This window comes from Papio anubis, chromosome 14 (assembly GCF_008728515.1).
Source record: "Papio anubis isolate 15944 chromosome 14, Panubis1.0, whole genome shotgun sequence".
In the NCBI taxonomy this organism is placed as follows: domain Eukaryota; kingdom Metazoa; phylum Chordata; class Mammalia; order Primates; family Cercopithecidae; genus Papio; species Papio anubis.
Genome location: NC_044989.1, coordinates 87,858,401 through 87,929,668, shown reverse-complemented (window position 1 = coordinate 87,929,668; position 71,268 = coordinate 87,858,401). Strand labels below are relative to the sequence as shown.

The 71,268-nt window shown below is 43.4% G+C and overlaps 1 non-coding gene and 1 pseudogene across 1 annotated transcript; both read left to right on the top strand.

Moving 5' to 3' along the window:
- Positions 1 to 24,669: 24,669 nt before the first annotated feature.
- LOC116270395 lies at positions 24,670 to 24,773 on the top strand. Its single transcript, XR_004178436.1, has one exon. It is a non-coding gene; the product is annotated as a U6 spliceosomal RNA (small nuclear RNA).
- An 18,786-nt stretch (positions 24,774 to 43,559) lies between these two features.
- On the top strand, positions 43,560 to 45,048 carry LOC101006243 (annotated as a pseudogene).
- The last annotated feature ends 26,220 nt before the right edge of the window (positions 45,049 to 71,268 follow it).

Here is a 71,268-nt window from a genome sequence, read left to right as displayed (position 1 = left end):
CCACAACCGCTCCCGGCTAATTTTTTTTGTATTTTTAGTAGAGACGAGGTTTCACTGTGGTCTCGATCTCCTGACCTTGTGATCCGCCCGCCTCGGCCTCCCAAAGTGCTGGGATTACAGGGGTGAGCCACCGCGCCCGGCTGCCATGTCTATCTTAATCACATCTCAATCTGCACACCTACAGCAGAGATTTCTCATTCTCTCAGGCAGAAGTGAGCCTCGGAAGACACTCAAGTTGCCCAGGTAAAAAGGCAATTTGATGGCCATTTAAAGCTTTAATATCTTTGATTTTAACCTCAGATAAGCAAGATAAACAACCAAGTATCTATACTGGTAGGGACTATTTCTATTTAACTTTTTAAATTACTTTTGTATTTTACTAATAGAAACCAAATTCCTGAGGACTGAATTAAGGAACTCAGGAATTTCAATGCTTTGGAGTACCTTTTATATTGTTGTCTATGGAGTTGTATTTTAGAGGTGCTAGTCTTTTGTTTTTTTGTTTTTTGTTTTTGTTTTTTTTTGGCTTTGTTGTTGTTGTTTTGAGATGGAGTCTCACTCTGTCACCCAGGCTAGAGTGCAGTGGTGAGATCTGGGCTCACTGCAACCTTTGACTATTTTTAGTAGAGACGGGGTTTCACCATGCTGGCAAGGCTGGTCTCGAACTCCTGACCTCAGGTTATCCACCTGCCTTGGCTTCCCAAAGTGCTGAGATTACAGGCATGAGCCACCTTGCTTTGCTGTCAGGGTTCTTTAGAGGGACAGAACTAATAGGATAGATGTATATAAACAGGGGAATTGATTAAGGAGTATTAACTCACACAATCACAAGATTCCAGAATAGTCTGTCTGCAAGCTGAGGAGCAAGGAAGTCGGTCCAAGTCCTAAAGCTGAAGAACTTGGAGTCGGATGTTTGAGGGCAGGAAGCATCCAGCACAGGAAAAAGATGTAGGCTGAGAGGCTAAACCAGTCTGATCTCTCCACATTCTTCTACCTGCTTTTATTCTGGTCTTGCTGACAGCTGATTAGATCATGCCCACCCAGATTAGGGGTGGGTCTGCCTTTCCCAGCCCACTGACTCAAATGTTAATCTCCTTTGGCAATACACACCCAGGATCAATACTTTGCATCCTTCAATCCAATCAAGTTGACACTCAGTATTAACCATCACAGTGGATAACACATTGAGCTATATCAATGTGCCATAGTACACATTGCCCTAGTACTGCCCAGGTATTGTCACCCAGTTGATGACATAACTGAGTCTTCAAAAGGCTAATAACTGCTCTATGAAGCCCTTGCTTAGGATGATGGGAACATGACAAGACAAGCAAATTCTATGATCATAGCCCAGTGCAGTCCTTGTTTGCTGTAAAGTAAGTTTCTTAGTCAGAAGCAATGCTATGTGGGTCAGGCACCGTGGCTTGTGCCTGTAATCCCAGCACTTTGGGAGGCCGAGGCGGTTGGATCACTTAAGGTCAGGAGTTTGAGACCAGACTTTCCAATGCAGTGAAACCTTATCTCTACTAAAAATACAAAAATTAGCCTGGTGTGGTGGTGGCATGCCTGTAATCCCGCTACTGGGGAGGCTAAGGTGGGATAATCGCTTGAACCAGGGAGGTGGAGGTTGCAGTGAGCCGAAATCTCACCACTGCACTCCAGGCTGAGTGACAGAGTGAGACCCCTGTCTCAAAAACAAACAAACAAACAAACAAACAAAAAAGGAAGCAGCAGCAGCAGCAGCAGCAGCAGCAATGCTATGTGAATAAAAGTGAATAAGGCACGCTTTAAGTCCATAGGTGATGGTCTTATTAGAAGCATTGTGGGCAGAAAGGCACATCCCTATGCAGAATAAATGTCTATTTCAGCAAGAACATACCATAGCAGTGGTGCAGTGAAGCCTAATTTATACAAATACATTATCTTGGAAATGTTTTTAAAATACAAAATATAGAGAATAAAGGGAGAATATCCCAATTCACTCTCCTCTCTTACTTCTCCCCTTCCCCATCTATGCACAATCCCAGTATTCTCCCCAGAACTCTTGACTAGTCTTTCAGCTTGTATTCTTTCTGCCTTTTCCTGTACATTTACACCCGTATATGTGCATACAGGAATAGACCTTTTTTTTTTAAAAAAAAAAAAAAAAGGGAGAATAGGCTGCTATCACAATACTGTTTTACAACTTCTTATTAAAATTATTTTTCTTCATTAGGTCTGAAAATATTGTTTTAATGGGCAGGGAAGATTATGTGTGAGATCTCTGCCTCTAACTCTGTCTCTATGCCTATGGCTACTTTTATTTATTTATTTTTGAGATGGAGTTTCCCTCTTGTCGCCCAGGCTGGAGTGTACTGGTGCAATCTCAGCTCACTGCAACCTCCACCTCCTGGGTTCAAGATATTCTCCAGCCTTGCCTCCTGAGTAGCTGGGACTTCAGGCATGCACCATCAGGCCCGGCTAATTTTTTTTTTTTTTTTTTTTTTTAGTAGAGACAGGGTCTCACCATGTTAGCCAGGCTGGTCTCAAACTCCTGACCTCAGGTGATCCACCCGTCTCAGCCTCCCAAAGTGCTGGGATTATAGACATGAGCCACCGCCCCCAGCTTATGGCTACATTTATAGCTACATCTACATCTAGATCTCTAGAAATATCGACATTGACATCTACATCTATATCTACATAAAACATTATAAAATAGTGAGCAGCCATGAACCCATCAGTGAACCTAGAACTACAACAAAACCAATAACTTACATCTATATGTATATTTCTTATCTACTCCATTTCCTGAATCTCTTGGTGACTACTTTTTGAAGTTTTGCAGTTGTTATTCCATTGCTTTTTAAAAACAACTTTTGATATTTTAAAAGTTTCAGGCTCATGAGAAAGTGTAAAAATAGTACAGAATGTTCTAGTATACCATTTACCTAGCATCCCCTAATAATAATATCTTGTACATGTTAGCATAGTACATCATCAAAGCCAGAAAATTAAGGTTGGTGTAATAATATTAATTCAAGTACAAATCTTATTGGATTTTGCCAGTTTATATGTACTCTGGTGTCTGTGTGTGTGTGTGTGTGTGTGTGTGTGTGTGTGAGAATAGTTATATTAAATTTTATCATGCATAGATTCCAGTAGCTATTACCAAAACCAGGATACAGAACTGGTCCATTACTTACAACCCTGGTAACCACTGATGTGTTCTCCATCACTATAATTTTGTCATTTTATTGTTTTTGTTTTGTTTTGTTTTTTTGAGATGGAGTCTTGCTCTGTCACCCAGGCTGGAGTGCAGTGGCACAATCTGGGCTCACTGCAACCTCCACCTCCCGGGTTCAAGCGATTCTCGTGCCTCAGCTCCCTGAGTGGCTGGGATTACAGATGTGCACCACACCTGGTTAATTTTTGTATTTTTAGTAGAGACAGGGTCTCACCATGTTGGCCAGGCTGGTCTCAAACTCCTGACCTCAAGTGATCCACCCACCTCGGCCTCCCAAAGTGTTGGAATTACAGGCATGAGCCACCACACCCTGCCTGTTTTTTTTTTTTTTTTTTTTTTTTTTCACTCAGCATTCCACCCTTGAGATGCATCCAACTTACTGCACCTAGCAATGCTTCATTCCTTTTGTGTATATGAATGTAAGTTCTGATTTCTCTGGAATAAATAGCCAGGACTTTCATTGCTGGGTAAATAATGAGTATGTTTAAACTTTATCATAAACAGCTGAACTGCTGAGTAACTAAATCGCTTTACACTCCCATGAGCAATGTATGAAAGATCCAGTTGCTCCACATCTTACCAGCACTTGGTATTACTAATATTTTTTTCTTTCTTTCCTTTTTTTTTTTTTTTTTTTTGAGACAGAGTGTTGCACCGTTGCCCAGGCTGGAGTGCAGTGGCGCAATCTTGGCTCCCTGCAACCTCTGCCTCCTGGGTTCACACCATTCTCCTGCCTCAGCCTCCCGAGTAGCTGGGACTACAGGTGCCCGCCACCACGCCCAGCTAATTTTTTTGTATTTTTAGTAGAAATGGGGTTTCACCGTGTTAACCAGGATGGTCTCGATCTCCTGACCTCGTGATCCTCCCGCCTCAGCCTCTCAAAGTGTTGGGATTACAGGCGTGAGCCACCGCACCTGGCTAATTTTTTTTTCTTTTAACCATTCTTATAGATGTGTAGTAATATCTCATCATAGCTTTTAGTAATAGTTCATCATTAGGGAAATTTGCATTTCTCTAATGACTAATGATGTGAAATACTTTTTTATCTGCATGTTTGCCATACATATATACTCCTTGGTAAAGTGTTTCTTATCTGTTTTCTGATTGGAGTTTTTTTCCTTTCTGTTGAATTTGGAGAATTCTTTATACATTCTGCATACAAGTCCTTTGTTGGATGTGTGATTTGCCGAACTTTTATTACAGTCTGTTGTTTGTCTTTTTATTCTCTTAACAGAATCTTTCGCAGAGCAAAGTGTTTAACTTTGATGAAGAGCAATTTATTGATTTTTTTTTTTTTTTTTTTGTCTTGTAAATCATGCCTTTGTTATCATGTCTGAGAACTCTTCACCTAATCCTAGGTTATGAAGATTTTCTTCTAAGAGCTGTATGGTTTTTTGTTTGGCATTTGGGAATATGATCCATTTTGAGAGAATTTTTGCATGAAGTCTGAGGGGTGTAGGTCAAGGTTATTTTTTATGTTTATTTTTTATTTTTTTAGACAGGGTCTCACTGTATTGCCCGGGCTAAGTGCAGTGGCATGATCATGGCTCACTGCAGCCTTGACCTCCTGGGCTGAAGCAATCCTCCCACTTTCTGAGTAGCTGCGACTGCAGGCATGCACCACCATGCCCAGCTAATTTTTGATTTAATTTTTTAGTTTTTATTCTTATTTTAGATGGAGTCTTGTTCTGTCATCCAGGCTGGAGGCTCATTGCAGCCTCCACCTCCCAGGTTCAAGTGATTCTCCTGCCTCTGCCTCCCGAGGAGCTGGGATTACAGGCATGCGCCACCACGCCTGGCTAATTTTTGTATTTTTCGTGGAGACGGGTTTCACCATGTTGGCCAGGCTGGTCTGGAACTCCTGACCTCAAGTGATCTCCCCGCCTTGGCATCCCAAAGTGCTGGGATTCCAGGCATGAGCCACTGCGCCCACCCGATGTTTTATATTTTATAGAGACGGGGTCTTGCCGTGTTGTCCAGGGTGATCTCAAATTCCCGGACTCACATGATCCTCCCACCTCAGCCTTCCAAAGCACTGGGATCCTGGGATTATAGTTATGAGCCACTGCACCTGGTCAGCGTTCTTTTTTTAACCTATAAATATCCAATTGTTTCAAGGCTATTTATTATAAAAGTTATCCTTCCTCCATTGAATCACTTTTGCACCTTTGTCAACAATCTGTCGGTGAATATATGAGCCTAGTTTTGTACTCTTGTTCTGTTCCAGTGATCACAAGTGTCTGTTCCTCTGCCAACACCACACTGTCTTAATTACTGTTACCATGTAATAAGTAAGTCTTAAAATCATGTAATTTGATTCCTCCCATTTTATTCTTTTTCAAAATTGTTTTAGCTATTCTAGTTCCTTTGCTTCTCTGCGTAAATTTCAGAGTCAGCTTGTCTATATCTACAAAGAATTCTGTTGAAGCTTTGATAGATCAGTTTGGACATAATTGACACTTTTATGGTTAGTCTTCAAACTAATGAACATGGTATGTCTCACTGTTAGGCTTTTTTAAAACCTTTTTCATCCGTATTTCACAGTTTCTATCATACAGATGCTGTATATGTTTTGTTAGATTTATACACAGTGTTTCCTCTAGTTTTGAGCAATTATAAATGTTATTGTGTTTTTAATTTCTGTTTCCAATTGCTCATCACTAATATATGCTTTCTAGCATGATTCCTTTTTGTGTGTTGACTTTGAATCCTGAAAACCTACTAAATTCACTTATTTGTTCTTGGCATTTTTCTTTTTTGGTGGATTCCTTGGGGATTCTCTAGACAATTGTGCCCTCTGCAAAGAGGGTTAGTTTATTTCTTCCTTTCCAATATGTGTCTTTAATTTCCTTTTAATTCATAGGCATATACACCCACTTGATTATTCATTTTCCTATTGTTGAAAACCTAATTTTTATTTTATTCTAGGTACCTCTTCTGATATCGTAAGCCCACATTCTTCATCCAAATCTCTAGGATCCAGTTGTATGCTGAAATTCTAAACTTTTTGGATTTTATTTTATTTTATTATTGACTTGTTTATTTATTTATTTTTGAGACAGAGTCTTGCTCTGTTGCTCAGACTGGAGTGCAGTGGTGTGATCTCGACTTACTGCAACCTCTGCCTCCTGGGTTCAAGCAATTCTCCTGCCTCAGCCTCCCGAGTAGCTGGGACTACAGGCATCTGCCACCACGCCTGGCTAATTTTTGTATTTTTAGTAGAGACGAGGTTTCACCATATTAGCCAGGCTGGTCTTGAACTCCTGGTCTCAGGTGATCCACCCACCTCAACCTCCCAAAGTGTGGGATTATAGGCATGAGCCACCACACCCGGCCTCCTTTTTTGAGTTTAGGAAGATCGTTTCAAAAAAAATTAACCAGGTGTGATGGTGTGAGCCTGTGGTCTCAGCTACTCAGGAGGCTGAGATGGGAGGATCACTTGAGCCCAGGAGTTTGAGGATGCAGTGAACTATGATCATGCCACTGCACTCCAGCCTGGGTGACAGAGTAAGACTCTGTCTCCAAAAAAAAAAAAAAGAGAGAGAGAGAGAGAGAAAGGATGTTCATAGCATTCCATATATATATGGGAGTTTATTAAATATTAACTTACAAAATCACAAAGTCCCACAATAGGCTGTCTGCAAACTTGAGGAGTAAGGAGAGCCAGTCTGAGTTTCAAAACTGAAGAACCTGGAATCAGATGTTTGAGGGCAGGAAGCATCCAGCATGGGAGAAACATGTAGGCTGGGAGGCTAGGCCTATCTCGCCTTTTCACTTTTTTCTGCCTGCTTTATATTCGATGACAGCTGATTAGGTTGTGTCCACCAGATTAAGGGTGGGTCTGCCTTCCCCAGCCCACTGACTCAAATATTAATCTGCTTTGGAAACATCCTCACAGAAAAACCCAGACTCAATACTTTGCATCTTTCAATCCAATCATGTTGACACTCTGTTAACTAGCATAGCATCTACTGATATTTCATAATGCTTCCAACGGGTCTAGAGTAGCATCCTGTAATCAGACGTATTAATTTTTTTGCAAAGAAAGAAATGAATATTCACACGAAGTAAGATAAATAAAATCTACAAATAGCTTTACATCAGTCCTGGTCAGATTTTGCTGCAAATGAGTTTGTACCAAACTTAGGGGGAAAAAATCTTTCTGTTTTGAGAACCTTTTGGATTTAAGAATTGCAGACAAGAGACAGTGAATCTATTATTTGACTTGGAATTTGGTGTTTCTCTGGATTTCTTTTTCTTCATCTGTAGTTTTTGACAGAGTATGTTTGGAGTTTCTCCTCTCATTCATCTGTTTCCATTCTACATGCTGTCTTCCGGGAATTCTTCATGATTTCTGGTCTGTTAGTGACATCTGTTCTTATTTGCTATAATAAACTGATCGTTAAGCCACTTTTCTGTCATTTTACGGGATTTGGGGTTGGCGAGTTTAAGAGATGCGTTTGCACTTGCCACCTGGATCCAGTGCACACCGTATCAGCCTGCTTTCTGCTTTATACATTCATGATGCACAGATGCACACACACAATTTTTTTTTTGAACGATCATGTGCTACTGTTGTATTCAGTAAGTAAACATAGTCTTAAACAGTTATAAATGGGATCCTGCCACCCTGAAGCAAGGCAGATATTGGCTATTCTACTTGTAAGAGAATGGTGCCAAAGAGGGAAGGGGCTTGCTCAACAGAGCTGGGTCCCTTGCCACAGCTTCACCACTTCACAAGATGTGGGTGGGACTCAAGGAGGCAGAAAAAGACCAGATGGAAACATGCCCACGTGCCATCAGTGGTTCCCTGTGGTTGGTCAGATCCTGAAAGACATTTACTGTCTTTTTTCACTTTTCCATATTTTACAGATTTTCTCTGGTGACCATGTTAAGTCTATTTCTTTTTAAATTATTGAAGATTTCTTATGGCTTGGTAAAAAATGGACACTTTGATTCATATCTTTGCTTTTTTATTCAATCCATTGTACTATGTTTTATTGCTAAATTAAAGAAATTCATGATATTTTGGGCTGAATGATTTTGAAAAAGGAAATCCAGTTTTTGAAAAGGTAAAAAACTCACAGAAACCCCTGCAAAACCTTCAGAATCTGCAGGGTTCTTGGCCCACAATTTGACAATTATTTTTCTAGAGTAATTATTTTTGGGGTACACTTTACACTTTTTGTTAAGTGTACAGTTTAATAATTTTCAGTATAGTCATAGAGTTGTGTAACAAATACTATAATCAATTTTAGAATCTTTTCTTTTTTTTTGAGACGCTGTCTCACTCTGTCACCCAGGCTAGAGTGCAGTGGTGCGATCTCTGCTCACTGCAACTTTCGCCTCCCAGGTTCAGGCAATACTCCTGCCTCAGCCTACCAAGTAGCTGGGATTACAGGTGCCTGCCATCACACCCAGCTAATTTTTGTATTTTTAGTAGAGACAGGGTTTTGCCATGTTGGCCAGGCTGGTCTCAAACTCCTGACTGACCTCAGGTGATCACCTGCCTTGACGTCCCAAAGTGCTAGAATTACAGGCGTGAGCCACTGAATATTTGCATCACTTCAAAAATAAATGTCACATTCCTTAGCTATTTACCCCTCAATCATTTATGCTCCTTAGCCTGAAACAACCACTAATATTTCTGTCTGTCTATATCTGCCCATTCTGAATATTTCGTATAAATAAAATAATATGCATTTTGTGTGTGTGTGTGATGGACTTCTTAGCATGTTTTGAAGGTTCACCCATGTTATAACATCTATCAGTACTTCATTCCTTTTTATGATCAAATACTATTCCATTGCATGGATGTACCACATTTTATTTATCCATTTATCAACTGATGTACATTTGTGTTGTATTCACTTCCTGGCTATTATGAATAATACTGCCACGAATATTCAGGTACAGCTTTTTGTGTGAATGTATGTTTTCGTTTCTCTTGGATATGTATCTAGAAGTGGAATTGCTGGATCAAATAGTAACTGTACATTTAACCATTTGAAAAACTTACAGATTATTTTCCGAAGTGGCTGCACCATTTCACACTCACCACAGCAGTGAAGGTGACCACACAGACTTCCACAACAAAAAACATTTGTATTTTCTTTTTCAAGAGACAGAAAAGAAACATTGAAAAATAGTTATGGGTTCTAATTTTGTGTTTTCTGCAAAGAGGAAGTCACTTTGTTTTTATCAGTAAAATGGGAACAACCAACCATCTGGAATTCTCTGACCAGCACAACAGGTCTGTGCTTGCTAAATACCATGAACATAATTCTTTCACGGAAGCTCTTTGAACCTGAAACTGAGTAGTACTCAGTGACCATGGGTCCTCAATCTTAGGAAAGCCTTAATCATCCTTGGCCAGGGAGGCAGAACCGATACAGGAGTATGTGGGGTCTGCCCCCAACCCTCAATTAAAGGGCAGTTTATGCAACATGCCTTCTTTTTGAATCAGAGCCAGGGTCATTGTTGGGCTGAGGTAACATTAATTATTTTTCCGCTTGTCGGATTCCATGAAAAAGATGTGAAAATGGCCTGTTTGTGAAAGAGTGCAGGCAGAGGCTGTGAGCTGATTATGTCAAACCTAGTCAAAGCCTCCTTGGTGTGGGAGATTGTAATCAACAAAGCATGGCGGCATCTGCGCCCAGTTCAGGAGGAGCCCCGTCCAGCCTGGCTCCCCAGCAGAGACAGGAAGCCAGCTTTAACTCTTGCTGGGCTGAATTGCATTGATTATCTAAAGAAAATTTACTCTCATCAATTTCCCAGTACACATTCAGGGGACAGGGAAATGAAGGAGGTAATTATCCTTGTTTTAGGGGTGGGAAAAGCATTGAATTGCTCTCCTGATAGAGAAGATAGAGAAGAACACAATTCTTTCTGTGACTTGGGTAGCTATACTGATAGGTCAAGACATAGAACTGCAAATCTTGAAAGATGTAGAAATAGACTGGGAACAAAAAGTCTGACAAAGAACTTAGACTTCACTAGCAGAGTGCCCCAGACTTTCTACATAGATGGGGCTCATGGCCCGTGTTCTGTTTGAAAGAGATGTCCCAAGGTAGCAACTGACCTGCACTCTCTTTATGCCAAGTTGAGATTTCTCAATTATCCTTATCAGAGAACTGAGTGGGGTAGCTAATGATGCTATGGGCAAACTAAAACCCCTCACCCAACGCTGCCATGCCCTGCTCCTGCCCTTGGCAATCCACCCTTAGATCCAATGATATTAATCCCATTGTGCCCAGTTTTCTTTTTTCATAACCAATATTTGTTATGTCCACTTTCCTTTTCTGAAATAAAATACATCTGTAATAAAGTTTATATACATGACTATAAAAGAACAATTTGCTGTAAACATAAAATAAATTGTTACTGGTCTGCAATGAGGTAAAAACTTACACCAGAATAAAAACCAATACATCACTAAGCACACTAGTTTTGTTGACATTGTTTTTAGTCTCCATCAAGCAAGACTTTCTTTACCAGGCACAGTGGCTCATGCCAAGACAGGAGGCTAGTTTGAATCCAGCAGTTCAAGACCAGCCTGGACAACATAGTGAGACCCTTTCTTTATTTTAAAAAAATTTCCTTTTAAGACTTGTTTGTTTGTTTGTTTTCTTTTTTGAGACAGAGTCTCACCCTGTCACCCAGGCTGGAGTGCAGTGGTGCAGTCTCGGCTTACTGCAACTTCTGCCTCCCGGGTTCAAGTGATTCTCCTGCCTTAGTCTCCCGAGTAGCTGGGACTACAGGCACATGCCACCACGCCCGGCTAATTTTTTTTTTTTTTTTTTTTGTATTTTTAGTAGAGACAGGGCTTCACCATGTTAGCCAGGATGGTCTTGATCTCCTGATCTCATGAACCACCCGCCTTGGCCTCCCAAAGTGCTGGGATTACAGGTGTAAGCCACCACGCCCAGCCAACTTTTTTGTTTTTTGTTTTTTGGTTTTTTTTGAAACGGAGTCTCCCTCTGTCTTCCAGGCTGGAGTGCAGTGTTGTGATCTCGGCTCACTACAACCTCTGCCTCCTGGGTTCAAGTGATTTTCCATCCTCAGCCTCCCGAGCAACTGGGATTACAGGCATGTGCCACCACACCCAGCTAATTTTTTTAGTTTTGGAGGGAGGATGGAGCTTCGTTCTTGTCACCCAGGCTAGAGTGCAATGGCCTGATCTTGGCTCACTGCAACCATTGCCTCCTAGATTCAAGCAATTCTCCTGCCTCAGCCTCCCAGGTAGCACCCCACACCTGGGATAATTTTTGTATTTTTAGTAGAAATGAGGATTCATCATGTTGGCAAGGCTGGTCTCAAACTCCTGACCTCAGGTGATCCACCTGCCTCGGCCTCCCAAAATGCCGGGATTACAGGCATGAGCCACTGTGCGCCCAGCCTAATTTTTGTATTTTTAGTAGAGACAGGGTTTCACCATGTTGGCCAGTCTGGTCTCAAACTCCTGACCTCAAGTGATCCATGGGCCTTGGCCTCCCAAAGTGCTGGAATTACAGGCGTGAGCCACCGCACTCAGCCAAAGACTTTCTTGATGAAAGAAGCAAGATGTTAACAGAAACATTCTAGTGTAGACGCCTTATCAGCCTACTGACACTTTAGCCTGCTCTAGATGATGTAACATTCAGATGCTTAAACCCCTACATAGAGTCAACGTGAATGTTATAGCTACAAGCGAAGACTAATACAGACTTGAAATATCGGTAATTTAATTAAAACCTACGAGTAGTGATGCAATATTCCAAAGTTCTTGGCAAAGTTCAGAATATATCAAGTCCAACTGTCTCTTTTTTTTTTTTTTTTTTTTTTTTTTTTTTTGAGACTGAGTCTGGCTCTGTCCCCCAGGCTGGAGTGCGGTGGCCGGATCTCAGCTCACTGCAAGCTCCGCCTCCCGGGTTCACGCCATTCTCCTGCCTCAGCCTCCCGAGTAGCTGGGACCACAGGCGCCCGCCACTTCGCCCGGCTAGTTTTTTGTATTTTTTAGTAGAGACGGGGTTTCACCTTGTTAGCCAGGATGGTCTCGATCTCCTGACCTCGTGATCCACCCGTCTCGGCCTCCCAAAGTGCTGGGATTACAGGCTTGAGCCACCGCGCCCGGCCCAACTGTCTCAATTTGCAATGTAGTTGCATTCCTGGAAATTTTAGTGCATATTAAACCATTTATGTACAGTTTGAGATTAGGTTGTAGGCTTGGATCATTGGTATCCAAAATAATCAGGTTTATGGTTTTTTTTTTAACCTCCTATGTCAATGTCCAGAGGAACGTTAGAAAATCATGCAACCTTCAAGGTGTGAAACTATCTGTCATGCCACAAATCTCTAGCATCCATAGACCTTTTCCATGCTACATGTCAGTAGTGATCCTCCTAGTCACTGACAAGTAAAAATGGCCTCATACATTTCTACACCCTATGGGGTAGTGCCAACCAGTCTAATTCAACCCCTCCCTTAACAGATGGTCCGGGGAGGAAAGTGGCTTCCCCAGGATGAAACATGAGTTTGAGGGGACACCAGGACTAAAATGTAGGTGCTTGATTCCTAATTCATTCCTATTGTCATCAGCCTGGAGTTTCCTAGGACATTCCTGACACTCATCCTGCCCATTTCTGCTCTCTGGCTACTAGTCCTCCTGGCCATTAACACACTGTTACCTGTAAAGCATTAATGATCTAAATGTTAACTTAAACCCTTGAAAGTCTCTTTGCAAGATTTTGATAAAGTTACCCTCAGGTGATTCTCATATAGAATGCCTATGACTCATAGTTCACCAGTCCCTAAAGTTGGTGCTGGAAAATCTATGAAAAAAAATGGTTCTATTGTCAGATATGTTTTGGAAATTGTGGATTAGTCAAAGTTAAAATATGATTTTTCAGGCCCTTTAATAAGTGAATATGCATGTAAATTCCTAATATGGAATATGACTTGACTCATTTTCCAAATTTATTTGCTCATGAACTGCTCCCAACCACCTCTTTGGTGTTTTCTGGTTAAGTAGCTTGTTGCTAATCGGATGTAGATTATTCACATCTTTACCCTCATTTTGTGGATAAAAGAAAGCGAGGAATAGATACTAACTAAAGTGAGTAGTTTCAAAAAGCTGTAGGAAGTTTGTGTATTATTTTAAGTAGAACATAAAGGAGACAGTCGGGCACAGTGGTACACACCTGTAGTCCCAGCTACTCAGTAGGCTGAGGCAGGAGGATCGAGGAGTTGAGCTCTGGAGTTCGAGGCTATAGTGTGCAATTATTGTACCTGTCAATAGCCACTGCACTTCAGCCTGGGCAATATAGCGAGACTCTGTCTCAGAACAAATTTTCTTTCTGACAGCTGTTTTCTCTTTAAGGAAAAAAGAAAGGAGAGATATTTTTGACTTTTGAATTTTAATTTTCTAATCCCCATGAGGACAATTTTATGTTGGTTCTTTTGCAGTTGGGGAATCTTATTCTTTTCATTGCTTGGGCACAGAGCCTGGACCCTAGTTGTTACCCAAATCATGTTTGCTAAATGAATTATTCAATAAATTAAATAATCAATAGCAGTCTTCTTAAGAGGTGGCAGGATAGCTTCAGGTCATTCTGAGGAGTGGGATTGTTCTCTGTATTTCTTAGGAAGATCAGGAAGATCAGAAAACTTAAAGAATACAGAAAGAGCATCACAGCAAAACCTTTTAACCTCCACATATAAAACTAACCGTAATCAGGACAGGCAGGAACAGTTGGGTAAATTATACACTATATAAATTATGGTGATGCCATTCACTATTCCTAAAACGTGTGTTTACAATTGACCTGAGCTGATATGACATATACATAGAAATAATTAAAGAACAATCAGAGATTTACAGTTTTTTTTATGTGCCAGGGGGTGTTGTGGTTCAAGCTTTGAGAGAGAGAGATATATATACACACACACACGCATATTTATGTTTTTTGTTATAGTCTTTTTTTTTTTTTTTTTTTTCCTGAGACGGAGTCTCACTGTCACCCAGGCTAGAGTGCAGTGGCGCATTCTCAGCTCACTACAGCCTCTGCCTCCCGGCTTCCAGCGATTCTCCTGCCTCAGCTTCCTTAGTAACTGGGATTATAGGCATGCGTCACCACACCCGGCTAATTTTTGTATTTTCAGTAGAGACGGGGTTTCACCATGAGCCACCACACCCGGCCCTGAAAATGCTTTGTCCTTCTCTACCATGGGGCCAGGTTGCAAATATTCCAAATTTTTGTACTCTGCCTCCCTTTTAATTATAAGTTCCAACTTTAAGTCATTGCTTTCCTCCTGTACCTGACCATAGGTTGTTTGACCAGGCCACATCTTCATCTCGAACACGTTGCAGCTTAGAAATTTCTTCCACCTGGCCAGGCATGGTGGCTCATGCCTGTAATCCCAGCACTTTGGAAGGCCAAGGCGGGGGGATCACCTGACATCAGAAGTTTGAGACCAGCCTGGCCAACATGACGAAACCTTGTCTCTACTAAAAATACAAAAAATTAACCAGGCGTGGCGGTGGGTGCCTGTAATTCCAGCTATTTGGGAGGCCGAGGCAGGAGAATAGCTTGAACTGGGGAGGTAGGGGTTGCAGTGAGCCGAGATCGCACCGTTGTACTCCAGCCTTGGCGACAGAATGAGACTCTGCCTCAAAAAAAAAAAAAGAAAAAAAAATTTCTTCCACCACTCTTAAGTTAAACCTTCCACAAATTCCTAGATCATGGACACAATCCAGCCAAGCTCTTTGCTAAGGCATAACACATTCGAGGTTTTTTTTTTTTTTTTTTTTCAGTTTGAGGTTCCTCATTTCCATCTGAGACTTCCTCAGACTGGTCTTTACTGTTAACATTTCATCAGCATTTGTGTCACAGCCACTTACCCAGTCTCCAAGACATTCCAAACTTTCCCTCATCTTCCTGTTTTCTTCTGTAACCTCCAAACTCTTCCAATCTCTGCCCAATACACAGTTCCAAAGCTGCTTCCACATCTTCAGATAGCTTTATAGCAGCACCCCACTCCTCAGTGCCAATTTTCTGTGTCAGTTCATTTGTATTGCTCTAAAGGAAAGCCTGAGGCTGGGTAATTTATTTAAAAAGAGGTTTATTTGGATCATAGTTCTGCAGGCTATGCAAGCATGGCACCAGTATCTGGTCAACTTTTGGTAAAGGCTAAAGACACTTATGATAATGGGTGCCAGATGTGGTGGCTCACATCTGTAATCTCAGCACTCTGGGAGACCAAGGCAGGCGGATCACCTGAGGTCAGGAGTTCAAGACCAGCCTTGCCAACATGGCCAAACCCTGTCTCTACTAAAAATACAAAAACTAGCTGAGCATGGTGGCATGCACCTGTAGTCGCAGCTACTTGGGAGGCGGAAGCAGGAGAATCACTTGAACCTTGAAGGTCGAAGTTGCAGTCAGTCAAGATCATGTCACTGCACTCTAGCCTGGGTGATAGAATGAGACTCCATCTCAAAAAGACAAAGAAAGAACAAAAAAGAAAAGAAAAGAAAGGAAGAAAGAAAAAAAAGAAACTTACAATCATGGTGGAAGACAAAGGGTGAACAAGTGCAGGGGTGTCATACGGTGAGAGAAAAAGCAAGAGAGAGAAGGGGGAGGTCCTAGAATCTTTTAAACAGCCAGATCTCATTACCACTGGGAGGGGAAGGATGTCATTCATGAAGGATCCACCCTTATGACCCAAACATCCTACTAAGCCTCACATCCAACATTTGGAATCGCATTTCAACATGAGATATGGAAGGGACAAACATCAAAACTATACTGTATCTGTGATCCCAACACTTTGGGAGGCTGAGGTAGGAAGATGACTTGAGGTCAGGAGTTTAAGACCAGCCTGGGAAACATGGTGAAACCCCATCTCTACAAAACATAAACAATTAGCCAGGCATGATGGTGTGCATCTGTAGTCCCAACTACTCAGGAGGCTGAAGTGAGAGGATCACTTGAGCCCTGGAGTTCAAGGCTGCAGTGAGCTATGATGGCTCCACTGTACTCCAGCCTGGGAGACAGAGCAAGACTTCATCTCTAATAATAATGATAATAAATGAAAGTTTTCTTAGTCTATCACTTATTTTTGGCATTGGGATTTGCTTACTTTTTTTTTTTTATCTTATAAATGGCACTAGTAGAAATATCTTTGTCTGCTTCATTTTTGGTTATTTTTTGAGGGGGTTTATCTTCCAATGAAATTACCTAACCATGCCTATTATAATATTTGCAAGTTACTTACCTGATCCAACAATTTGCAGCTACCAAGTGATGTGCAAGCGAACCTGTTTCTCGTAATCACAGAATGTTACCCTTTTCATTTTTGAAATCAACTCAGTAGAGATATAATAATATCTTACACCTATTTGGTGTTGCATTTTTTTTCCCCTCTACTGGGAAGCTTGTAAGTTTTTGAAGTGATCATAGACTGTCTGCATTTTCTTGAGTATAAACTATATTTGGTCATATTGAGTTAGTTACTCACTGTCACCCGGTTCTGTTGAATATTTAATAATAATGAGACATAGTCAGAGATGGAGGTGATGATATTGACCAATATTGGGCAGAACATAGCTGCTCATTTAGTCAAAGATTAAGAAAGATAAAGAGCTATTTTAAACCCCCCAAATAGAAGATATTTACAACAATCACTAAATGGAAAGGATTAATGGCAGACAGGACTTCCACGACTCTTGAAGATTTGCAGGGTCCATCCATATACCAGTAGAAATCCTGAATACAATCACTGTCTTTCTTGTCTTCGATTCTAAAATTCAGATGCCTACAGGGACAAGGTAAGGAACATAAATGTGTATTGGGCCAGAGGATCACAAGGTAGTGGGGGGCGAGGACTAGGAAAACTAGCAAGTGATGCCCACCTGTGGCATTCTTATTAAGGAAAACATTCTTTGGGCCAAGCAAAACACATCTGTGGGCAGAGTTTGGCCATTGGCCAAGACTTCTTTTAGAGACAGTGTACTCGAAGGAGTGTACAGGAGCCACACACAGGAAAAGAAAATAAGACAAACAGGAGAGGTGTGAAAAACATGTCAGTAGACTATCTTTTTTTTTGTTTTTTTGTGAGACAAAGTCTTGCTCTGTCACCAGGCTGGAGTGCAATGGCACCATCTCAGCTCACTGCAATCTCTGCCTCCTGGGTTCAAGCGATTCCCCTGCCTCAGCCTCCCTAGTAGCTGGGACTACAGGCGCGTACCACCATGCCTGGCTAATCTTTTGTATTTTAGTAGAGACAGGGCTTTCACCATGTTGGCCAGGAGGGTCTCGAACTCTTGGCCTCAAGTGATCCACCCGTCTCGGCCTCCCAAAGTGCCGGGATACAGGTGTGAGTCATCACACCCGGCCATCAGTAGACTTTTAATACTACTAAGACAAATAGTAGCTCAATTCCAGTGAATGGTAACCAACACTCTGCCTCAATTACATAGCACAAGGTGGGGACTGTGGCCAATTGAAGAATGCATACCCTGACTTTTTTGTTTGCTTTAAACCTATTATTATAGACATCTAAAAATACATGCAAAGAAGAGATGACAGCATAATGCAGCCCCTTGAACCCAACACCCAGTTTATCAATCCTAGGCAGGTATAGAAGTCTTGGTCCATTTGTGCATCTGATGAGTGGAAACAGCTACTATTCTATGCTAGCTTGGAGTTATATGCCAGTAGAGAGGTCCAGCACTGCCAGGTTTTTAAAAAATATATTTTATTTATTTGTTTATTTTAAACACAGTATATTGCTGTGTCACCCAGACTGGAGTGCAGTGGCATGATCATAACTCACTACAGCTTTGAACTCCTGAGCTCAAGTGGTCCCCCCTCCTGAGCCTTTCAATTAGCTGGGACTAGAGGCACACGCCACCATTCCCACCTAATTTTTGTATTTTTGTGGAGACGGGGTTTCGCATGTTGCCCAGGCTGGTCTTGAACTCCTGGGGTTCCAGCAATCCACCTCCCAAAGTGCTTGGATTGTAGGAGTAAGCCACCACACTCAGCCCAGCCCAGCCCAGGTTTTTTTTTTTTTTGAGACAGAGTCTTGCCCTGTCACCCAGGCTGGAGTGCAGTGGCGTGATCTCTGCTCATTGCAACCACCGCCTCCCAGGTTCAAGCCTCCCAAGTAGCTGGGATTATAGGTGTGTGCCACCACGCCTGGCCAGTTTTTGTATTTTAGTAGAGACGGGGTTTCACCCGGTCGGCTAGGCTGGTCTTGAACTCCTGATCTCAAGTTATCCGCCTGCCTCAGCCTCCCAAAGTGCTGGGATTACAGGCATGAATCACGGCACCCAGCCCAGAATTTTAAAAGAAACTATACATTTTGATTTTTATTTAAAACCTTTTAATTGTTATTACACATTTATTTATTTATTTTTATAAACTAATTTTTTTTTTTTTTTTTTGTAGAGAACAGGGTCTTGCTGTGTTGCCCAGACTGATCTCGAACTCCTGGCCTCAAGCGATTCTCCCACATTGGCCTCCCGAGTTGCTGGGGTTACAGGCATGAGCCACTGTGCCTGGCCACTATTTTTTTATATGTTGCTGATTTGTTTAAAACTTTAATTTTGGCCGGGCACGGTGGCTTATGCCTGTAATCCCAGCACTTTGGGAGGCCAAGGCGGGCGGATCATGAGGTCTGAAGATCGAGACCATCCTGGCTAACACAGTGAAATCCCGTCTCTACTAAAAAATACAAAAAACTAGCCGGGCGTGATGACGGGCGCCTGTAGTCCCAGCTACTCAGGAGGCTGAGGCAGGAGAATGGCGTGAACCCGGGAGGTAGAGCTTGCAGTGAGCCGAGATCGCGCCACTGCTCTCCAGCCTGGGCGACAGAGCGAGACTCTGTCTCAAAAAACAAAACAAAACAAAACAAAACAAAACAAAACAAAACAAACAAACCAAAAAAAAGCAACTTTAATTTTTATTTATTTATTTTTCTTAAGACAGGCTCTTGCTCTGCCACCCAGTCTAGAGTGCAGTGGTGTCATCATAGCTGGCTGCAGCCTCAAATTCCTGGGCTCAAGAATCCTCCCATCTCAGCTTCTCCAGTAGCTAGGACTACAAGTGCACCACCACTCCAGGCTAATTTTTTAAAAGACAGGGTCTAGCTATGTTGCCCAGGTTAGAGTGCAGTGGCTATTCACAGGCATAATCATAGTACAGTGTAAGGCACCCCTGAAGTCCTGGGTTCAAGCAATGCCCCTGGGCTGAGCCTCCCGAGTAGCGGGTCCCATAGGTGATGTGCTACTGTCCATGGCTACTTACTTCATATTTTTAAAACATTGTAGGCCGGGCGCGGTGGCTCAAGCCTGTAATCCCAGCACTTTGGGAGGCCGAGACGGGCGGATCACGAGGTCAGGAGATCGAGACCATCCTGGCTAACATGGTGAAACCCCGTCTCTACAAAAAAATACAAAAAATTAGCCGGGCGCGGTGGCGGGCGCCTGTAGTCCCAGCTACTCGGGAGGCTGAGGCAGGAGAATGGCGTGAACCCGGGAGGCGGAGCTTGCAGTGAGCAGAGATCGGGCCACTGCACTCCAGCCTGGGCGGCAGAGTGAGACTCCGTCTCAAAAAAAAAAAAAAATTAGACGTCACGATTGTGCTGTCAGTTGACGATTTGGGGTAATAACATATACCTGGAGAAAATGCTGCTGGTGAGAGAGGAAATGCAGTTAAATGCTGGGCTGATTCTGGGACCTTTGAGAATATCTGTGCATGAAAACAATTGCACTGTTGGTCAGGCCACTGCTGGGCCTAGAACATTGCGTGATGACCCTTCTAGCACATTATCCTCAGCACTACAAGGATTTGGTCACAGGTTTACCTCTTACCTTAGACACTGAGGTCCTTGAGGAAACTCACAGTCTCTCCCCAGGGCCCAGCACATATTAACAACCAGTAGTAGTTTGAGAGATGAATAAGTGAACAAATCAGAACATGAGAGTCTTTGTGTCATGTTTGAGTTCTAAAGTCACTCGTCACATCATCGAACGGAGGTGTCTCCAGGTCTACCGACATGACTATTATTTTCCTTGTTGCTTAGGAAAAATGTTTTACATTCTTATTAATTAAAATTTGAATAATTAATGCTATTTATTTTCTGAACTTCTTTCCATTTTTTGTCTTTTCGGAGGTCCTGAATCAATTAATTCATCAAGAACAATGTGATTTGTGGTCACCTCAGAAAATAAAAACATAAGTTATTGATAATTAGATGATGTTGAACAGCAATGTTTGAACACTGAAGACCGTCAGCTGTTTGAGAGAACTGTGCTTTAGACTTAAAAAAATGGATATATAATTTGCATACCATAAAAGTCATGCTTTAGAAGTGTACTACTTGATGGCCTTTAGGGTATTCATAAAGTTGTGCAATCATTACCACTGTCTAATTTGAGAACCTTTCATCAACCCCCCCAAAACCCTCATACTCTTGAACCCAGGAGGCAGAGGTTGCAGTGAGCCGAGATCATGCCAGTGCAGTCCAGCCTGGGTGACAGGGCGAAACTCTCTCTCAAAAAAAAAAGAAATCCTCATACTCCTTAGCAATCACTCCCCATTTCTTCCTCCCCTAGCCCCTGGCAATCACTAATGTACTTTCTGTCTCCATGGATTTGCCTATTCTGTTCATTTCACATGAATGTAAATGGAGTCATACACGGTTGGCCTTTTGCAACTGGCTTCTTTCACTCAGCATAATTTGTTTTGTTTTGTTTTGTTGAGACAGAGTGCTCAGGCAATCTTGGCTCACTGTAACCTTCACCTCCCAAGTTCAAGAGATTCTGGTGCTCCAGCCTCCCAAGTAGCTGGGATTACAGGCATGCACCACCATGCCTGGCTAATTTTTGCATTTTCAGTAGAGGTGGGGTTTCACTATGTTGGCCAGGCTGGTCTCAAACTCCTGCTTTGGCCTCCCAAAGTACTGGTATGACAGGCTTGAGCTACCATGTCCACCTGTAGCATAATGTTTTTCAGGCTCATCCACTTTGTAGTATGTATCATACCAAATTTGTTTTCATTACTCTGTAACATTCCATTGTATGAATATACAGGTTGAATAGCCTTTATTCAAAATGTTTGGGACCAGAAATGTTTCAAATTTTGGATTTTTAAAAAATTTGGGAATATTTGCATTATACTTACTGGTTGAGCATCCCAAATCCAAAAGTCCAAAATTCTAAATGTTCCAATCAACATTTCCTTTGAGCATCATGTCAGTGCTCAAAAAGCTTCAGATTTTATATTTCAGATTATCAGATTTGGAATACTCAACCTGTACTACATTTTATTTATCCATTTATCTGATGATAGACATTTGGGTTGTTTCTACTTGCTGGATATTGTAAATAATGCTGCTATGAATATTCATGTTCAAGCTTTTGCATGGACATAACGTTTTCAGTTCTTGTGAACTAAGAGTAGAAGTGCTGGTCAATTTTATTCATAGGATTGTATAGTAATTCCATGTTTGACTTTTGAGGCACTGCCATACTTTTTCCAGCATGTAAGTGGCTGCACCATTTTACATTCTCAGTAGCAATGTATGAGGTTCTGATATTTCCTTGTCTACACTTATTATTGTCTATATGTCTGATTATAGCCATCCTGGTGGATGTGAAATGGTAGCCCATTGTAATTTTGGTTTGCATTTTCCCAATGATTGTGTTGAACATTGCTTCATGTGCTTATTGGCCATTTGCATCACTTATTTATTTAATTTATTTTTTGAGATAGGGACTTGTTCTGTTGCCTAGGTTGGAGTACAGTGGCTCAGTCTCAGCCCACTGCAGCCTCAAATTCCTGAGCCCAAGTCATCATTCTACCTCAGCGTCCCAAGTAGTGGGAACTACTGGCACAAGCCACCATGCCCAGCTAATTTTTTTTCTTTTAGTAAAGATGAGGTCTCGCAATGTTGCTCAGGTTGGTCTCCAACTCCTGGCCTCAAGGGTTCCTCCCTCAGCCTCCCAAAGTAATGGGATTACAGATATGAGCCACTATGCCCCGCCCAATTTGTCTATTTTCTTTGTAGAAATGTCTGTTCAAATCTTTTTCAATTGGATTATCTTTTTTTTTTTTTGCCTTGCCTTTGTCAGGCTAGCATTGTTTTTTTCTATCATTAAGCTGTCATTGTTCTTTATATATTTTCGATACTAGGCCACTGTCTAGTAGATAATGTACAAATATTTTCTCCCATTTTGTGAGTTGTCTCTTCTTGATGATTATAAATTATAGGATTTGATTTTCCAAGTTCAAGCTAGTTTATATTTGTCAAATTTACTCATGCTATAATGTGTGGTTTGGTTTATCATATTTTGTGTGGGATTTTTACTTAGGTACTAATGTGTTTTTCTCTCTTATTTTAAAGGTATCCATTTATCATATCACATAATGAGATCCAGACATGGATGGGCTTAGATGCCCTTTCTCTGAAGTTCTCTGGGCTCTTCCACTTTCCAGGAACACACTTTTTTTTCTTTCCTTTTTTTTTTTTTCCAGCTTCAGACTGTTTGTTGTCAAATAGAAGTACTATCACTCAGGTCTACCCATGAACCACCTGGACACTAAGCATGGCTGGCAAGTAGATCCCAGGGCTGAGCCAGTACAGCTGGCACGAGGCATTGATGATCAGGGTAACACCACCCAGTAGAGAGGCAGTAAAGGGTGGTGTCACTGATGCAGGCTTGCTGAGGTCACCAGCATCTTCAGCTTCTGTGAAGGGGCTGGCGGGCAGGCATGCTGCACTTCTGCGGGCTGCCCTGAGTTTGCCCAGGGTGGCAGTGGTGGGAAGTGCCAGCCAGCACAGAATGAGGGGAACCCAGGTAGCAATTAAGTGGGGATAAATAGCCATTACCAAGGAGGCCTGACAACTGCAGGAGACCGCAGTCTATTCACAAGCAACTGCTTATTTTCCCATTGATCCTTGGCGGGATAGGGCCTTGCCTTCTGCAGCGCCCCAAATAACAGGCTCGCAAAGCCCAGTGCTAAGAGGTGGCATCTGAGAAGAATCCGCTCAGGTCTTCCTGTCTGTTTCATCTTAAGGCCTGCCAGGAGAAGAGATAATTACGGGTCTGAGATTTTGTTCCATCATAGACAATGGAGGGATCAACACATGCCTCTCTGAAATCAGATTAAAAAATTTTTTAAAAGGTTTCAGCTCAGGAAGATACCAGCATTTCCCACAGGTTTCAGTTGGATGAAAAAGGAGAGATTGAGAAAAAAGAAGGAAAGGAAGGAAGGGAGGGAGGGAGGGAGGAAGGGAGGGAGGGAGGGAGGAAAGGAAACTTGATGATTCGAAAAACAGAAATCAACATGGAGTGTGCTAAAGAGACTCTGCTTTCCTATTGTCCCATCCCTTTCCCCCAGAATATCTTTCCCTTGGCTTGTCACCCAACCCGAAAGGCACCCATTCAGGACTTATTCCATTTGGAGCCAAGAATCCCTAGTGAAGCCCAAGCTCTCCAGGGAGGTTTCCCTGGATGTTAGACCCTCTGCTGGACCTGCGTTTATCCTTCAAGGTCACTGTAAGGCATGGTTTGGGTCTCTTTAGGGAGGCGGTACAGTCTAGAGTTAAATGCACAGGGTTCAGAATTAAATTTCTACATTTGACTAGAGTCCTGTATTCACTAGTGTTGACCTTGCACAGGCTACGTGACCCATGCCCTTATCGGAAAAATAAGCAGAGCAGTGCCTTTCCTCTAAGGCTAGTCCCTGGGATCTGATGACGTAATACATGGAAAGGCACTTAGTTCATAGCAGGGACCTGTACATGTTAGCTGGAATTTTCCACATCCCAATGAGGGGAGTAACCAGTCCATCGATGAGGACTGAACGTACAGAAGGGGTTGCAAACTCACATGGCTTCAGGGGGCCAGTGATGATGGAGACTAGTTAAGCAGGCAGGATGTCACTTTTTCTTTCTTTTTTTTTTTTGAGACGGACTCTCGTCTGTCACCCAGGCTGGAGTGCAGTGGTGCGATCTCGGCTCACTGCAAACTTCGCCTCCCGGGTTCAATCGATTCTTCTGCCTCAGCCTCCAGAGTAGCTGGGACTACACGCATGCACCACCACACCCAGTTAATTTTTGTATTTTTAGTAGAGATGGGGTTTCACCATGTTGGCCAGGATGGTCTCAATCTCTTGACCTCATGATCCGCCTGCCTCTGCCTCCCAAAGTGCTGGGATTACAGGAGTGAGCCACCAGACCTGGCCAGGGTGTCACTTTTTCAACAACCACAACACTTTTTACAGCAGTGTCATGTAATTTGCTTCCACTGTAAATGACTCCCTATTGAAATTAGAGGCATTTACCACTCCCCCCAAATCTAAGTCAGAAATGTTTATATTTCTTTGGTTTGGTTTTGTTTCTACAATAAGAATGTATACTTTTATAATAATTTTTTAAAAACCAATGAAGATTTAGGCTTGCTTCCACAGCACATATGCTAAAAATTAGAACAATACAGAGAAACTTAGCATGGCCTCTGCACCAGGATGGCATGCAAATTCCTGGATCATTCCATTAAAAAACAAATAAATAAAGATTTGGGGTAATGAGAGAGAGAGAAGGGGAAATTGAGATGAATAAAGCCTAGTTTAAGCCAGAAAGGAAAAGTCCTTTCTTTTTCTTTTCTTTTTTTTCTTTTCTTTCTCTCCCTCCCTCTCTCCCTCCTTCCTTCCTTCCCTCCCTCTCTCTCTGTCTCTCTGTTTGTTTCTTTTTTTTTTTTTTGAGACAGGGTCTCACTCTGTCACCCAGGCTGGAGTGCAGTGGCACCATCTCGGCTCACTGCAGCCTTGACTCCCTGGGCTTAGGAGATACTCCCACCTCAGCCTCTTGAGTAGCTGGGACTACAGACTCAAGCCGCAATGTCCAGGGAATTTTTGTACTTTTTGTAGAGACATCGTTTTACCATGTTGCCCAGACTGATCTCAAACTCCTGGGCTCAGGCAATCCATCTGCCTCGGCCTCCCAAAGTTCTGGAATTATAGGCATGAGTCACCATGCCCGGCCAGAAAAGTCCTTTCATATTAAATGATTTTTTTCAACTTTATTGAGGCATAATTGAAAAATAAATATTGTGTATATTTTAGGTGTATGATGTGATGTTTTTATATATGTATACATTGTGAAATGATCACCATAATCAAGCTAATGAGCATATCCATCACCACTCATATTTACTTTTTTGTTGTTTTTGGTGGTAAGAACACACCAAGTCTTTTGTGACAGTTTTAAGAGTGAAAGGAGTGAGTGAGGTGCTGTGTCTCCTGTCTGTAATCCCAGCACTTTGAGAGGCCGAGGTGGATGGATCACTGGAGCTTAGGCGTCAAGACCAGCCTGGCCAACATATTGAGTGTCCCTCTCTACAAAAAAACAAAAACAAAAACAAAATTAGCTGGGCCTTGTGGTATGTGTTTGTGGTCCCGGTTACTTGGGAAGCTGAAGTGGGAGAATCCCATGAGCCCTGGAGGTCGAGGCTGCAGCTACTGCTTTCCAGCCTGAGCAACAGCGTGAGACCCTATCTCAAAAAAAAAAAAAAAAAAAAGAAAAGAAAAGAAAAGAAAACAGTGGAAGGAGTTCGCTGGGTGTGGTGGTTCACACCTGTAATCCCAGCACTTTGGGAGGCCGAGGCGGGCAGATCAATAGGTCAAGAGATCAAGACCATCCTGGCCAACATGGTGAAACCCTGTCTCTACCAAAAATACAAAACAATTAGTCGGGCGTGGTGGCGGGTGCCTATAGTTCCAGCTACTCTGGAGGCTGAGGCAGGAGAATCGCTTGAACCCGGGAGGCGGAGGTTCCACCAGCCTGGGTAACAGAGCAAGACTCTGTCTCTCAATTAAAAAATAGGCGCGGTGGCTCAAGCCTGTAATCCCAGCACTTTGGGAGGCCGAGGCGGGCGGATCACGAGGTCAGGAGATCGAGACCATCCTGGCTAACATGGTGAAACCCCGTCTCTACTAAAAATACAAAAAACTAGCCGGGCGTGGTGGCGGGCGCCTGTAGTCCCAGCTACTCGGAGGCTGAGGCAGGAGAATGGCCTGAACCTGGGAGGCGGAGCTTGCAGTGAGCCGAGATCCCGCCACTGCACTCCAGCCTGGGTGACACAGCGCGAGACTCCGTCTCAAAAAAAAAAAAGAAAAAAAAAAAAAAATAAATAAATAAATAAATAAATAAATAGTAGAAGGAGTCACGGGACCTGAGTCTGCCCACAATGGCTATCCCTAGGTCTGAGAAGGCTGTGAGGAGCTTCAACAGGGATGGCTCACACAGAAGCTGTGGCTCTGGGCCTGGCAAAGTTCTGATCCGTAGAACAAGGACTCAGAGAGGCCGTGAGGTGGTGCCAGGTTAGATGTGGAATCACAAAACCCAGGTCCCAGTACCATCCTCTGAACTTGACTAGCTCTGGGTTCTTCAGAAATCCTCCGAACTTGTTTGAATCTCACTTTCTTTGTCCCCAGGATGAGGGTCCAGGCAGATACCTCGCAGGGTGGTTGGGAATATTAAAGGGATTATATGTGTGAAAATCATCTGTAGGTTGTTAAACTCTGTGTAAGTGTACATTACAAAAGAGCTGAATTTGTCTTCTGAATGTCTAGTCCTCACTTCCTCACTTGCCAATCTAAGCATCAGTTATCTCCTATAAAAAAGGGATTTAGAAACCTTCCTCCTCTACCTTAGCAGGTTGTTTAGGGGTGATGTCCAGTCTACTCAGTGTACTTGGAAGTGCATTGGTTGTGGAACAGGTAAAATGTAACAAGAATAAATGACTTTTATTTGTATTATTTCTGTCAGAATTGCTGCACTATCTAGCACAATGCCTTGCCCCAACAGCTATTTGGTGAATTAAAATGATTCTGATTAATTTCATCCTATCACTCTCTGGTAAGCAACTATGGTGGTTTCTTATTGGCTGCAGGATACAACACAAGCTCCTCTTCAATCTTCACACCTCTTTCTAATTTGGTCCCACCCATGTAAAAATAAATAAATAAAACTTGAAGGCCAGGTGCAGTGGCTCACGCCTATAATCCCAGCACTTTGGGAGGCCGAGGTGCGTGGATCACCTGAGACCAGCCTGACCAACATGGTAAAATTCTGTCTCTACTAAAAATATAAAAATCAGTCAGGTGTGATGGCACATGCCTGTAATCCCAGCTACTTGGGAGGCTGAGACAGGAGAATTGCTTGAACCCGGGAGGCAGAGGTTGCAGGGAGCCGAGATCACGCCATTGCACTCCAGCCTGGGCAACACAGCAAGACTCCATCTCAACAAACAAACAAACAAAAAAACAACCAACCAAACAAACAAACAAAAAAACTTTGATTGAGGTATAGTTATGTACAGGAGAGGGACCCGTTTTGGTAGTCAGTTGGCTTTGTTTTGGTACTTATAAAGCCATTTACCCACCACCCAGTCAAGATGTAGAACACTTCCTTCACCTCACAGAGCTCCCTCCTGCCCCTTCGTGGTGACTGCTCACCCAGCTCATGGCAGACCTTATTTCTGTCACCATAGATCAGTTTTGCTTGCTATAGAACTTTATATAAATGAAATACACAGTGTAGTCTTTTTGTCTGGCTTCTTTCACTCAGCATGATAATTGTGAGATTAATCTGTGTTATCGCATGTATCAATAATTCTTTTTTTTTTCTTGTTGAGTAATATTCTACTGTGTAGATGTACTTCAGATTATTTATCTAGTACCCCATTGATGGACATTTGGTTGATTTCCAGTTTTCGGCTATTATGAATAAAGCTACTGTTTTAGTCTGTTTTTGCTTCTATAATATTAGAATTCTAGACTGGGTAACTTGTAAAGAACAGAAGTTTATTTCTCAGGGTTCTGGAGGCTAGAAAGTCCATGATCAAGGCATCAGCATCTGGTGAGGGCTGCTCTCTGCTTCCAAGATGGAGCCTTGAACACTGCATCTTCCAGAGGGGAGGAACACTGTGTCCTCACATGGTAGCAAGTGGAAGCAAAAAAAAAGGTCTAGTTTCCTCCATCAAGCCCATTTATAACAGCATTAATCCATTCATGAAAGCAGAGCTCTTCTGGTCTAAACACCTCCCCAAAGGCCCTACCTCTCAGCACTGTTGCATTAGGGATTAAGTTTCCAAAACACGGCCAGGCATGGTGGCTTGCGCCTATAATCCCAGCACTTTGGGGGGCCTAGGCAGGAGGATGGCTTGAGCCCAGGAACTCAAGACCAGCCCGGGCAATATAGTGAGAACCTATCTTTACAAAAAATAAACAACCAGCCAGGCATCGTGGTGTGCACTTGTGGTCTCAGCTACTCAGGAGCCTGAGGCAGGAAGGTTGCTTGAGCTCCGGAGGTGAAGGCTACACTGAACCATGATCGCAACACTGCACTCCAGCCTGGGCAACAGAGCAAGACCCTGTCTTTAAAAAATAATAATAAAATAAGTTTCCAATACATGAATTTTAGAGGGACACATTCAGAACATGGCAGCTACTATTATATAAACATTTATATGGAGGAGATTTTGTGGACATCTGCTGTTACCTGGAAGTGGAATTTGCTGGATCGTAATATAGGTGTTTTTGCCTTTTTTTTTTTTTTTTTTTTAGACAGAATCTCGCTCTGTCGCCCAGGCTGGAGTGCAGCGGCACGATATCGGCCCACTGCAACCTCTGCCTCCTGGATTCGAGCAATTCTCTACGAGAAATTCTCTGCCTCAGCCTCCAGAGTAGCTGGGATGACAGGCACCTGCTACCATGCCCTGCTAATTTTTGCATTTTTAGTAGAGAAGGGGTTTCACCATTTTGGCCAGGCTGGTCTTGAACTCCTGACCTCATGATGCACCCACCTCGGCCTCCCAAAGTCCTGGGATTCCAGGCATGAGCCACAGCGCCCGGCCGTGTCATTTTTGTATGAAACTTAAAATCGGTGTTCAAAGGTGGTTGTACCATTTTACCCTCCCATGATCTGTGTATGAAGTTCTCATTGTTCCACATCCTTGTCAACTATTGCAATTATCAGTCTTTTAACACTTAGCTATTATTGTGGTTTTCATATGGATTTCCTTGATGACTCATGATGTTGAACATAACTTCATGTGCTTATGAGCCATTTGCATATCTTTTTTGGTAGTTTCTGTTCAGGATTTTAAACATTTAAAAAACTGTGTTGGGGGCTGGGCATGTTGGCACACACCTGTAATCCCAGCACTTTGGGAGGGATTCTTGAGACATTCTCTGAACCTTTTTGAATCTCACTTTCTTTGTCTCCAAGATGAGGATACAAGCAGATACCTCACGGAATCGTTGGGAATATTAAAGGGATTATATGCGTGGAAATCACACATATAATTTCCATACAAGCTGAAGTGATCCTGTGGCCTCCATAGCTACTTGGGAGGCTGAGGTGGGAGGATCCCTTGAGCCCTGGAGGTTGAGGCTACAGCTACTGCACTGCAGCCTGAGCTGATCACTTGCAAGGCGAGAAGATCACTTGAGCTCAGGAGTTCAAAAACAGCCTGGGCGACATAGCAAGACCTCATCTTAAAAAAAAAAAGAGTTGGTCTTCTTATTATTAATTTGTATGAATTATTGTTATTAATTAATTTACTTATTTATTTTTGAGACAGAGTTTTGTTCTTGTCACCCAGTCTGGAGTGCAATGGTGCAGTCTTTGCTCACTACAACCTCTGCCTCCTAGGTTTAAGCAACTTACCTGCCTCAGCCTCCCAAGTACCTGGGATGACAGATGCCCACCACCACACCTGGCTAATTTTTGTATTTTAAGTAGAGACAGAGTTTCACCATGTTGGTCAGGCTGGTCTCAAAATCCTGACCTCAGGTGATCCTCCCACCTCAGCCTCCCAAAGTGCTGGGATTACAGACGTGGGCCACACACCAGGCCTGAATTATTTCTTATTGGGATTCAAGACATTTGCTACATATGCACATTGTGAATATTTTCTCCCAGTCCCTGGCTTGCCCTTTTATTATCTTTGGAGAATAGAAGTATCTATAAAGTCAAATGTATTTATTTTTTCTTTAACATTTTTTGTGCCCTGTTCAAGAAATCTTTGATAACTTCAAGATTGCTTTTTGTTGTGTTTTGTTTCTAGAAGCTTTCTGGTTTTGGTTTTCATGTTTTGTCTGTGATTAATTTCAAATTAATTTTACATGTAGAATGAGATTGGGTTGGGATTAAATTTTTTTCCTTAAAAGATATACAGTTGCAGCACTGCTTTTTAAAAATAACTTTCTTGGCCAGGCCCAGTGGCTCATGCCTGTAATCCCAGCACTTTAGGAGGCTGAGGTGGGTGGATCTTCTGAGGTCAGGAGTTGAAAACCAGCCTGGTGAACATGGTGAAACCCCATCCCTACTAAACATACAAAAATTAACTGGGCATGATGGCAGGCGCCTGTAATCCCAGCTACTCAGGACACTGAGGCAGGAGAATCACTTGAACCCAGGAGGCGGAGGCTGCAGTTAGCCAAGATCATGCCACTGCACTCACTCCAGTCTGGATGACAAAGCAAGACTCTGTCTCAAAAAACAATAATAACAATTCAGCATATTTCATAGATATGAAACTATTTGGATTTTAAAATTTCTCCTTGGGTTAATTTTGATGTTACTTTTTTCTTTTAATTTTTAAATAATTTTTCTTCTTTTAATTCTAATCTGATGACAGATAAGATAAATTATGTTTTTGAAGGAACCTGTCCATTTTATCTAGGTTGTTGAACATATTGGCATGAAGCTGTTATGATTCTCTTGATATTTGTTTACATGTGTAAGATCTATAGTAAATAAAAAGAACACTCCTGTGCTGAATGGGAGTTGGCAGAAAATCTCTAAGAATCTTTCTAACGGGAGACTTCAGGATTGATAACCTGTCATGGAATGAGAGACCATATGGCCTTTGTCTGCAGTCCTCTGCTTCTAGATTTTCTTAGTTCTTCAGCTATCGATCAAAAACAGGAATTGTGTTCTCACCAGTAACATCCTTTCCTTTTTACTTCGTCTTCCTTTCTCTCTGTCCCTTTCAGAGGAGTTGCTCCTATCTTTTGCTCTATTGCAAATGAACTTAAAATGGCAATTGAAATTTGCAATGGTAATTTGAATGCAGTGGTTTCCTTAGCAACAAAAACTTATTTGTGGTTCAGACTTTGGAATTTAAAAAATCTCAGAGGTCTAATTAGTACTTTTCCTGAGCAAGTCATTTACAGCCAATATTTTAAAAATCCAATATAATTTTAAAATAGTGAATTAAGATTATTTTATCACAGCAGGTACGTGGGGTTTTGGATTCCCCAACCCTCTTCCCACAAACTTCCTGGAACTAAAACTTAACAAAAATTCATAAGAACACAGTGCCAGCTTCTACAACCCAGCAAGTCCAGCATGGATGAAATGCTGACCACAAAAAGACAGCCATTCTTGCCAAATGCCTGACCATTTTAACCCAGTAACAGACATAGCTTAGTGTTAGAAAGATTTCATTCCTGGGTGGCACAGGCATATGGGGTCAAATCCTCCTCCCAAACCACCTGCTATCTCCTACCTCCAACACATACACACAGACACACACACACGCACACACACACGCACACACACACACACACAGAGCAGTGTTCTGCGCTGTTTCTTCTCCAAATTATCAAATTATCCAGTGGTCAAAAGGTATTTGGTCCCATCCAGTCTCTCTCAGTTTGTGGTACGACTAATTTGTTAATGGGGCTCCAGAAGGAAAGTGTCTAATGTTTCTTCTAATTGGACATGACTGCTTCAGAATGACTGCGGCTGCCAGCCAGTTCTCACTGTCCCCGAGGCTGGATAATAAGCTTCTGCCATCGGGCCCTGGGTCCTGACCAGGACCATCTGCGGTAATGAACTTGGAAGGCTCATTGTAGATTGCAAAAAAGGAAAAGAGAGAGAAAAGCACAGTCCAGCTCTTGTCAGGAGGCTCAATTATGGCTTCTGTCAGCTTAACAAAAGAAATTCAGAAAAGCTAGGATTGGAAGGGGTGGGAGGGAGCAGGCAAAGAAGGACGGGTGATGGGGGAGACCCATGATGGCAGAACCAGACTGAAATTCTTCCAGGACCAAGGTTTCTGGAAGGAGAAGCTCAGAGGTCACCACAATAGGGATCCAGTTCCCAGCGTCCAAACGTGAGACTCTGCAGTCGTGGGCACCAGGGGTCAGGGTTCACTGCGTGTCACTGATTTGAGGGTACAAGCTTTTCCCTACTCGCTGCAAATCCCCATCACCCATACTGCAGAGGGATGGAGCCTACGTGCACATGATAGGCTGATTAGTATCATCATCATTGTTGATTGTTTTCTAAGACAGGATCTTGGAGCGTTCAGATTTTTTTAAAAGTCCTTTTATTGTGAAATGATACATATACAGAAAAGTGCCCAACACGTAAATCTATGGCTTAAGGTATTATGTAAAAGGAAACAGTTGTAACCAGCACTCAGACACAGAAATAAAACTTTGTCAGAAGCTGCATCCTGCCCCTTCCTGATTGTAACACCTTCCATCACCCCAAAAAAGAAGTCACTCCCCTGAGTCTTATGCTGATAAGTTCATTGTTTTCTTTATAGTTTTATCACCTAAGTAGGCAGCCCTGAACATTTTAGTTTAGATTTGAGTGTTTTAAGCTTTATCTAAATGGGAACTAACACAGTGTATTTTGGTCTGGCTTCTTTTGTTCAACATTGTGAGATTCATCTAGGTTGTTGCATATGGCCATAGTTGGTTAATCATGAGAGTGGGTTTATAGTTGGAGTATTATGTCATATAAATATAGCACAACTTATGTGGTTAATTGTTGAATGGTGCTTGGGCTATCAAATATTTTTTGTCCAAGAACAATGCTTTTAGGGATATTCTTGTCCATTAGTACACACATCTCCAGGGAATACAGCTAGAAGAGAAACTGCTGAGTGATAAGCATCCCAGAGAGATTTGACAAGACTAATTCTTGAGTCACTGTAAAGAGCTAGAGAAGAGACCACTCGTCGGAGATTTATCTGTTAGACCAGGTGAGGTGGCTAATGTTTGTAATCCCAGCACTTTGGGAGGCTGAGGTGGGAGAATTGCTTTAGCCCAGTTCGAGATCAGCCTGGGCAACATAGCAAGATTTCGTTTCTACTAAAATAAAATAAAATTAGCTAGGCATGGTGTTGAGTGTCTATAGTCCAAATTATCTGGGAGGCTAAGGTGGGGAGATCACTTGAGCCCAGGAGGTTGAGGCTGCAGTCAGCCGTGATTGTGCCACTGTACTCCAGCCTAGGTGACAGTGAGCAGTGGGACTCCATCTCAAAAAATAAAGAAACTTTTCTTCTGCCTTGTGTGATTACCAGCCTCCAACATGGCCTTGAATGATCCCCACATTCTGATATTCCTGTTGTTCTGCAGTTCCCTTCCACACTGTATAAAAGGTGGGTATAGTCAACTGAATAGGGTAGAAGTGATGGTCTGTGACTTCTAAGGCTAAGTCGTAAAAGACATTGTGACTTCTACCTTGCTCTCTTGGATCACTCCTTCTGGGGGAAACTTGCTGCCATGTCATGAGGATCCTCAAGCAGTCTTATGGAGAGGCCCATCTGGCAAGGAACTGAGGCCTGTAGTCAGTGTAGATGAAGCATCTGATTCTCCAGCCCCAGTCAAGCCTTCAGATGACTGCAGCCCTGGCTGTATCTTGACTTCAACCTCATGACAAACTCTGAGCCAGAATTATCCAGCTAAGCAACTCTTGCATTCCTGACTCTTACAAACTGTGTGAGATAATACATGTTTGTTGTTTAAGCTACTAAGTTTTGGGATAATTTGTTATGCAGCAATAGACACCTTGGTTTATTTAGACTGGCTGAGGTCAGAAAGCAAAGCATTCCCAAATATCAGCTGTTCAGAAACAACCTATAGTGTATATTCATCTTGTCCTCCTACTTGGCTTAGAAATTAAAATTGTAGTCACCATCAGGTTGAGTTTTCATTCCTGTTCTCTGTTCTCTCTTCTGTTTTGTCTTCCCTTCTTTCTTTCCATCCTTTCTCAAGTGCCCCTCTTTGACCTAAAATTTGAGTGATAAGAATTCCTCTCTTTTCCTCCTCTCCCCTCATATTTCCTCCTTTCCTTTTCCTTCCATTCCCTTCACATTTCCTCTCCACTTTCTTCTCCTCTCCTCTGCCCTTGCCTGTCCCATCCTGTTCCCTTCTCTCTTCTCCCATCTGCTCCCCTTTGTTCTTCTCCTCTCTTCTTTATTCTCCTGATTCATTTATTCTTCCACTTCTACTTTCTCATCTCCCGGCCCCTGCCACTCTCCCCATTTCCCTTTCTTGCCCCAGGGAAGAAAAACAAGCTTTGCCTTGGCTGGGAACCCCAGCAAGAAGAAATGAACCATTTCTAACTGTAGGGTTTGGATGTGGTCCTTGCTAAACCTCATGTTGAATTGTAATCCCCAAAGTTGGAGGTGGGGTCTGGTGGGAGGTGATTGGACCATGGGGACGATTTCTCATGTGCCATCCAACAGCTTTATGTCAAAAGATGTGATCCTGTTCCAGACGATAAGCGTTATTTATTTATTTATGTATTTTGAGCCAGTCTTCTCTGTTGCCCAGGCTGGAGTGCAGTGGCACGATCCCAGCTCACTGCAACTCCCGCCTCCCAGGCTCAAGCAATTCCCCTGCCTCAGCCTCCTTCAGCCTCCCAAGTAGCTGGGATTACAGGTGCCCACCACCATGCCCAGCTAATTTTTTGTGTTTTTAGTAGAGATGGGGCTTCATCATGTTGACCAGGCAGGTCTCAAACTCCTGGCCTCAAGTGATCCACCCGCTTCGGCCTTCAAAGGTGCTGAGTTTACAGGCATGAGCCACCGGACCTGGCCATGGACAGTAAGCATCTGACTGACAATTCCAGCACCAAGGCAATGGGTCACATCTTACCTGCTCAGCTCAAGGCAAGTGCCAGGGAGGTTGCTTTAAACTTTTGGTATCTCTTTGGAAGGTTATATTTCCCTAGCCTGACACCAATTTGCAGACAGCTCTTTGCCTTCAAATTTACCTCAAAATTCTATTATTACATAAACACACAGTTTACTGTAAAGTGCTCACACAAAATAGGAATAAGTAGAGGAAAACAAAAATGTTCTTTTTCCTATTCTTCCACTCCTGCTTGGTGTGAGGCTTTCTGGACCTTTTTCTATATCCACACAGACTGGTGGCTTTGCTGTTTTTACATGAATGGGAAAACACACTCTATATGTGCCGTGATTTTCTTCTTTGACATGCAATATTCAGTACCAGGGACCTCTACCCATGCCGGGACTTACTGATCTACTTCACTCTTTTTAATGGCTGCATATGTACAACCATTTTACCATTCCTTTCTTGAAGGGTATTTAAATTCTTAACAATTTTTTTTATCTTAAAAAATGGCCAGGCTGGGCATGGTGGCTCATGCCTATAATCTCAGCACTTTGGGAGATGGAGGTAAGAGAACTGCTTGAGCCTAGGAATTTGAGACAAGCCTGGGCAACATAGCGAAAGCCCTTATCTATTAAAAAAGGAAAAAAAAAAAAAAAAAAAAAAGACTGGTGTGGCGGCTTTCACCTGTAATCCCAGCACTTTGGGAGGCCAAGGCAGGAGAATTGCTTAAGCCCAGGAGTTCACGATCAGCCTGAGCAACATGGTGAGACCCCCCAACTGTATAAAATAATTTAAAAATTAGCTCGCATGGTGGCACATGCCTGTAGTCCCAGCTACACAGGAGGCTGAGACAGGAGGATTGCTTGAGCCTGGGGAAATCAAGGCTGCAACGAGCCATGATTGTGTCACTGCATTTCAGCCTGTGCAACAGAGTAAGACCCTGTCTCAAACAAACAAAGAAAAAAATGCTGAGCTGGGTGTGGTGACTCATGTCTGTGATCCCAGTGCTTTGGCAAGCCAAGGCGGGAGGATTTCTTGAGGCCAGGTGTTCAAGATCAGCCTGGGCAACAAACTTAGACCCATCTCTATAAAAAATAAAAATAAATAAAAAATTAGTGAGGAGTGGTGGCGCGCCTATAGTTCCAGCTACCAGGGAGGCTAAGGTGGAAGGATCACTTGAATTCAAGAGTTCAAGGCTGCAGTAAGCTATGATTGCACCACTCCACTCCAGCCTGGGTGACACAGCGAGGCTCTGTGTAAAAAAATAAAAATAAAAAATGTTGCAATAAGCATCCTTTTAATGTTGTGGGGACCTATATGAATATTTCTTCATACAGGCTCATAGGTAGATATCTTACATCTTGACAGTTACTGTCTAATTGCAACAAACCAGAAGAGAAAGAGGCAGTCAATCACTGAAGGAGTCTGGAAAACACTTCAGGCTAAAGGACCTTGAAGGTGAAGGCAGAGGAGAGGGGCACAAGAGAGCTAGACCTGTACCAGAGGCTGAAGGACAGTGGGGTGATTGACTTTAGTGAGAAAGGAGAAGAGGAAAGTGACTTTCACTGAGTTTAGTAAGATAAGGTTGGCTCAGTCAAGGAGGGAAATTGCGAGACTGCATTCTGTCCTCCACAGTATTTGGCACCATTGAGAGGTATTAAACAAGAGTGGCACTGAAGGGCTGTGTTTACCTGATGCCTTCAGGCACTCACCTTGAGGTCAAAGTCAGCCTTCAGCCTTAGGTCACTCATAGACAAAGATACAGGAGGCTGCCTGGATTGTTCTGGATATAACCTGAATGATTCAAGGTCCAATACAGTCAGATCTCTGTTTCCGTGGGTTCTGCATTGGTGGATTCAACCAACTGCAGATTGGAAATATGTGAATCAACACTGACACTGGAGAAAGAAAAAAGAAAAAAAAAATTGGAGAAAAAAAATTGCTTCTGTCCGTTTGTGGTGGCTCACGCATATAATAGCAGCACTTTGGGAGACGGAGTCGGGAGGGCCGCTTGAACTCACAAAGGTTCAAGACCAGCCTGGGTAACATGACAAAACCCATCTCTACAAAAAAATACAAAAATTAGCTGGGCACGGTAGTGTGCACCTGTAGTCCCAGCTACCAGCTACTCGGGAGGCTGAAGTGGGAGGATGGCTTGAGCCTGGGAGGTGGAGCTTGCAGTGAGCCGAGATTGCGCCACTACACTCCAGCCTGGGTGATAGAGACAGATCTTGTCTCAAAAAAAGAAAAAAAGTCTGTACTAAACACACACAGACTTTTTTCCTGTCATTATTTCCTAAACAATACAGTACAACAATGGTGTACATAGCATTTACATTGTATTAGGTCCAATAATAAATCTAAAGATGATTTAGAGTATACAGGAGGATGTGTGTAGGTTATATGCAAAATACTATGCCATTTTATATAAGGGACTTGAGCATCCACAGATTTTGGTATTTGAGGGAGTTCCTGGAGCCAGTCCCTCTTGGATACCAAGGGACAAATGTAATTTTCAATTAAGTGACTTAGATGATGGCAGTAAAAGTTCATTTTAGTCATGAAGGTATAAATCCTTTCAAGTTTACACGCAGCTCAGAGCTCCAACCAGGCTGAGAGGGACTTGGACTTTAGGATGATGGGAAGGGAGTTTGGGGAAGGGTAGGAGAGATGGAGGCAGGGACAGGTGCACTGTTGAACCAGAAAGGGAAGAGGGCCTAAGGTTGATGGGGTGGATCAAGTGGCTCATTGTGGTAGGAAATCTTGAAAAAAAGAATTTTTTTTTTTTTTTTTTTTTTTTTTTGAGACGGAGTCTCGCTCTGTCTCCCGGGCTGGAGTTGCAGTGGCCGGATCTCAGCTCACTGCAAGCTCCGCCTCCCGGGTTCACGCCATTCTCCTGCCTCAGCCTCCCGAGTAGCTGGGACTACAGGCGCCCGCCACCTCGCCTGGCTAGTTTTTTGTATTTTTTAGTAGAGACGGGGTTTCACCATGTTCGCCAGGATGGTCTCGATCTCCTGACCTCGTGATCCGCCCGTCTCGGCCTCCCAAAGTGCTGGGATTACAGGCTTGAGCCACCGCGCCCGGCTAAAAAAAAAAAAGAATTTTTTAAGTCAGTAAATATTTCAAGGCAGATGTTAGGGGAGAGGAGTTCCCAAGATTCTATACTTTCCTGAAGATACGCCATCTAGAGGAATGGCTTCCAACATTTTTGGCTCATGTACCCTGTGATAGAATTTTTTAAACCTATATACTATTGTATATAATAGACATTACAATTTTTAAATTTGTTTAGTTTGAAAAATAGGATTTTTGAATATGTAAACACATATACATACATACATAATTTTAAAATATGATTGTTTGGCTAATTTATACTTACCCAGTGTAATCTAAATTCCACAATGACTATAATCAGCCACTGAAAAATACATAAACAACCTTTGTAAAGTTGGAAATTTTATATTTCTTTTTTTCTCCCAGAATCTTATCCTAATACATTTTTGCTTGAAAGTCTTTTATTGACCAGCCATATGGCTCATTCCTGTCATCCCAGGACTTTGGGTGGCCAAAAGGGGAGGATCGCTTGAGCCCAGGAGTTCCAGACTAGCCTGAGCACCATGATGAGACCCTGTCTCTATGAAGAAATTTAAAAATTAGCTGAATGTGGTGGTGCATGCCCCTGTAGTCCCAACTACTCTGAGGGCTGAGGTGGGAGGATCACTTGAGCCCCAGAGGTCAAGGTTGTCATGAGCTATGACCATGCCACTGTACTCCAGCCTGTGTGACACAGTGAGACCCTGTGTCAAAAAAAAAAAAAAGAAAGAAATTTATTATAATAATGAAGGCTTGAGATCATCATGGCTTGGACCAGATAGGTGGCAATTTTGGATCCTACCTCTTTGTTGGCGGGGATAGAACTCAGGGAGATAACCATACCAATTACACAATGCTGAAACATGGTGGAGTAGGATTCTCGGTAGCCTGTGGGTAGTTTGTGAGGATTAAAGCAAGTCAACATATGAAAAGCAAAAAAAGGACTGGGCGCGGTGGCTCATGCCTGTAATCCCAGCATTTTGGGAGACAGAGACCGAGATGGGCAGATCACGAGGTCAGGAGATTGAGACTATCCTGGCTAACATGGTGAAACCCTGTCTCTACTAAAAAATACAAAAAATTAGCCAGGTGTGGTGGCGGGCACCTACAGTCCCAGCTACTCGGGAGGCTGAGGCAGGAGAATGGCATGAACCCGGGAGGCGGAGCTTGCAGTGAGCCGAGATCCTACCACTACACCCCTGCCTGGGCGACAGAGTGAGACTCCATGTCAAAAAAAAAAAAAAAAAAAAAAAAAAAAATCAAAGACATAGAAATCATTCAATGAAGAAAATAAAGCGTTACCAATTTATTAGTGTTATTCCCTCTTTCAGTTCCTAAGACATATATCAAAAAGGCTTTTACAAAGTTAACAAATAATTTTTAATTATATCTGTTACTCTTTCTCTTAGAGACACCTTTTTGATGAAACCAGGTTAAAAGCTATTTTCAAATGGGTAATGGTGCATTTTATAATTTTTCCTGACATCTGTGAACAAAGTTCCAAATATAAATGCCACATTTTATTTTATTTTAATTAATTAATTACCTTAAAAAGAAAATATTGCTATGTTGTCCAGGCTAGTCTTGAACTCCTGACTTCAAGTGACCCTCCCACCTAGGCCTCCTAAAGTGCTGGGATTAAAAGTGTGAGCCTCTGTGCTCAGCCCACATTTTAGTTTTAAAGATAATTTTGGGGCTGGGCACGGTGGCTCAAGCCTGTAATCCCAGCACTTTGGGAGGCTGAGACGGGCGGATCACGAGGTCAGGAGATCGAGACCATCCTGGCTAACACGGTGAAACTCCGTCTCTACTAAACAAATACAAAAAAACTAGCCGGGCGAGGTGGCGGGCACCTGTAGTCCCAGCTACTCAGGAGGCTGAGGCAGGAGAATGGCGTGAACCCAGGAGGCGGAGCTTGCGGTGAGCCGAGATGGCGCCACTGCACTCCAGCCTGGGCAACAGAGCAAGACTCTGTCTCAAAAAAAAAAAAAAAAAAGATAATTTTGGAATATCTTCAATGAGCATTATATACAAACACGCATAACGGACACCTGAGAATTGAAGTTTAGTAACTTCATTTTATAATGGAACATGATTATGTTTAATAATAAAATATTTACAAATAAACTGATATAATGTCTAGGTTTTATTTCAAAATAATGACAGTAAAGAAGTAGGTGACAGTATAGATGAAAATATTGTCCATTACTTGAAATTTGTTGAAGCTGGATGTTGTTACATGAGATTTCATTATGCCATTCCTTCTAACTGAGCATATTTATAATTTTCCAAAATAAAAAGGCCAGGTGTGGTGGCTTACACATGTAATCCCAATACTTTGGGAGGCCAAGGCGAGAGGATCACTTGAGCTCAGGAGTTTGAGGCTAACCTGGGCAATATAGTGAGCCTTATCTCTACTAAAAAGTAAAAAAAAAAAAAAAATTAGCCAGCTGTGACAGTCTGTGCCTGTGGTCCTAGCTACTCCAGAGGCTGAGGCAGGAGGATCACTTCGGCCCAGGGAGTTCAAGGCTGCAGTGAGCTATGATCACACCAGCCTGGGTTACAAAGTGAGACCCTGTCTCTAAATAATAAATAAATAAATATTAAAAATACAAAAATAAAAGTTAGAAAAAAGAGACAAAAAACAAGTTATGTTTAAAATCATGGGTAAGCCGGGTGCGGTGGCTCATGCCTGTAATCCTAGCACTTTGGGAGGCTGAGGCGGGCAGATCACCTGAGGTCGGGAGTTCGAGACCAGCCTGACCAACATGGAGAAACCCCGTCTCTACTAAAAACACAAAATTAGCTGGGCATGGTGGTGCATCCCTGTAATCTCAGCTACTTGAGAGGTTGAGGCAGGAGAATTGCTTGAACCTGGGAGGCGGAGGTTGCGGTGAGCAGAGATCGTGCAATTGCACTCCAGCCTGGGCAACAACAGTGAAACTCTGTCTCAAAAAAAAAAAAAAAAAAAATTACGGGTAAAAGCTGTGTGCAGTGGCTTACAACTGTAATTACAGCACTTTGGGAGACCAAGGCAGGTGGATCACTTGAGGTCAGGAGTTCAAGACTAACATGGTAAAATCCTGTCTCTGCTAAAAATACAAACATTAGCCGGGGTGGTGGCACATGCCTGGAGTCCCAGCTACTCAGAAGGCTGAGGCAGGAGCTTGAACCTTGGGAGGCAGAGGTTGCAGTGAGCCAATACTGCACCACTGCACTCCAGCCTGGGCAACAGAGCGAGATTCTGTCTCAAAAAAATAAAATAAAATAAAATCATGATTAGGACAGAATTAATAAGCATATGAACAGTTTAACAGGATGAATTAATCTTAATAAACTAAAACTCATTTTTAAAACTTCTGGTCATTATGTCTTAGATTGCATTTAAAGGAATGGAAGAGGCCAGGTGTGATGGCTCATGCCTATAATCCCAGCACTTTGAGAGGCCAAGGTGGGCAGATTGTTTGAGCCCAGGAGTTTGAGACCAGCCTGGGCAACATGGTGGAATCCCCCTCTCTACAAAATATACAAAAGAATTAGCCAGGCATGGTGGTGCGTGCCTGCAGTCCCAGCTACTTGGGAGGCTAAGGTGGTAGGATCACTTGAACCTAAAAGTTTCAGGCTGTAGTGAGCCAAGAATTACTTGAACTGGGAGCAGAGGTTGCGCTGAGCCAAGACCACACCACTGCACTCCAGCCTGGGCGATAAAGCAAGACCCTGTCTCTAGAAAGAATATTAAAAAAATAAATAAATAAAAGAATAGAAAAAAAATGAAAAGAGCAAACAAAGAAAAGGCATTGGTAAATAAAGCTTATAAAAGTTATATGGTATCCGCTTCAGCAGCACATATAGTAAAATGAGAATGATGCCAAGAATATTAGCATGGCCCCTGTGCAAGGATTTTTTTGTTTTGTTTTTTGAGACAGAGTTTCACTCTTGTTGCCCAGACTGGAGTGCAATGGTACGATCTTGGCTCACTGCAACCTCTGCCTCCCGGATTCAAGCGATTCTCCTGCCTCAGCCTCCCAAGGAGCTGGGATTACAGGCATGCGCCACCACACCCGGCTGATTTTGTATTTTTAGTAGAGACGGGGTTTCTCCATGTTGGTCAGGCTGGTCTCGAACTCCCAACCTCAAGTGATCTGCCCGCCTCAGCCTCCCAAAGTGCTGGGATTATAGGCGTGAGCCACTGCGCCCGGCCAAAGAGATTCTTTAAATAAATTTAAAAAAATTAAAAGTTATACCCATGTAATGGTTATTGAAAGTATTATTTATAGTCAAACCCACCACATAAGGCAGAGAGGTTCAAAGGTTCACTCTCCTGCTCAGACCCATCAAAATCTTCCCAAAGTCGCTTAAGATAGTCCAAACCCCCTGATAGACTCTTATCATGACTAGTTCTTGCCCATTTTCTCCAGCCCGCCTTTCACCAAGCACCACCCCATCCCACACTCTGCTCTCCAGCCATTAAATGTTTTTCTGACATTTCCACTCAACTACACATTTGGGTGTTGGAAAATTTGGTAAGACCATTCATCTGCTGTCTAAATCCACTTGGGTTTAGTGTATTCTTTGCGGGATAGATTCATACAAATGGAGTCATGTCAATATGTGACCTTTTCTTTCTTTCTTCTTTCATTTAGCCTGTCCTTAGACCTTCATCTTCCTTCCTTCCTTCCTATCACTTCCTTCCTTCCTTCCTTCCTTCCTTCCTTCTTTTTTGAGACAGAGTCTCACTTTGTAGCCCAGGCTGGAGTGCAGTGGCATGATCACAGCTCATTGCCGTCTCTATCTCCTGGGCTCAAGTGATCCTCCCACCTCAGCTTCCCAAGTAGCTGGAACCAGGAGCATGTGCCACCACACCCATCTAATTAATTTTTTTTTTTTTTTTTTTTTTTTTTAGAAACAGGGTCTCCCTATGTTGCCCAGGTTGGTTGCAAACTCCTGAGTTCAAGTGATCCTTCTGCCTCAGCCTCCCAAAGTGTTAGGATTACAAGTGTGAACCACCATGCCTGGCCTTTCATTCATTTTTTAAAATTGTGATAAAATATAAGGAACATTGGCCGGGCATGGTGGCGTATGCCTGTTATCCCAACACTTTTGGACGCCAAGGTGGGTGGATTATCTGAGATCATGAGTTCGAGGTCTAGCCTGGCCAACATGGCGAAACTCCATCTCTATTAAATATACAAAAAATATTATCTGGGTGTGGTGACAGGCTCCCATAGTCCCAGCTCCTCGGGAAGCTGAGGCAGGAAAATGGTGTAAACCTGGGAGGCGGAGCTTGCAGTGAGCCGAGATTGCGCCACTGCACTGCAGCCTGCGCGACAGAGCGAGACTCTGTCTATAAAAAACAAAACAAAAAAGAAAAACGAAAACAAAAACAAAAAAACCTTCCCAGCAGCCTTTGTGTGAACAAAACGGCAGCCCCCATATCTCAGGGGTTGTCTCTTTTATCAAGGGTTTTGGGCTAGTGGTCTTGGCAGCCAGTTCTGGTGACTCAGTTCCAGTAAGAACTAAAAAACATTTCACTCCTCCTATTTACCAACCTAAATACAAAACAGAAAAGGAGTTTATGGAACATGCCTGGAAAGCAGGACTGGTTATTCCTCCATAACATTTGGATCGTCCCATACATCTGGCCTGAACAGCTGGTATCTTTGATGCCTATGTTCCTCCTGAAGGTGATGCTCATATGCCATCTCTTTCAAAGGAAGGACTGAAACAGAGAACTGAACGAATGAAGAAGAATGTGGCATCACAATTGTCAATCCAGAAGATAAAAGAGTATGATGACAATTTTAGAACAAAGGACTTCCCTGAAAAAGCTAAGGATATATTTACTGAAGCTCACCTTTGTCTAAACAACTCACACATGACTGACTGCATATCTTGGTAACTGAACACTGTTTTCCAGACATGATCTGCGACATCAAATATAAGACCATCTGCTGGAGCTTCATGGAATCTTTAGAGCCCTACCTTGTGGTTCAAGTTCACTGTTCAAGTCTGATGAACCAGGACAACATATATGGCCAGGTCACCGTAGGCATGCACACCCAGCAGACTCTGACCATCTGTGACTGGTTTGGCTGGCTGATGTATGGATGGGAAGATGTACCCAAGAATGGCCTGGAGTATGCCGTATTTGAAAAGCATCTGACAAACCCCTATAGAAGCTGGAGAATGCATGGCAAGATCGTTCTCCCATGGGCACCCGCTAAGCACCATCCTTAAGATGGTTATGATCCCTGGCCCTCAGCTGAAACCAGGGGAAGAATATGAAGAGGCACAAGGAGAGGCCCAGAAACCTCAGCTAGCCTGATGGCAAGAATAACTTCTGGGGTGAAGCCTGGGTGATGAGGCTGCTGGAAGCTTTGAAGTCTTCCATCTCCATCATGCTATAGAAAGAACTACCTTTGCTCTCTCCCATCCTGCTTAGGTCTTTTCAGCAGTCTCACCATCAACAACCATGGCTGACGGCTGGCCCCAGGCAGGTGGCAGGTATAACACAGCCACGGATCCTCTTCTTCTTTTTAAAATTGTATGTCTAGCTTCTGAGTATAGATGAAAGGCAGTATGTTTCAGAGAACATAGGATACCAGTTTTTCCCACAGCAGGGACTGTGGGAGATAACCAGCAGTATTCTCTTTGTAATCACAGGGCAGGGACGAGTTTGAAATAAAACACTGACAGACTGTGTGGGGGTCGGGGTGCGGGGAACAGAACATAAAATTCACAATTTAACTTTTTTTTTTTTTGAGACAGAGTCTTGCTCTGTTGTCCAGGCTGAAGTGCAGTGGCATGATCTTAGCTCACCGCAACCTCTGCCTCCTGGGTTCAAGCAATTCTCATGCTTCAGCCTCCCAACTAGCTGGGATGATAGACATGCGTCACCACACCCAGTTAATTTGTGTATTTTTAGTAGAGACGGGGGTTTCACCATTTTGACCAGGCTAGTCTCGAACTCCTGAACTCAGGTGATCCACCCACCTCAGCCTTCCAAAGTGTTGGGATTACAAGTGTGAGTCACCATGCCCAGCCCAATTTAACCATTTTTAATATACAATTCAGTGGCATTGAGTATATTCACATTGTTGGGTCACCTTCACCACCATCTATTTCCAGAACTTTTTCATTATCCTAAACTGGAAGTCTGTACTCATTAAGCAGTAACTCCTCATTTCCCCCTGGATAACCACTATTCTACTTCCTGTTTCTATGAATTGGACTATTCTAGGTTTTCCATATAGTGGAATCATACAATGTTTGTCCTTTTGTGTCTGACTTATTTCACTTAGCATGACATTTTTAAGTTTCATCCCTGTTGTAGCATGTATCAAAATTTCTTCCTTTTTAAGGTTGAATTATATTCCATTTTATGTGTAGACCACATTTGTTTATCCATTCATTTGTTGATGGACATTTAGGTTGTAACTACCTTTTGGCTATTGTAAATAATACTGCTATTGGCCAGGTGCCGTGGCTCACGCCTGTAATCCCAGCACTTTGGAAGGCAGAGGCAGGCGGATCACCCGAGGTCAGGAGTTCAAGACCAGCCTGGCCAACATGGTGAAACCCCATCTCTATTAAAAATACAAAAGTTAGCCGGGCGTAGTGTCAGGTGCCTGTAATCTCAGCTACTCCGGAGGCTGAGGCAGGAGAATCGCTTGAACCCAGGAGGCGGAGGTTGCACTGAGCCGAGATCACACCATTGCACTCCAGCAAGGGGGACAAGAGCGAGACTTTGTCTCAAATAATAATAATAACAATACTGCTATTAACCTGGGTGTACAAATATCTGTTTGAGTTCCTATTTGCAATTATTTTGGGTATATACCCCAAGTGGAATTTCTGAGTTCTATGGTAAGTCTACATGGTTTAACTTGTTTGTTTGTTTTAATTTATTTTGTATTTCAATAGGTTTTTTGGGAACAGGTGGTGTTTAGTTACATGAGTAAGTTCTTTAGTGGTGATTTCTGAGATTGTGGTGCACCCATCACCCAAGCAGTGTACACTGTACCCAAATGTGTAGTGTTTTATCCTTCACCCCCCCCCCCCCGCTCACCCTTTTCCTCAAGTCCCCAAAGTCCATTGTATCATTCTTATGCCTTTGTGTCTTCAGAGCTTAGCTCTCAATGATGAGTTAGAACATACAATGTTTGGTTTTCCATTTCTGAGTTACTACACTTAGAATAATAGTCTCCAATTCCATCCAGTTTGCTGCAAATGCCATTGTTTCATTCCTTTTTTATGGCTGAGTAGTATTCCATGGTAGATATATCTACCACATTTTCTTTATCCACTCATTAATTTAACTTTCTGTGGAGCCACCGGACTGTTTTCCACAGCTGCTGCACCATTTTAAATTCCTACCAGCAGTGCCTAGGGTTTCAATTTCTCCACATCCTAATCAACACTTGTTATTTTCTGTTTGTTTGTTTGTTTTGAGATGGAGTTTTGCTCTCGTCGCTCAGGCTGGGGTGCAATGGCATGATCTCGGCTCACTGCAACCTCCGTCTCCCAGGTTCAAGAGATGATTCTCCTGCCTCAGCCTCCTGAGTAGCTGGGATTACAGGCACTCCCACCACGCCCAGCTGATTTTTGTATTTTTAGTAGAGACGGGGTTTCACCATGTTGGCCAGGCTGATCTTGAACTCCTGACCTCAGGGGATCTACCTGCCTTGGCCTCCCAAAGTGCTGGGATTATAGGCGTGAGCCACTATCCCCGGCCTCTGTTTGTTTTTAGTGATAGCCATCCTAATGTGTGTGAAGTAGTATCTCTTTGTGGTTTCAATTTGCATTTCCTTAATAATTAGTAATGTTAAACATCATTAAGAATACAGAACATTAGAACAAAACCTATTGACAAGGTTGATCTAATGGGCACATATAAAAACAATTGGAGAATATAACATCTCTTAAGGGACATTAGAAAGCTTTACAAACTAGGGCCGGGCGCTGTGGCTCACACCTGTAATCCCAGCACTTTGGGAGGCCAATGTGGGTGGATCACGAGGTCAGGAGATTGAGACCATCCTGGCTAATGCGGTGAAACCCCGTCTCTACTAAAAATGCAAAAAACCGAGATGGTGCCACTGCACTCCAGCCTGGACGACAGAGTGAGACTCCGTCTCAAAAATAAATAAATAAATAAATAAATAAATAAACAAACAAAACAAAAAACAAAAAAAAAGCTTTATGAACTTGATTAGGCACTACATCATAATATAAAACTAAACTTCAAAAATCTGGTCTAGACTTTATGTTCTTTGTCAGTAAAGATTTTCAGTAAGACATCATTAATAAATAACTAAAAAAATCACTTGGAACCTTAAAAACACACTTCTAATTATCTCGAGGGTCAAGAAAGAAATCTTTAAATTGAAAGAAATGTTGATTTGCAAATCTGTTGAATATTAGAAATCATTTATAATTTAATTTTAGCAAAAATATAAACAATCATGAGATGCAGCGAAAGCTCTAATCAGCTCTAATCAGCTAAAGCTCTCCTGCTGAGGCAGGAGAATCGCTTGAGCCCGGGAGGTGGAGGTTGCAGTGAGCCGAGATTGCACTACTGCGCTCCAGCCTGGGCGACAGTACGAGACTCTGTCTCAAAAAAGAAAAAAAAAAATTTAGATCTTCAAATGCTTGTATTAGAAACTAAGAAAAATTGGCCAGGCACAGTGGCTAACACCTGTAATCCCAGTACTTTAGGAGGCCGAGGTGGGTGGATCACCTGAGGTCAGGAGTTTGAGACCAGCTTGGCCAACATGGTGAAACTCTGTATCTACTAAAAATACAAAAAAATTAGCTGGGTGTGGTGGCAGGCGCCTGTAATCCCAGCTACTCGGGAGAATTGCTTGAACCTGGGAGGTGGAAGTTGCTGTGAGCTGAGATTGTACCACTGCACTCCAGCCTGGGCAGTAAGAGTGAAACTCCTAAAAAAAAAAAAAAAAAAGGAAAAAAAAAAAGGAAAGAAAAGAAAAGAAAGAAAGAAAGAACTAAGAAAAATGAAAATTAATGTAATAAGCATCCTACTAAAAGTTAGGAAAAGAATACTATCTGGCCGGGCGCGGTGGCTCAAGCCTGTAATCCCAGCACTTTGGGAGGCCGAGACGGGCGGATCACGAGGTCAGGAGATCGAGACCATCCTGGCTAACAAGGTGAAACCCCATCTCAACTAAAAAATACAAAAAATAACTAGCCGGGCGAGGTGGCGGGCGCCTGTAGTCCCAGCTACTCGGGAGGCTGAGGCAGGAGAATGGCGTAAACCCGGGAGGCGGAGCTTGCAGTGAGCTGAGATCCGGCCATTGCATCCCAGCCTGGGCGACAGAGCGAGACTCCCTCTCAAAAAAAAAAAAAAAAAAAAGAGAATACTATCTGACTTGCTATGCATTACAGTCTCTGAATTTGTAATTTCAATTATTGGAATTTTCCTGTCTACCATTTCCATCTTTTTTTTAAGTTTGCCTCTTTTTTCTGATGTTTTCCTATATTATGCTCATTTTTGTGATTGCATCTTTTATTTCTTTATTTCTCACACACAGCCTTTCTGTACTCTCTACCTGACGTTTCCACCTCTTTATAGTTGGGGATCTAAATCTATTGTCTTGTTTCTATAAACTGCCTCACAGTGGCTTTCTTTCTTATGTGTCGTGAGTTCTTCATTTTTTACTTTATTCCTGATTTTCATTTATGACAGTGCTATAGGCCTACTTTGGGAATGTTTTTCAGATTGGAGTTGCCTTTGCTTCTGCAGGGGATCGGGTACAGCCCCACCCTTCTTGTTATTTAAAAAAAATCAGTATACTATTTTAGCGCTGGGGTAGTAAGGGCATTATTAGGAATGGAATGTTTGTGTTCTCCCAAATTCATACGTTGGACTCCTAACCCTCAAATGGATGATATTCAGAGTTGGAGCCCTTGAGAAGTGATTAGGTCATGAGCTTGAAGCCCTCATGAACAGGATTAATGCCCTCATAAAAGGAAATCCCAGAGAGCTCTCATCCCTCTCTGCCACGTAAGAGCACAACTAGAAGTTGGCCATCAGCAACCCAGAAGAGGGTCCTCATCAGAACCTGACCATGCTGGCACCCTGATCTTAGATTTCCAGTTTCAGAACTGTGAGAAACAAATTTCTGTTGTTTATAAGCTACACAATGAATGGTACTATGTTATAGCAGCCTGAACAGACTGATACAGACACCGTGCTATCCCTGCTGCCAGCTTGTCAGGTCTGACTTCCTGACTCTTCCACTGCTGTCCTCCTGCTCTGGGCCATTCTGGCCCTGATCTCCTGCCACCATGGCCTCACCTACCTACATATATAGAGCTGGCCTCTGACACCCTAGGCCCCAGGGCCCAGATTTTCCAAGCCCCCTATTCCTCCCTCACCCAGGATTTAGCTTTTTAAATTATTTTGTCTGGTTAGTTAATTTTAGGGAGTTGTCTTTGGGGATCTCTAGTACCTCCTATAAGACTGAGAGATTGATCAGCATTTCCTACCAAAGTGCATCATATCTGGAGTCTTACTGTTTTGGAACAGAATTCCTTTTTTTTTTTTGAGACGGAGTCTCGCTCTGTCACCAGGCTGGAGTGCAATGGTGTGAGCTCAGCTCACTGCAACCCCCACCTCCCAGGTGCAAACGATTCTCCTGCCTCAGCCTCCCGAGTAGCTGGGACTACAGGCATGTGCCACCACGCCCAGCTAATTTTTGTATTTCTAGTAGACACAGGGTTTCACCATGTTGGCCAGGATGGTCTCAATTTCTTGACCTCATGATCCACCTGCCTCGGCCTCTCAAAGTGCTGGGATTACAGGTGTGAGCCACCACACCCAGCCTGGAACATAATTTCTTGGAGCTCCTACTCACTCATGATTCTTGAAGTAGAGAAGTTGGATTAGTCTTTTTCTTATCTACTATAATATCTGTTTACATCATTTTACTTTCAAATGTTCTAAGGTTTTTTGGTTTTATTTTTAGGTGCGTTTTCTAATAACATATAGTCTGACAAATTATGCCCCTTAACTGCAGGGCTTAATCTATTTCCACATATTGTTACACATTTAGATTTATTTCTGCCATATATTTTCTACATTTTGTTTTTCTTAACTTTTCTGCATTGTGATTTTATTTATTTATTTATTTATTTATTTATTTATTTATGAAATAGGGTCTTGCTATGTTGCCCACCTGGCCTCAGAGTGATCCTCCCACCTTGGCCTCCCAAAGTACTGGGATTACCAGCATGAACCACTGTGGCTGGCCTAATTTGCATTTTTAACTTAAAGGCTAAAGTTGAGTTATTATCTTCAGGCTGCTCTTGGACAATTCAAATATATCTGAAAGCCTTATCTCTAATCACCAAGCTTCCAGCTTATATGCTATTATTTGTTGTCCACTGTTTTACTACTACTTACTTTTATTTTTATTATTATTATTTTTTTTGAGACGGAGTCTTGCTCTGTCACCCAGGCTAGAGTGCAGTGATGTGATCTCAGCTCACTGCAACCTCCGCCTCCCGGGTTCAGGCGATTCTCCTACCTCAACCTCCTGAGTAGTTGGGATTACAGGTGTGCACCACCACACCTGGCTAATTTTTGTAGTTTTAGTAGAGAAGGGGTTTCACCATGTTGACCAAGCTGGTCTTGAACTCCTGACCTCAGGTAACACACCTGCCTCAGCCACCCAAAGCGCTGTGATTATAAGTGTGAGCCATCACACCCCGTCTCTAGTATTGTTTTGTAGTGGAAATGTTTGTTCAACAGTTCCCTTCTTTACCATTTTCTTTGCTGAAACTGCTTCAATATCAAAATTTGGTTTCTTGAAACACACACTTTAGGAATTCCATTAGTGAAGTTTTATTGCTATAAACTCACTCAGTTTTTTCTTGTCTAACAAAGGTCTTCATTTTTTTCAATGTGAAGATAACTTCACATTGAAGATATTTTCCACTGTCTTTGATATTCATTTGTTTCTGTTGGGAAGCTAGCTTCCAATGCAATTCTTATTACTATATAGCGATTCTTTTTCTTCTTAGTTACTTTTTTTTTCTAATTTCATGTCCATCTCTGATCCATTCTTAGTTACTTTTCAATAATCTTGCTGTCTTCAATGTGCTTCAGATTTATTAAGATATGTCTCAGTATGGAGTTCTTTTTATATGTTCTGCATGAGAGTTTTATTTATTTATTTTTTTTGAGACGGAGTCTCGCTCTGCCGCCCAGGCTGGAGTGCAGTGGCCGGATCTCGGCTCACTGCAAGCTCCGCCTTCCGAGTTCACGCCATTCTCCTGCCTCAGCCTCCTGAGTAGCTGAGACTACAGGCGCCCGCCACCTCGCCCGGCTAGTTTTTTGTATTTTTTTTAGTAGAGACGGGGTTTCACCGTGTTAGCCAGGATGGTCTCGATCTCCTGACTTCGTGATCCGCCTGCCTCGGCCTCCCAAAGTGCTGGGATTACAGGCTTGAGCCACTGCGCCCGGCCAAGAGTTTTTATCTTTTCAATGTTTATCATCAATTTTGAAAAATTCTAGCAATCATCTTTTTTTTGTGTGTGTGTGAGACAGAGTCTCGCTCTGTCACCCAGGCTGGAATGCAATGGCAAAATCTTGGCTCACTGCAACTTCTGCCTCCCAGGTTCAAGCAATGCTTCTGCCTCAGCCTCCCTAGTAGCTGGAATTATAGGCGCCTGCCACCATGCCCAGCTAATTTTTGTAGAGACAGGGTTTCACCTTGTTGGTTAGGCTGGTCTTGAACTCTTGACCTCAGGTGATCCGCCCACCTCGGTTTCCCAAAGTGCTGAGTTTACAGGTGTGAGCCATCGCATGCAGCCATCTATCATTTCTTTTACTTAACCTCTTTATTATATTTTCCACCTTTTTTTCTCCAAGTCACATTTTTCATAATTTCTTTGTATTTATCTCCCTTTCATCAGTTTTCACTTCAATGTATATTCTTCTATTTAATTCTTCTATTGCATCTTAAAAATCAACTATAATTCTTGTTTATAGAGATATACTGTATATTTATACTAATTCTTATTTATAGAAATATACTAAATAAGTGTATTCATACTAAGAGAACATTTGTATATGAGTCTGTTTCTGAACTCTTTATTTCGTTCCATCAGTCTACTTGCTTATCCTTTGCCAACACCACAATTCTATCACAATTACTTTACAATAAGTTTTGATATCAGCAAAAGTGGTCCTCCTACTTTGTCTTTTTCCTTAAGATTGTCACAGTTATTCTTGACCCTAAGCAATTATAAACACACACACACAGGCACACACACAGTTGAGATTTTGATTGTGATTGCATCAAATCTATAGATTATGTTGGGGGAAACTAACATCCTTATAAACCTGAGTATTAAAATTTATGAAGGAGGTATGTCTTTGTATTTATTCAGATTTTAATTTTACTCAGTAATGATTTTAGTTTTCTCTGTAATGCTCTGTTCTTCTTTTGTTAGATTTTTTCTTAGGTATTTGGTGTTTTTCAATGCTATTGGAAATTATATTTTTAAAATTTGATTTTTGAATTGTATATTTCTAGTATATAGGAATGCAATTAAATTTTCTAAGAAGATTTTGTATCCAGCAATTTTGCTAAGGCCACTTATTAATTATTTTGTATTTCTGTCCCTAATAATACTCAAGTAATGAATATTTTATTTTATATTTATTTATTTTGAGATGGAGTCTGGCTTTATCTCCCAGGCTGGAGTGCATGGGTGCGATCTTAGCTCACTGCAGCCTCTGCCTCCTGGGTTCAAGTGATTCTCCTGCTTCAGCCTCCCGGGTAGCTGGGATTACAGGCGTGTGTCACAACTCCTGGTTAATTTTTTTTTTTTTTTTTGAGACGGAGTCTCGCTCTGTCACCCAGGCTGGAGTGCAGTGGCCGGATCTCGGCTCACTGCAAGCTCCACCTCCCGGGTTCACGCCATTCTCCTGCCTCAGCCTCCCGAGTAGCTGGGACTACAGGCACCCACCACCACGCCCGGCTAATTTTTTTTGTATTTTTAGTAGAGACGGGGTTTCACCATGTTAGCCAGGATGGTCTCGATCTCCTGACCTTGTGATCCGCCCGCCTCGGCCTCCCAAAGTGCTGGGATTACAGGCGTGAGCCACCGCGCCCGGCCCTGGTTAATTTTTTTGTGTTTTTAGTAGAGAAGGGGTTTCACCATGTTGGTCAGGCTGGTCACAAACTCCTGACCTCAAATGATCTGCCCACCTCGGCCTCCCAAAGTGCTGGGATTACAGGCATGAGCCACTGTGCCCGGCCTTCCATTTAATATTTTTGAACCATGTGAACTCATGATAGAGATTTCCAAACATATGCAAAATTAGAATAGTATAACATTCCATCTCTCCATCACCTAGCTTCAATAATTGTCAACTCATGGCCATTGTAGTTTCCACTGATAGCCTCTATCCATATCCCCCTCACTTATCATTACGTGTAAATTACAACATCTTATGATTTATAATTGTACCTATAAATATTTCACTATGTACAGCTAATAGATAAGTACTTTATTAAAAGCCCCAAACCACATTACCATTATTACACCTAAAGAAACTCAGGCCTTTGACTATGAGTTTTCTGAGAAGACTCTCCCTGAACCTACCTAAAGCCAAGGCCAAGACAAACTCTTTTCCGTGCTGTCTTCTTCCTATACAGATTTTTTTTTCCTGTCTCACTCTTTCCCTGTGGTGTAGCCCTTTGTGGAGGTCCAGCTTTAAAAGCAGGTCTCTGATCTTACTCCTGGCTCTTTGTCTGGTTCCCAGCAAGTGATCTAAACTCAGGCACCAGGGTGAAATGGTGCCCTCAGGGCCGCTGAGGATTCAGAGCTGGTGATTATCCAGCATTGCCTCTTCTCACAAGGCTTTCCCTTTGTTGTTGTTTGACTTTCTTTTTGTAAGCTCATCCAGGCATTGGAAAGGGTGAAGCTGTTTTATACTGGAGGATTTCAGTATATTTAGGTTCCCTTATTCCTGGAAATCCTGAACTCATACTTAATCATGTAGTTTTAGAATTATCATTTAACGATCCCTTATCTAGAATTTTGAGCAGAAAGAAGGGGGTGTCACATGGAGAATTCCTCCATAAAATGATGTTAAATCTGAGACCTGAAGGATGCGTGTAAGAGGGGGCTGGGTAAGGAGCAGGAGGGACACAGTGTTTTGAAAACTGGGAAGAGTATTTTAAACAGAGGAGGCAATCATATGAAGCCTTCGTGGCAGGAAGGGGAGGCACAAAGGAAGAAGGCACAGTATGAACCAACCCAGAAAGACCTACTCCATCTAGGCTGGGTTGGAGCAATGAGATTCCCGCTGCAGTTGAAATCTTTGGTGTGATTTCCCCAGGGAGCCTCTCTTATCTTTATAAAGGTTCCAGGATGTACAGAGGACCTTCCCCGCTCTCTTCAACAGCAGGTAGTTATTCTCATTTATCAGTGAGGACATTGTGGCTGGAAAACCTAAACTGCCCACAAGCTTGGGTCCGTGCTTAATAGATGAGATTACCCTGTACATATATTAAGACTTAAAGCAAATGGCTGGTCTGGGTGGTAAATATCACACCCTCAGATTTCTTTACTCAATGTCCCACCTTCCTTTACTTGTGCTGTTTGAGAGGCATTTTCCTCAGCAGGTAACTGCAGCCCCAAACTAACACAGGAAGCTTGGGTGGCTTCCCCTTGAGGGGCAGCTGCCTGGGAAGGCAGCCAACTTGCCTTTTGGTCTTCTGAGGGAAAGCCAGGGTACAGCTTGGGCCTGGGGAGAGGGGGGCTCAGCCCTCTCATATGCCTGCCAGTAGCCTTGCACACTTATGTTACCAGCATCATTTTACTAAAAATACAAGAAGAATGACTCCATTAAATATCATTTACTTGGTGGTGAGTAGATTTTAAAAGAACTCACTCTAATAATGCATGAACCGTATTTCTTTTTTGTTTAGAGAATGCATTGGTTTCCCAGGTTGCCACAGCAAAGTACCACAAACCGGAGGACTTAAAACAGGAGAAAGTTCGTCTCACCCAGTTTTGGAGGTTAGAAGTCCAGAATCCAGGTGTTGACAGGGTTGGTTCCTTCGGAGGGCTCCCCGGGAGAATCTGTTCCATGGCCCTCTCCTAGCTACTGGTGTTGCTGGCAGCCCTTGGCATTCCTTGGCTTGTAGGTGCGACATTCCAATCTGTGCTTCCATCTTCACATGACCTCTCCTTGCGCGCAATTTTGTTTTTTTCTTTTTTTTTTTAGATGGAGTTTTGCTCTTGTTGCACAGGCTGGAGTGCAATGGTACCATCTGGGCTCACTGCAACCTCCACCTCCTGGCTTCTAGTGATTCTCCTGCCTCAGCCTCCCGAGTAGCTGGGATTACAGGCATGTGCCACCATGCTCAGCTAATGTTGTATTTTTAGTAGACACGGGGTTTCTCCATGTTGGTCAGGCTGGTCTTGAACTCCTGACCTCAGGTGATCCACCTGCCTCGGCCTCCCAAAGAGCTGGGATTATAGGCATGAGCCAGTGAGGCACCGCGCCCAGCCCCTTGTGGCTTTTTTTTCTTTTTTTTTTTTTTGATATGGAGTCTTGCTCTGTCGCCCAGGCTGGAGTTCAGGGGCGCAATCTAGGCTCACTGCAAGCTCCACCACCCAGGTTCACGCCATTCTCCTGCCTCAGCCTCCCGAGTAGCTGGGACTACAGGTGCCCGCCACCACGCCCAACTAATTTCTCACCACGCCCAACTAATTTCTTTGTATTTTTTTAGTAGAGACGGGATTTCACCATGTTAGCCAGGATGGTCTTGATCTCCTGACCTCGTGATCCGCCTGCCTCGGCCTCCCAAAATGCTGGGATTACAGGTGTGAGGCACCGCACCCGGCCCCTTGTGTGCTTCTTGTATAGACAACAGTCATACTGAATTAAGGACCCACTGTAATTGAGTATAACCTCATTTTAGCTTAACTAATTACATCTGTAATGATTCTATTTCTAAATGAAGTTACCATCTTTTTTTTTTCTTTTGAGATGGAGTCTGGCTCTGTCACCCAGGCTGGAGTGCAGTGGCAAGATCCTGGTTCACTACAACTTCTACCTCCTGGGTTCAACTAATTCTCCTGCCTCAGCCTCCCAAGTAGCTGGGATTACAGGTGCCTGCCACCACACCTGGCTAACTTTTGTATTTTTAGTAGATATGGGGTTTCATTATGTTGGCCAGGCTGGTCTCAAACTTCTGACCTCAGGTAATCTGCCCGCCTCAGCCTCCCAAAGTGCTAGGATTATAGGTATGAGCCACCATGCCTGGCTAAAGTTACCTTCTGAATGAAGTATTGAGGGTTAGAACTTCAACATATCTTTTTGGGGAATGCAACTCAACCCATAACAGAGAAAGACGATATACGTGACATACAGTATTGTGATCTCTGTGGTACAAAGTTCTCTCCTCAGCAATCTGGCAGAATGTCATCTGCTGGTTTTAACCTCTGGTATTCTAGGCTTCTGTGTCAGGATATAACAGCCTGACTCGTCAAAGAAGGCAAAGATATTCTCCTCATTTTCCTTACTCATGAACTCAGGCAGAGTCTGGGTTCGCCAGTGTCAGTGTCCATGGGTTTCCATCCTTGATGAGGCCTTTACCTACAGATGCAAGGCCTGGCTCATGAGAACTCTGGCAAGAAGATTGAAAGTCACAAGCAAGGGAGGAGAAATACTAGAATCTTTTTGGAACTGATTTTGGAGTATGATGGGATCTTATTTTATAATTATTCTAAATGATTATCCAGTTCTCTCTCTATTCTTTTTAGGGAATATATGCATAGTAGGTTGATTTGAAAGTGCCTTTCCTTATTACACACTAAAGTTTTATGTATATTTGTGTCTTTCCAACTAGAATTGTAAGTGTCCTTCAGAAAGTGCTGAAGTTTTAGCCTAGGCAACAGAGTGAGACCCCATCTCTATAAAGACTTTTTTTTTTTTTTTTTTGATTAACAGGAGTGGTGGCATGCCCCTGTCATTCTTGTTTACTCGGGAAGTTGAGGCAGGAGGATTGTTTGAGCCCAGGAGTTCAAGACTGCCATGAGCAATGATTGAGCTATCATGCCACTGCACTCCAGCCTGGGTGACAGAGCAAGATGGCCAAAAAAATACAAAGTGCTGGGGCTGGGTGCAGTGGCTCACGCCTGTAATCCCTGCACTTTGGGAGGCTGAGGCGTGCGGATCATGAGGTCAGGAGATGGAGACCATCCTGGCTGACACGGTGAAACCCCATCTCTACTAAATAATATAAAAAATTAGGGCGGTGGTGCATGGCTTGTAATCCCGGGAAGTACTCTTAGGTGGAGGCTGAGGCAGGGAATTGGCGGAACCTGGGAGGAGACGGAGCTTGTAGTGAGCTGAGATTGTGCCACTGCACTCCAGCCTGGGCAACAGAGTGAGACTTTGTCTCAAAAAAAAAAAAAAAAAGTGCTGAAATTTTGTTCATCTACATTCTGCACCTTTATTTCTTGCTCTTTTGCTTGTTGTTGCTATTGTTATCAAAAGGAAAACCTTTTTGCTCATTGCTTACTTCTAGGATTTAAAAAAACAAAGTTGATTTTTTTTCAGGTATATTTTGTAATCAAGTCTAATTAGCTCTAATAGTTTTTTAGATGATTCTTTCTGGGTTCCTAGTGTAGATCTTCACATCATCTGAAAATAGTAATACTATTCTTCAACTATTGCCTGCACTTTCTTGCTTCAAGGTCTTTGATTCTGAAGTTATTGTCTGAGATTCTATCATTCCTGTCCTTCAAATGCCTACTCTTCAGCAGGACCCAGTTTCTCTGTGAAACCTCTTTCAAGGTCCCGGGAAGAGTTAATTTCCCTCTCCCTGAACTTCCAAAAAACTTGGTACATGCCTTTATTATAACCGTATCATACTGCATTGTAATTATCTGCTTATAAAACTGCTTTCCCCAAGAAAACGCAAAACAACACACGTTTCTTCTCTAGGCCATGAGTCAAGCTGGAGGTGTTCGCTGTGGAAGAGGGAGGAGTGATGCTCTGTTATTCATCCAGGTGTTCCCTCTTCAGCAGTTTGGTACGGATAGAGCAGAGAGAGGGCGGGGGTGCTCTAGGAAATCAATGAGCGGACAAGGGAGCCCACCAGTAGGGGACATGCTGGAACCAGATCTAGGACCCTGGCTTTTCTGCCCCACTGTTATGCCTCTCTAGATGCTGAAATCCAGTTCGGGGACCTTTAGTCTCTGGGCTGCCTGTTAGCTCTTGTGGGACTTGATTCACTTGGAAAAGTGGCTCTACTCTGTGCCCGGTACCCTTCCCACGCCTCACTCTATGCCACAGCCGCAGGCCCAGCCAGGGTTTCACCCACGCGTCCTCGGGAAGAATCGCGCCACCTAGAGGCCCGACATAGAACTCCTCTTCCTGCTAGTGGGTCAGCGGACTGAATTCCAATCCCCCTGCCGGCGCCGCCGCGGCGCAGGTCCATCTCCTCCCGCGCGATGCTAGGTGTTTGAGGCGCGGTCCCCTGGCTAGGGGCTGCCCAGGCCTTATGGGGCCACACTTGCTGAGGTAGAAGCTGGGTCTGATCTTCCTCTGCTCCCCACTGCGAATTCCCAGGTGGGCCAGAACAAGGGCAGGAAGAAGGCTCGCGGCTCACGGTGATTCAGCCGGGTCGCCGCTCTGGGATCCTCCCTCTCACCAAGAAAGCCTCCGGGAAGCCCGGGGTTACCAGGCGCGGGAAACAAGGCGGCTTTATTTTGCATAATGCCTTCGGACAAACGGCCCGGGAAGGCGGCGGGGGAGGCGGCTGGCGGGCCTGGAATGCACACACCTGTACCTGAGAAGGCTCCTTTGAATTCCTTCTACTCTGTGGTCTCCTGGGGGCTTCGCCGGCGGCGGTGGGTGGGAGTTTGGCAGCCTGTGCCCTCGGGAGGAGCACCCCACCCAGACCTCCAAGTGGGGCGGCCACCAGGGGAGGGGAGGGGTGGCGCCAGCCTGTTTATGAACTTCCCTCCCCCACTCCCTCTCCACCTGCAGTTCCCACCCCTCCCCCGCCCCAGATCCACTGCAAGCAAAGCTTTCGGTAAAGAAATAGTTCGGTGACAGTTTCCTGAAGGGATTTCAGGTCGGGAACGGGGCGTCCGGCGCATGCGGCGGGGCCCTTTGTCCTGCCAGCCTGAGTATGGCTTGTCCTTTTTCTTGCTTCCCAGTGCTTCACCTGACAGGTGAGGAAACTAAAGCCCAGGAAAGTCTATTCTCCGGCGATGAGTGGAAGAGCAGCATTCGTATCTCTTTACCTTTTCTAGCCTGTTCTGTAAAATTATTTCATAGCTTAGCCTTGCTTGACATTATCAGGTTAGTACTACGCACAAATCAATAGCTGGGAAACTCCAGCTGGAAGTCACTCTAAGGTGGTCATCGGAAATACCGTGTTCTTTGAACCTGGCCTAGTCCTCCAGAAGGCGGGCCCACCCCTTCTGCAAGGAGAAGTCCATCAGCTGTCACTCAAGAGAGGCGGGAGGCGAGGACCTCCTTCCCTTCACCCTGGGCTTATCAGCCCCTGCACCTGCCTACCTTCAGTCAGAAGGTGGCCAGAGTAGGAGAGAAACACATCAATTACATAAAGTTGTTCAGGCTATCCTTCTGGCAGTTGCCTTCCTTTAAATCTACAGAGATCCTTTCAAAAAGTTCAAGGACAAAGCGGGTTGTTGTTGTTGTTGTTGTTTTGAGATGGAATCTCACTCTGTCGCCCAGGCTGGAGTGCAGTGGCGGTATCTTGACTCACTGCCACCTCCCCCCCCCCCCCCCCCGCGCCCGCCCCGCCCTCCCCCACCCCCCCCCCCCCCCCCCCCCCCGGGTTCAAGCGATTCTCCTGCTTCAGCCTCCCGAGTAGCTGGATTACAGGCGCCTGCCACCGCGCCCGGCTAATTTTTGTGTTTTTAGTAGAGAAGGGGTTTCACTATGTTGGCCGAACTCCTGACCTCGTGATCCACCGGCCTTGGCCTCCCAAAGTGCTGGGATTACAGGTGTGAGTCACCGCGCCTGGTCCAAAGCGGGTTTTCTTCTGAGTCAGGGCAGGCAGAGGTGAGACAGAGTGCTCAGGGACCCAGAGTCTGTCACAGTTCAAGCAGAGTTCCCAGGAGAGAGGGAACCAGAGGGGGTGGCAGCCCCTTTGGCCCCAGGCCACCACTTCTCCTAGAATGGGAGGTTGTATCTCACTTCCAGTGGATCCCTCTGCAGCTAGAACAGAAAGAGTCAAGGTTACATTCCGTTTTTTTTTTGTTTTGTTTTTTCCCTTTTTTTTTTTTTTTTTTTGAGACGGAGTCTTGCACTGTTGCCTAGGTTGGAGTGCAGTGACATGATCTCAGCTCACTGCAACCTCCACCTCCCGGGTTCAAGTGATTCTCCTGCCTCAGCCTCCCGAGTAGCTGGGACTACAGGCACCCACCACCATGCCCAGTTAATTTTTGTATTTTCAGTAGAGACGGGGTTTCACTATGTTGGCCAGGCTGGTCTCAAATGCTTGACCTCATGATTCACCTGCCTCAGCCTTCTAAAGTCCTATTCTGGGATTATAGGTGTGAGTCACCGCACCTGGGTTTTTTTTTTTTTTTTTTTTTCACTCTTTTCTAACTTTTATTTTAGATTTAGGGGGTACATGTGTGAGTTTATTACCTGGTTATAGATTGCATGATGCTGAGGTATGAGGCATGAATGAGCCCACCACCCAGGTACTGAGCAAAGTACCCAACAGCGTTTTAAACCCTGCCCTCCTCCCTCTCCCCACCAGTAGTTCCCAGTGTCTATTGTTCCCATCTTTGCATCCGTGTGTAACGTTTAGCTCCCACTTATAATGGAGAACACCCAGTATTTGATTTTCTGTTCCTGCACTAATTCACTTAGGACAATGGCCTCCAGCTGCATCCATGTTGCTGCAAAGGACACGGCTTCATTCTTTTTACGGCTGCATGGTAAGGCTCCATTCTTGAATAAGGCCTGGTGCAGAATGAGAAAGTGAGTGAGGAGGGGAAGAAAGCAAGAGAAGGAAGCAGGGGAGGAGACAGCATGGCCACAGGGGCCACTAGGTCTCTCATTAAAAGGGCATTTCTTTGAGGCAGAGGAGCCTGTGCAAGATATGGTGAGCTGGCTGGTGATGATGGAGTTGAGCATGGGAGCTCAAGAGGGTCCCCCAGCTAAAGCAGGGGAGGGAGGGATTTGCTCATGGCTGAGCACAGGACTCCCACTGAGGGTATAGAAAGTTCTGGACTACAGTTACAGCCCTTAGGCCAACATAGCCAGGCCCATGTCTTTCAGATGGGATGTCCATGTTGACCAGAGACAAGGGAAGTAATATGATGAATGATAAATTGTAGCTAGAAAACAATCCTAGACGTTTCTCATCCCTCAAAGGCTTCTGAATGAACAGCAGTGTGACAAACCACAAGAGCTCCAAGAAGGCAAACAGATGTGAGATCACTGGTTCCAGAGCTAGAAACCTTTCCCTATGTCTTTTGGGCCCAGCCGGGCAGGTGGTTGGGGGCAGCTATGAGACTCCACTGCTCTCATGAGGAACAGAAGGCTCATTGAGGGCTGGGGTTACAATCTGGACACTGAGTCCAAAGCAAGTCACATTTTGACTCCTGTAGCACATTGTCATTTCCAGAAATGCCTCCAACAGTATTTTCAGTCTCATATGCCTTGTCTCTCCCCCACAAAGAGGTGGAGACTATTTCCTCTCCCCTTGAACCCTGGCAGGCCTTTGTGACTGCCTCAGCTGATAGAATGCAGGGTCGTGATGATCCCTGACTTCCAAGGCTTGGTCTTAAAGGTGATAAGCATCGCTTCCACCTGGTTTTCTCTCTTGAGATGTGTGTATTGAAGTTTAAGAAATCTGGCTATCCTGAGGCCATTTTCTACAGAAACAAGAGAGATGGGGTGAGAGAGAGAGAGAGAAGGAGATGGAGGGAGAGAGAGAGAGAGGAGAGAGAGAGAGAGAGAGAGAGAGAGAAAGAGAGAGAAACAAACAAGAGAGACAGAGAGAGATGGGGTGAGAGAGAGATGTTCAAATCGTCCCAGCTCAGGTGTCAAGCATGGGAGAGAGTGAGCTTCAGAGGACTATAGCCTCCAGCCCCTCCAGATGATGCTGAATGGAGCAGAGATGACCTGTCCCTGCCAATCCCTGCCCAGACCACAGACTCATGAACAAAAATGCTGTTTTAGGGCCAGGCATGGTGGCTCACACCTGTAATCTCAATACTTTGGGAGGCCGAGGCAGGTGGGTCACTTGAGGTCAAGAGTTTGAGACCAGTCTGGGCAACATGGCAAAACCCCATCTCTACTAAAAATACAAAAATTCGCCAAACATGGTAGCACACGCCTGTAATCCCAGCTACTTGGGTGGCTGAGTCAGGAGAATCACTTTAACCCAGGAGGCAGAGGTTGCAGTGAGCCGAGATTGTGCCACTGCACTCCAGCCTGGGTGACAGAGTGAGACTCTGTCTTAAAAATAAAATAAAATAAAATAAAATGCTGTTTTAATTCACTAGGTTTTTGGGTAGCTTGCTGTGCAGTATTGAATATCAGAACAGTAAAGTTTCTTGGCCTTATTTATGCTCTCAGTAACTCTGAAGAAGAGTGAGTTACCATCCTTAATTTACAGGCAAGACCACCAATGTGCAGTGGGCATCAGTCACAAGATTTTATGGACTGAATTGTGTCCCACAATTCATACATTGAGGCCCTAACTCCCACTATGACTATTTGGAGATAGGGCCTTTAGGGAGGTCATTAAAGTTAAATGAAGTCATTAGGGAGGGGTCCTAATCCAATGGGACTGGTGTCCTTGTAAGAAGAGAGACACCAGAACTCGTTCTTTCTACACCATGTGAGGACACAGGGAGAAGGTGGCCATCCACCAGCCAGGAAGAGAGGCCCCGCTAGAAACTAACCCTGATGGCACCTTGATCTTGGACTTCTGTCTTCCGGAACTGTGAGAAAATGAATTTCTGTTGTTTAAGCCACCAGTCTGTGGCATTCTGTTACGACAGCCTGAAAAGACTAAGACACAAGATAAGTGGCATAGCCTTGATTCATCACACAGTTCTCTGACTCCAAAACTGGCAGCCTACCCAGCACTCCGCTGAAGGTCAGAATAGGACCCTGCTCACAAGCAATGATACTCCTGGGTCCAGACTCACACAGCAGGGTCATTACTGAAGCATCAACAGAACCAGATTCGCTTGCTCTACTAAAAGCTCAAGGGCAAGGCCAAGAAACAATCCCAAGAAGTAGTTTCAGAAGGCAAGGGAGGCATCCAGTTCTCACCTAGAATAGGACAGGCCTGGGGCAAAGCCTGGATGATGTTAGGGACCCTGGAACCGGGGACATAGCTAGGCTATTTTCTCTGGCTTCCTCTCTTTCACGGGCATTTGTTGCATGTCAGTGATCTGCCAGGCGCTCTTCCAGGCATTGAGAAAAGAGCAGCCAACAAGCCAGACAGGGTCCCTGATCTCATGGAACTTGCATTCCAAAGGGGACAGAAGGCAAGTGAATAAACACAAAGCAAATTCCCTTCTAATTGTAATAAGTGCTGTGAAGCAAATGAACAGTGACCTAACAGAGAACATCTTGGGGAAAAGGGGATCTGTGGCGGTGACGTTTGAGTTGGGATGTAAAGAATGAGAAGTAGCCACCCATGAAGAACAGGGAGATTGTTCCAGGCAGAGGGATGACAGGTGCAAAGGCCCTGCAGTGGGAAATCACAAGAGTCATCTGGAAAATACACAGGAGGGAGTTGCTGAGATTCGAGCATAGCGATGAGGTGAGGAGAGGTTGACATGAAACTTGGTGAGGCAGGCCAGACTTTATAGGCCTTGTAGGCCACAGCAAGGAGGAGCCTCATTTTAATAAATTAAAGGTAGATGTTTTGTCACTGTGGTGCAGAACAAAGGGGATAAGTGCCCAGATGTTCCTGGGGGGAAAATGGAGCTCAGGTGAACCGAGGGGACACTATTGTTGAAAAGCATGCTTTACTGGGCACGGTGGCTCATGCCTGTAATCCCAGCACTTTGGGAGGCCGAGGTGGGCAGATCACTTGAGATCAGGAGTTCGAGACTAGCCTGGCTAACATGGTGAAACCCCATCTCTACTAAAAATACAAAAATTAGCCGGGCATGGTGGCAGGTGCCTGTAATCCCAGCTACTCAGGAGGCTGAGGCAGGAGGATCACCTGAACCTGGGAGGCGGAGGTTGCAGTGAGCCAAGATATGCTGCTGCACCCTGGCCTGGGCAACAGAGCGAGACTCCATTTCAAAAAAAGAAATGCATGCTCATCCCTTTGAGGTCATCACAAGGCCTGGTGATGAGCCCTTTGAGTCCCTGTTTGCCTGCTCAGCTGGGACTCTCTCTCCCACTGCTGGGGACGTGGGAAAGAAGTCACCATTTGCTTACATCCAAAATTGATTCCCAGGGCATAGGGACATCAGAGCACTGAGTGCTCAGTGCTGAGATTAGGGACTCATCCCCAAATGTAGCCAGGAAGGAAGCAAAGGGAACTACAATGCTTGCATTAGTTTCCTATTGCTAAACTTCTAACATGCTTAGTGGCTTAAAACAACACAAATTTATTATCGTACCGTTCTGTAGGATGAAATTCCAATACAGGTGTCATCAAGCAGAGTCTAGCTGTCAGCAGTGCTGCGTCCCTCTCTGGAGCCCTTTGGGACAATCCATGTTCATTTCCTTGACGTTCGGCTCCTGAAGACTCTACATTTCTTGGTTTATGGCTCCTTCCTATGTCTTCAAAGCTGACAGTGGCAGGTTAAGTCCTTCTCACACTGCCATATCTCTGGCTCTTTAATCACATGTCCCTCTGATCACAGTCTGGGAGGGCTCTCCATTTGAAGGACTCATGTAATCAGATTCAGCCCACCTGGATAATCCAAGATACCTTCCCCCTCTCAGGATCCTTAATCACATCTGCAATATCCCTTTTGCTATGTAAAATGACTTACAGATTCCAGAGATTAGGATGTGGACATCTTTTGGGATCATTATTCTGCCTGCCACAATGCAAGTTTATGGCTAAAGGAAGGGTAAAAGTGGATGGATCTGGGATTCTTCAGATTGATACATCCGAAGATTCTACTAAATATATATTTTTAAAATTTCAATTTATATTTTAGATTCAGGTGGCACATGTGCAGGTTTGTTACAAGGATATGTTGGCTAAGTGCAGTAGCTCATTCCTGTACTCCCAGCACTTTGGGAGGCTGAGGCAGGAGGATTGCTTGAAGCCAGGAGTTCAAGACCAGCCTGGGCAACCAAGTGAGACCCCCCCACCATCTTTACAAAAAATTAAACAATTAGCCAGGTGTGATGGTGCATGCCTGTGATCCCAGCTACTTGGGAGGCTGAGGTGGGAGGATTGTTTGAGCCTAGGAGGTTGAGGTTGCAGTGAGCTGTGATCATTGCCACTGCACTCCAGCCTGGGTGACAGAGTGAAACCCTGTTTCAAAGAAAAAAGAAAGATATATTTTGTGGTGCTGAAGTTTGGGCTACTGTCAATCTCATCAGCCAGATAGTGAACACAGTATCTAATAGGAAGTTTTTCAGCCCTTCCCCGCTCCCTTTGGAGTCCCTAGTATCTATTGTTCCCATCTTTTTGTCCATGTGAACCCAAGATTTAGCTCTCACTTTTAAGTGAGCACAGGCAATACTTGTTTTTTGTTTGTTTGTTTGTTTTTCCTTTTTTAGATTTTATTCGTTTATTTTTAGATACAAAGTCTCACTCACTATGTTGCCCAGTCTGGTCTTGAACTCCTGGACTCAAGCAATCCTCCTGCTGCAGCTTCTCAAAGTGCTGGGATTACAGCCATGAGCCACTGTACCCCTCGATATTTGGTTTTCTGTTTCTGCATTAGTTCGCTTAGGATAACGACCTCCAACTGCATCCACGTTGCTGTAAAGGACATGATTTCAATCCTTTTTAATACTGTATAAATCCTTTTGATGGGCTCTTTTTTCTAAAGTTTTATGCTCTGTCATATACAAATATGAACAGTAGGAATAATCATCATTTACTGGGAGCCCATCTGGCACCAGGTATTTTCTGTAACTTCTACTACTTACTACTCATAGTAATACACAGTATTTTATGTTTGTTGAGTGCTTGCTACATGCCAAGTATTGTAAGGAGTGCTTTGCATGTGTCATAAGAATGAAAACTACTGCCGGGCGCGGTGGCTCAAGCCTGTAATCCCAGCACTTTGGGAGGCCGAGACGGGCGGATCACGAGGTCAGGAGATCGAGACCATCCTGGCTAACACGGTGAAACCCCGTCTCTACTAAAAAAATACAAAAAACTAGCCGGGCGAGGTGGCGGGCGCCTGTAGTCCCAGCTACTCGGGAGGCTGAGGCAGGAGAATGGCGTGAACCCGGGAGGCGGAGCTTGCAGTGAGCTGAGATCCGGCCACTGCACTCCAGCGTGGGCGACAGAGCGAGACTCCGTCTCAAAAAAAAAAAAAAAAAAAAAAAAAAAAAGAATGAAAACTACTTACATGTTAACAGTCTCTTTTTATCTCCCTCCAGCAGCTGAAGAAATTTTTGCCTTTGTCTACTTGTCTTCTCCCGCTTCCCTGCTGTTCAAAGGGTATTTCATCTTTGTAAACTGTGTTCTTAAACTTCAGGGGTTCAAAATCAGAAGAATGGGTAAACAGAGACTGCACTGTTACCTCAGAGCTTCCTTTCACTGTCATTTCAGAAGTGCCTTCCCAGGTCTCCTATATTGGGTCTCCCGTGTTCCATTTTATTTAGCTGCTGTTGCCCATTTTCAGTGTACCTGTATATACTCTGCTCTGGGAGCTGGGCCTGAGACCCTGAACACTGCATGTCTGCTTTGCCAGCTTGCTCTCCGTGAGACTTTGCCCAGAGGCGTGCCAGTGGGAGGCTGGGAGGTTGAGGGAAGGAAAGGGATCTGCTCCTTCCTGTTTGCTCCTTTTTCCTGTCAGCATCATCACGACAGCATTTTCTCACCCTGGAAGCCACAGTTGGTTCCAGTGGCAGTGGCTGGTTTTCAGGTGCATTTTCCCCCACATTCTCAGAATCAGCTTCACTGTGCCCATGAAGTGACACCAGCAAATCCCAGGTGACGGATGCATCCTCTTCAGAAATCTGATTCTCAGCGCCTTGTGGTTCCTTCTCTGAGGTCTTGAGGCACAGCACCAGAACAGCAATGCCTCTTTCTCAGACATCCTGGTGCCAGCTCTGTAGAACTCTTCTTCAAATTTGCACATCCCAATACTAATACTCTTCCTTTAATTATCCCATCCTAGGTGGTTGCTGCTTTCTGGAGCTATTACTTTCTTTTTTAATTTTTTTAATTATTATACTTTAAGTTCTAGGGTATATGCACACAACACGCAGGTTTGTTACATATGTATACATGTGCCATGTTGGTGTGCTGTACCCATTAACTCGTCATTTACATTAGGTTTATCTCCTAATGCTATCCCTCCCCCCTCCCACTACCCCACGACAGACCCCAGTGTGTGACGTTCCCCACCTGTGTCCAAATGTTCTCATTGTTCAATTCCCACCTATGAGTGAAAACATGCAGTGTTTGGTTTTCTGTCCTTGTGATAGTTTGCTCAGAATGATGGTTTCCAGCTTCATCCATGTCCCCACAAAGGACATGAACCCATCCCTTTTTATGGTTGCATAGTATTCCATGGTGTATATGTGCCACATTTTCTTAATCCAGTCTATCATTGATGGACATTTGGGTTGGTTTCAAGTCTTTGTTATTGTGAATAGTGCCACAATAAACATACGTGTGCATGTGTCTTTATAGCAGCATGATTTATAATCCTTCGGGTATATACCCAGTAATGGGATGGCTGGATCGAATGGTATTTCTAGTTCTAGATGCTTGAGGAATTGCCACACTGTCTTCCACAATGGCTGAGCTAGTTTACAGTCACGCCAACAGTGTAAAAGTGTTCCAATTTCTCCATATCCTCTCCAGCACCTGTTGTTTCCTGACTTTTTAACGATCGCCAGTCTAACTGGTGTGAGATGGTATCTCATTGTGGTTTTGATTTGTATTTCTCTGATGGCCAGTGATGATGAGCATTTTTTCATGTGTCTTTTGGCTGCATAAATGTCTTCTTTTGAGAAGTGTCTGTTCATATCCTTTGCCCACTTTTTGGTGGGGTTGTTTGATTTTTTCTTGTAAATTTGTTTAAGTTCTTTGTAGATTCTGAATATTAGCCCTTTGTCAGATGGATAGATTGTAAAACATATTCTACCATTCTATAGGTTGCCTGTTCACTCTGATGGTAGTTTCTTTTGCTGTGCAGAAGTTCTTTAGTTTAATTAGATCCCATTTGTCAATTTTGGCTTTTGTCGCCATTGCTTTTGGTGTTTTAGTCATGAAGACCTTGCCCATGCCTATGGCCTGAATGGTATTGCCTAGGCTTTCTTCTAGGTTTTTTTTTTTTTTTTTTAAGACAGAGTCTCGCTCTGTCGCCGGGCTGGAGTGCAGTGGCTGGATCTCAGTTCACTGCAAGCTCCACCTCCCGGGTTTACGCCATTCTCCTGCCTCAGCCTCCCGAGTAGCTGGGACTACAGGCGCCCACCACCTCCCCCGGCTAGTTTTTTGTATTTTTTAGTAGAGGTGGGGTTTCACCGTGTTAGCCAGGATGGTCTCGATCTCCTGACCTCATGATCCACCCATCTTGGCCTCCCAAAGTGCTGGGATTACAGGCTTGAGCCACTGCGCCCGGCCCTCTTCTAGGGTTTTTATGGTTTAGGTCTAACATTTAAGACTTTAGTCCATCTTGAATTAATTTTTGTATAAGGTGTAAGGAAGGGATCCAGTTTCAGCTGTCTACATATGGCTAGCCAGTTTTCCCAGCACCATTTATTAAATAGGAAATCCTTTCCCCATTTCTTGTTTTTGTCAGGTTTGTCAAAGATCAGATGGTTGTAGATGTATGGTATTATTTCTGAGGGCTCTGTTCTGTTCCATTGGTCTATATCTCTGTTTTGGTACCAGTACCATGCTGTTTTGGTTACTGTAGCCTTGTAGTAGAGTTTGAAGTCAGGTAGCGTGATGCCTCCAGCTTTGTTCTTTTTGCTTAGGATTGTCTTGGCAATGCAGACTCTTTTTTGGTTCCATATGAACTTTAAAGTAGTTTTTTCCAATTCTGTGAAGAAAGTCATTGGTAGCTTGATGGGGATGGCACTGAATCTATACATTACCTTGGGCAGTATGGCCATTTTCACGATATTGATTCTTCCTATCCATGAGCATGGAATGTTCTTCCATTTGTTTGTGTCCTCTTTTATTTCATTGAGCAGTGGTTTGTAGTTCTCTAGAGCTATTACTTTCATGATATCTCAGTATGTCCTTTTTGCCTTTTCAGTTCTCCAATACTTGGTTAGCAATTCTTTTTATTAAATTCTCCCTGCCACAATAACTGGTATGGTTTCTGTTTCCAGGAATGGTCCCAGGAAGCAAACTTTCAAAGCTACAATATTGTTTGAGTTCTGTTCTTGAACTTGAATGCAGTGCTGAGGTCCTTGCCAGTGACAAATGGGAAGATAGTAATTCACAGCATGTAGTGGTAATGCAAATAATCCAACTATCATCTGTGTTTGTTGTCAGTGCTTACTAACAATTATAGTACTTGACATTTATGATGGTAATAATGGCTACAAAGACTATGGAGTAGGATGGTTGCTTCAGAGTATATTGGAATGCTTATAGAAAGAAAATAACAAGTTTTGGGCTATGAACTCCCGGATCAAGTTATTGTCAGAGAACCAGAAAGTTTATATGGCAGCCTTAAGGAATCTCATTTCTTGCACACTGACAATCATGTGAATAATAACAAGTTTTAAAAAGAAATCTCATTTCTTATAGTCACAGGACTGACTTCCCTGAAAACTGATGCAAAATTGAAGAGTGCAGTTTGAAGAATTATGTAACTATAAACTACAGCCTTATCAAATCTCTTGCGTGAATATCGGGGCATTGATTGGAAAGTAGTAGGACCCTGAGACTTGGAAGGGGGATATCTGGGTAGAGTCAGATGAACCTGAGAATCTTGAACCTCTAAGCCATTCTGATCTTCTGTTTTCCAGTTGATATAACCTGCACTCTAACATCTGAGGAGAATAGCTTTTCATTGCTTGAAGACCCTGTAACAATATCATGACACATCCCAACTATCCTTTGTTTCCTCTACCTATAATAAGGGTCTTATCTCTTAATGCTCTAGGGGACAAACATGAAGTTTGATTTATAAACTTGTAATTCCAAAAAACTGCAATATTTTGCAAATATAAATTGACAGTAACGTGAAGAATATATGTGGGAATGATTCCAAGGAATAGATTGCAAATTTATATCAGGCTAAATTTGATATGAGTGCCCTTACCCGAGGTTCTGTATTTTATATGTTTACTTAAGTAGCTGAAAGTGGCTTTAACAGTTTACTTAGTTCATTGAATTTTGGACTCAACAATAATTTTATGAGTTTGAGATGCTACAACATCTGTGACATATGCGAAAAAAAGGAATACAAAGAGGGCGAGAGTGTTGGGATAGTTTTATCACCTGAATATCTCTCTCTTTTACTACATCACCCTAGAAAGTCAGGGGACACAATTTTCACTAAGAAATTGAGAAAGATATGCATGAGGGGAGCACCAGTGTTTAAAACTTAGTGGTATGTATGACAATAGAACTTGCACAGTTGAGATTTCAGTAAGATGATGAGATTTGGGTATAGTAGATATCAAGTGGCAGACTTTAACTACCAGAGACAAGGTATGCACATTTATAGTAATGGGAAACAGTAGTAGAGTAAGCATCAAGGCATTTTGACCCCATTTTGGTAGTGGCTAATTGATCACAGTATCCCCAGGAATGAAACAAACAAAGAGCCTACTAGAAAATTACTTAATCTGGCTGGGTGTGGTGCTTCATGCCTGTAATCCTAGCACTT